We start from the raw sequence: 72,089 nt of genomic DNA, 5'->3' as shown, positions 1-72,089 counted from the left end.
AAGTATAGGTCTTATAGTTTGGCAAAATGCCTACCAGTTTGCTTTTGTCTAATGTTTGTTTCTTCTTAGATAGACTCAAATTATGCATTTTGGGCAGGAATACCACAGATATAGCACTATTCTATATGCCTATTTATATATGTGAGATTTTTCTTATTACAGGCAATTTTAACCTTGGTCATTTGATTAAGGTGGTATCTGCCAATACACTCTAATGTAAACAATTCTTTATACTATTGCATCTATAGCTTCTATAGTAAAGGTGGGAACCCTATAAATTCATACAAATATTCATTTCCCCCATCAAAATTTCAGCCCCACATTTTAATATACACTGGTACTAAAATTTAGTATCCATGTGTCATTTAAATGAATGCTATGATGAATATAAGTGATTTTATAATAGTACTAATTTCTTCTCTGTTCATTAGTACACATACCATTGTAGAGAACTATCTTCTGTCCTTATTTACGATTATTTAAAATTTTGTAATCATTAACATTAATGAGTTCTTTTTAAAAATTCTGATGCACTCTTATCATTTGATTCTGTAATATATTTGAGTCTGAGATTGCCCCATAGTTAAACATTTTCATCCTAATTTCTGAAAGTGAAGCAATCTCAGTATCACCGATTTCACATTCATATAACTATCCACATAAAAAATTATGAATATGGGCTCTTGAAATATTCAGTAGTAATAATAACTGACTGGTCCCTCTTGGACAAGTCTATTATATAAGTATCTTAAATAATTGCAGCATAAACAAAATTCATCAATTAAAAATAAAATTTCTTTGATCTTGAAATTACTGAAAACTACATAAATATGCTACAGCTATCACACACATAGACATGACACATCTCTCACCTTATTTGAAACTGAAATTAGACCGAAAATGAGAGCAATACCAGAAAGTTTTCTTCCTGAACTGAATGCAGAGTGCCCTCTAGAGGCATCATTCACTTATGCAATATTCCCAGCTACAAAAAATCTATTTCCAAAGGTTTTGAAAAATAACTCTCATTAAATACGTACCTTTAACCAACATGTAATAGTATATAAAATCAAATAAATAATATAATCTAGCTACATAATTTTTAAATTATTAATATAATAATAATTGATCAGGACTTGATTCAACATACTATCTACCGCTTTAAAAGGTAAATGTCAAAGATTTGCCCCCAAATTACCTGCATTTTATCAGCTACAATTGGAAACATTCTGTGAGAAGGTAAGAAAATATTACTAAATTTCCATGTGTAATTCAGCTTGTTATCTTTGATAAAAAAAAGTAAAAAAAATATTTTAAATGTCTTCATAATTTGTTCTATTATTCATTTTATATCCCTAGAGGAATCAACAGGTTCAGACTGATAATTAGTATTTATCCACTGACATATGTTTCCATAAATTTTCCAATGCTGATGACTTAACATCTAGAATTATAAACATGTGAGAGTGAAATTCCAAGATGCCTGTGAAAAGTTCATACTTGAACTCATATGGCTTAAAGAAATATTGTTGAATAAAAATTAAATGGATAGATAAACTATTTCTACTCTATAACATTCTCAAACAGTTCTCAATAATATCATGCATAAATGACCTAAATCAGATATAGTTATTAAAAGTCATAGATAAATTGTTAAGAAATCCCAAATATTGGTACTGATAAAATTCATCTTTTCTATATTGATTTAAATTAAGAGGATAATTTAGAGACATTTGTTATATTTCATTTGCTTTTGTTTGTTCTGTTTTGGGGTTGTTCTTTTTTATTTGTTTGTTTGTTTTGGCTTTTGGGCCATAGCTAGCAATGCTCAGGGACTACTCCAAGCTCTATACTCAACAATTACAGTTGGTGGCACTCAGGGGACCTACATGGGATGCTGGGAATTGAATCCTGTTTGGTTGCATGCCAAGCAAGCACCATACCTGCTATATCATTGCTTTGTGTCCTGACATTTGTAATTTGAAGATAATTTTTATGTATAGTCAACACATAATAAGATACCAAAGAAATGTAACTATCAGACATGACTTAAAATTTAGTCTTCTGGTATTCTGAGATCATACCAAACTTCGGTGGCATTGTGTAAAAGAGGGATTTGAGAAAAGATTTAGATAAATGAAATAAAAAACTATAAACTAACAAAGATAATTATCGAATGAGCTATCTAACTTAACTGCTTTGCTTTTTATATACAAACATATAATTTTATATACATCAAATAATATTTTTATATATAATTTTTATTTTGATCATAGTGGCTTACATATTGTTGACAATAATATTCTAGGTACATATTTACATAAAATCAGGGGGGATTCCCATCCCTAAATTGTCCTCCCTACACCTCCGTTTTTGTCCTACCTCCCATTTCCTCTTCCCTCCCCCCCAGGGTGGCTAGAATATGTGATCCCCTCTGTATTTGACCTACTACTTAGTAGTCTTGCATCAGTTTGGTCTTGGTGCCTCCCTTATTTCCCCCTCTAAGTGGGGGCAGGGCTAGCAGTTCAAGTTGGGTGGTTTTGCCTGAAAAAGAAAAATGAGTAAACTGGGGTAAGAGTCTAATACCCCAAAAATGGGCAGAATCCTTCTAGAGGTTCTCCTCATCGATTTGGGAAATGAAGGAGAAAAAGAAGGTGAAACACCCCATCAGTACCAAAAGAAGTGTCAAATATCCAGTGAGGACTCCAGTTACATCGATAAGCACCACAAAAAACTGATAAAAAAAATACAAACAAAAACAAACAAACATATAAACCAAAAAAACTCGCCGCGGTCTTGAAATAAGAAACATGGTGTAGCACATAACGAAAGAAAAGAAAGGAAGAGAAAACAAACAAAAAAAGAATAATTGGGGACAACAATTTCAATAATCACATCCAAACCGAGAAATCGACCAAAATAGGTAGGTAAATAAAAATAATAATAACAATAATAAATGAAGGTAATATATATATATGTATATAAAAAATATCCAAGGTTTTGTGCTTTTTGCATTTTTGTTTTTTCCCTCTGCCCTGGCACAGTAAATATTGGGGTCATTCGAAACGGAATTCACTTGCCCTATGAGATATGGGGATTTTCCGTCCTTGGAGTATACTGTCATGGGATCAGTTCTAGTCTTTGCTCAGGATCATTACTCTCCCGGTGGTGTGTTTTTTTTTGTTTTGTTTTGTTTTGTTTTTTGTGTGTGGAAGACTTCTGCTTTGTCCAGGGTGATACATTCAGAGCTCTGTGTTTAGTGGTCTCAGTATCTGTACAGATCCTGAGGTGGGCCTTATGGTGAAGTCAGTCTTTGTGAATCTAGAGGTTCTGTTGCCTCAGTGCCATTTGAATCCATCTTCTGTGGTTGGTGATCTTGGTCTTTGTACTGAACCTAGGATGGCATCTAGGATAGTGTCTTTCTTTGTGCTTCCAGAAGCCCCTTTCCGTTACAGTTGTCTCTGCCGGACCTTTGGATCTGGGGATCATGCTTATTGTGCTGGTCTTAGTTCAAAGTCTAGACTAGGGCTTTTTAATTGGTCCCAAGATGTTTACAGTCTGGTCGTGGTTCTAGCAGCCAGTCCTCTGTAAATCACGATCTTGGCTTTTGGACTTACCAAAGGGTGCCACGTCTTCTGGTTTTGTCTTGTTAGCTGGTAAGGTAGGTTAAACTGCTCTAAGGTCAAGTTGTTCACGTTTTCTTCATTGTCGGGATATCATGTTAGCGCTGGCCCTTGTTGTTGACCCTGCAGTATTGAGGCCATCCCAGATGGAGTTTGTTTCTTGCAGCTGTTGTGAAGAGCTGTGCCGTTTCTATGCCTGGGCACCAGGGTTCAAGGCTGGATGAATGGAATCTGATCACCTGAGGTCTAAGTTGGTTCCACATGACATATTTTCAAGGTAGGAGATATCCCTGTATTGTAAACAACTATGAGTTCCTATCTCTAGTAGGTAAGAGCTCTTGTTTTTTTTTTTTTTTTTTTTTTTTTTTATGTAAGATTTCCCCTTTATTTAGTGTGCCTTTGCAGGGGGAAGTGGTGCTCCATTATATTGTTGGTGTATTTGGGGTGGACAGAGTGGATAACAGAAATAGGTCTCATACCCAAAAACGATTAAAAAAAAAAGTGCATGTGCCCACAAATGTATATGTAGGGCAAACATTTAAAAAAAAAAAAAGGAAATATAATGAGTTAGTGAAGTTTTTAAAGGACCAAAGTGGTGCAAAAGACTACTTTACAATTGGGGGAGAACAGGTAAAGAGGTGGTGTATTACAGGTCTTATGCCTATGTTGGAAGTACTGTTTTTCCCCTTGTCTTTTGGATTTTTCTTGTGGTGTGTGGGTTCCCAGGCATCTTCCAATTACACCCCCTGACCTTCTTCAGATTGGTAAAAATTTGCGGCAGGGAGGTCTTGGAAGAGTTCTTGCATTGGGGATACTATTGGACCTAAGTCCGGTTTCAAGAAACAGTCCACATTATGGGGAGTTGGTAGGGAGGGTCTCGCAGCATGAGTCCATAGGGGAGTTGGCTGTCTTTTTTTGCAGGAGATGAGGTGTGGTTTCGGCTGGGTGTCCCCTCCCCTGGGTGCTGGGTACTGGTTCGTTGGGTAGGAGGTCAATCTTGATGCCTAAAAGATTAAGGACTGAGGGTGGAGAGTTTTATTATGGTGGGAGATCTGGATGGGCTTGAGGGGTGAAGGGATAGTTGGATTTCCGGGGGGGGGGGGGAGAAAGGGGAAGGTATATGGTAGGGGTATGAAGGAAGAGAAAAGAAAAAATACCATAGAAAGAAAGGGAGAAGAGAAAGTGAAAAAAGTAAAGAGAAGAATAGAAGAGAAAAAGAAAAAAGAAAAGAAGAAAAAATAAAAAAAATAAAAAAAATAAAGTAGTGAGAAGAAAGGAGAGAATAACAAGGGAATGTTGGTTTGGCTGAATGTGTTCGATGGCTAGAGCCTGTAGTTTAGGTCTGTACGTCGCAGGTACTGCTTTGGTGGTCTGACTGGTCACGTGGTTCAATTCCTAAAAGAAGGTTTAACCTAGAAATAAAGTGTATGTTAAGGAGTTTTCTCGTGGCCATCTCGTAGTGCAAGCAAGGTACGGTATCTCGTGTGGTATCCCGAGTTGCCGTCTTAGTTTGTCCGCCCTTTGTATCTAAGGGTGCCTGTGGGCAGAAAAGCTGAGAGGTTATTTAAAGTATAGTAAGGTAAAGGGATTAAAACGTAGTGTTATGGTATGTTGCCATTGCATTCCGTGATTTCCCGTGGTGTTCTATACTTGTGTTCCTGTTAACGATCTCTAAGGGATTATTGTGGACCTTTGTTGTAGGAGTCTGATTACATACCTCTCTATGTTGCTGTTTTCTTTGTGGTATAATGTGCAGTCAAGAGTTTGCGTTATTCCTTCTTCATGTATTTTGGACACTGCTCCCATGTATATGTTGACTATTATATTGTTTAGAGTTTCTACCCTGTTAAACCCTGTTATATGATTGTTAGGTATTAGTTATGTATAAAATATATGTTCTAGGTGTTTCAGAATAGTGCTACCATTCTGTGTTTATCTTTTGTCTTCTGACTTACTTCGTTTAACATAACATGATCTAGGTCCATCCACGTTGCTGCAAAGTCTGTGATTGTATCATTTCTAACTGCCATGTAATATTCCATTGTGTATATGTACCACATCTTAATGATCCATTCATCTGTTGTTGGACATCGAGGTTGGTTCCAAGATTTGGCTATTATACTGAGTGCTGCGATAAATAGTGGGGTGCATACGTATTTTGGAATGAATGTCCTTCCATCTTGTGGGTATATGCCTAGGAGAGCAATTGCGGGATCAAATGGCAGCTCGATTCTGAGTTCTTTGAGCACTCTCCAGACTTTCCTCCATAGGTGTTGGACTAGGGGGCATTCCCACCAGCAGTGGATGAGAGTTCCTTTCATACCGCATCCCCGCCAACAAAGGTTGTTTCCGTCATTTTTGATGTGAGCCATCCTCACTGGTGTAAGGTGGTATCTCATTGTTGTCTTGATTTGGATCTCCCTGATGATGAGTGAAGGTGAGCATGTTTTGATGTGTTTGTTGGCCATCCTTCTGTCTTCCTCAGAGAAGTGTCTATTCATTTCATCTCCCCATTTTTTTATAGCTTTGTTTGGTTTTGGGGGGCTCAGCTTTCTGAGTGCTTTGTATGTTCTAGATATCAGCCCTTTATCTGATATGTCGAGTGAAAAAATTTTTTCCCATTCTGTTGGCTGTCTTCTTGCGTTAAGTAGGGTTTCTTTTGCCATGCAGAAGCTTTTTAGTTTGATGTAGTCCCATTTGTTTATATTTGATGCTAATGTTCTTGCCATTGGTGCTCCATTCTCAAAGACCTTTTTGATATATAGGTCTTCGAGTGTTCTGCCTATTTTATTCTCGATAAACTTTATGGATTCGGGTCTGATTTCAAGGTCTTTGATCCATTTTGAGTTGATTTTTGTATAAGGAGTAAGGTATGGGTTGATTTTCACTTTCGTACATGTGGTTTTCCAGTTGTACCAACACCATTTGTTGAATAGGCTTTCTTTGTTCCATTTCAGATTCTTGCCTCTTTTATCAAATATTAGTTGGCTATATACCTGGGGGTTTATGTCTGGGAATTCTGTTCTGACCCACTGGTCTGAGGTCCTGTCTCTGTTCCAGTACCATGCTGTTTTGATTACTATGGCTTTATAATATAGTTTCAAGTTAGGTAAGGAGATGCCTCCCAGCTTCTTGTTTTTCAGTATTTGTTTGGCTATCCTGGGTCTTTTGTGGTTCCAGATGAATTTTGTGAATGATTGTTCTAATTCTTTGAAGAATTGTGTCTGGATTTGGATAGGGATTGCATTAAATCTATATAGGAGTTTGGGTAGGATAGTCATTTTGATTATGTTAATTCTACCTATCCATGAGCATGGGATGTTCTTCCATTTCATTAGATCGCCTTCAATTTCTTTCTGAAGTATTTTGAAGTTTCCCTGGTATAGGTCTTTCACTTCTCTTGTAAGGTTGATTCCTAGATACTTGATATTTTTTGATACTATCTTAAATGGAATTGTATTTTTAATCTCTCTCTCCTCAGCTTCATTGTTTGTATATAGAAACGCTACTGTCTTTTGTGTATTGACCTTGTAACCAGCCACTTTGCTGTATTGGTTAATTGTTTCTAGGAGTTTTACTGTGGACTCTTTAGGGTTTTCGATGTATATCATCATATCATCGGCAAATAGAGATAGCTTGTGTTCCTCTTTCCCAATTTGAATTCCTTTGATTTCCTTCTCTTGTCGGATTGCTATTGCTAGGACTTCTAAGGTTATATTGAATAAGAGTGGAGAGAGTTTGTTTCTGCTCTAGTTTTTATTATTTCTTGCCTTCTGGATGTGGTTGGATTTCTCTGTTGCTGTTGTTCCAATTCTTTGAGGTGATCTTTTAAACTGTTGGTTTTGTTATTTTCCTGTTTCTGGACATAGGCCTGTATTGCTATGAGTTTCCCCCTAATTTCTGCTTTTGCTGTGTCCCATAAATTTTGACATGTTGTCTCTTCATTGTCATTTGTCTCAAGGAATCTTTTTATTTCTTCCTTGAGTTGTTCTTTGACCCAGCTGTTGTTAAGCAGCATGTTGTTTAATCTCCAGGTATTAGTTTTTCTCCATTGCTTCTTCTTGACATCGATTTTGAGCTCTGTTGCATAGTGATCTGAGAGGGTACTTCTAATGATCCTTACCTTTGTGGTCTTATATAGGTTGGCTTTGTATCTTAAGACATGGTCTATTCTGGAGAAGGTTCCATGTGGGCTTGAGAAGAATGTGTATTCTGCTTTCTGGGGGTGGAGGGCTCTATATAGGTCTATTAGCCTTAAATCTTCTAATTTTTCATTCAGAGCTCTTATTTCTTTGCTATTTTTCTGTTTGGTGGATCTGTCCAGTGGTGATAGTGGAGTGTTGAGGTCCCCTGCTATTATCACATTTCCCTTCATGTGCTTCTCCAGCTTTGCCAGTAGTTGCCTCACATATTTTGCTGATTCTACATTAGGTGCATAGATATTGACCAGGGTTAGTGTTTCTTTATCTAATGTTCCCCTGATCAGTAAGTAGTGACCCTCTTTGTCTCTGACCACTTTCTTGAGGTTGAATGCAATTTGGTCTGATATGAGAATGGCTGTCCCTGCTCTTTTTTGTTTTCCATTGGCCTGAATAATTACTTTCCATCCTTTGATTCTTAGCCTATGCTTATCCTGTAGCTGTAGGTGTGTTTCTTGTAGACAGCAGAAGTCCGGTTTATTTTTCCTAATCCAGTTCTCTACTATGTGTCTTTTAATTGGAGAGTTTAGTCCATTAACATTTAGGGAGATTATTGAGAGAGAGGACTGTTGTGTAGTTGTGTTGTGTAGGGTGGCTTTTGTTACAATTGGGGGTTTGGATTGTGTAATTCGTCTCTGAGTAGGTCATTTAGGATCAGCTTTGTTTGGACAAATAGCTCTAGTTCGGTCTTGTTTGAAAATGTTTTCAGTCTGTTCTCCCATATGAATGATAATTTTGCCGGATATTGGACTCTAGGTTGGAAGTTTCTTTCATTCAGTCATTTAAATATGTCATTCCACTGTCTCCTTGCTTGGATTATTTCGATTGGGAGATCTGGTTTGATTCTTATGTCCCTACCTTTGTACTTGAGGTTTTTTTTCTCTCTTATTGCCTTAAGAAGTTCCTCTTTCTCTTTGTTTTTTGCCATTTGGATTACTATATGTCTTGGTGTAGGTTTATTAGGATCTATTTTACTAGGAACTCTCTTGATTTCCTGGATTTGCCCTGTTTCATTCCAAAGGGTGGGGAAGTTCTCTGCTATTATCTCTCTGACTACTTGTTCTTCTCCTTTCCCTATTTCCTCCCCTTCTGGTATACCCACGATTCTTAGATTGTTTCTTTTGTCCTTGTTCATTAGGTACTGGACTTTTCCTTCCAGTGTTTTGCCTTTTATTTCTTTGTTGGTTTCTTGGTCATTTTTTGTTTGCAGTTTTCCTTCGAGTTCTTCGATGTGTTTCTCCAACTCTATGTTTCTGCTAGTAAGGCTTGTTACTTTGTCTGTTAATTCCTTCACTTCTTTTTGTATGGACTCTCTCATACTCTTTAACATTTCTTCTTTAATTTGGGTGATTTGTTCCTCCATAGATGTTTTATACTCGGTAGCTAAAGTTTCTCTCATTTCTTTAATTAGTTCTTGCGTTTCCTTCCTCATTGCTGCTTTTAGGTCGCTTTCCCACAGATCTGTGCGTTTTGGCGGACTTGGAAACTTGTAAAGGTTTGTCTCCGTATCTTCAGATCTTAGGGTTCTCTTTGATTTACCCATATTTCCTTGTGTTTATTGCTGTGCTTTAGAGTGCTGTTTCTTCCAATTTCAGCCTGTGGGGTGGGAATGGGTCCCCTCCCTGAGGGTGGATCTAGTGGTACTGTTGGGTGGGCTTGTTGTGGTTTGGCTCCTCTTGTGCTCTTTCTGTGGTCTGATTCGTTGCTTTGCCTTATTGTTGCCAGCTATTTCTGGGAGGCAGGAGATTCTCGACGGGGGGCGGGGCCCTTTCACGCTGTCCGCATGGCTGTGTGGAACTTCCCTACCTTCCCGTGGGCAAAGGAGCCCCAGCAGGAGCAGGGCAGCCGTTCGCGGGGTCGGATTGGGTGGGCGGACCTTCCCTACCTTCCCGGGGACACGGGAACCCCAGCAGGAGTAAAGCAGCCGTTCGCGCGATCGGGGTGCATGGGCGGGGCTTCCTTACCTTCCCGGGGGCAAGGGGACCCCAGCCGGAGGAAGGGAGCCGTTCGCGTGGTCGGGGCGGGCGGGCGGAGCCTCCTTACCCTGCCAGGGGCTAGGAGATCCCAGCCGGAGGAAGGGAGCCGTTCGCGTGGTCGGGGCGGGCGGGCGAGCCTCCTTACCCTGCCGGGGGCTAGGGGACCCCAGCCGGAGGAAGGGAGTCGTTCGCGCGGTTGGGGCGGGCGGGCGGAGCCTCCTTACCCTGCTGGGGGTTAGGGGACCCCAGCCGGAGGAAGGGAGCCGTTCGCGCAGTCGGGGCGACGGGCAGAGCCTCCTTACCCTGCCGGGGGCTAGGGGACCCCAGCCGGAGGAAGGGAGCCGTTCGCGTGGTCGGGGCGGGCGGGCGAGCCTCCTTACCCTGCCGGGGGCTAGGGGACCCCAGCCGGAGGAAGGGAGCCGTTCGCGCGGTCGGGGCGGGCGGGCGGAGCCTCCTTACCCTGCCGGGGGCTAAGAGACCCCAGCCGGAGGAAGGGAGCCGTTCGCGTGGTCGGGGCGGGCGGGCGAGCCTCCTTACCCTGCCGGGGGCTAGGGGACCCCAGGCGGAGGAAGGGAGCCATTCGCGCGGTTGGGGCGGGCGGGCGGAGCCTCCTTACCCTGCCGGGGGCTAGGGGACCCCAGCCGGAGGAAGGGAGCCGTTCGCGCGGTCGGGGCGGGCAGGCGGAGCTTCCTTACCCTGCCGGGGGCTAGGAGACCCCAGCCGGAGGAAGGGAGCCGTTCGCGCGGTCGGGGCGGGCGGGCGGAGCCTCCTTACCCTGCCGGGGGCTAGGGGACCCCAGCCGGAGGACCAAATAATATTTTTAATTAATTTACCATGGTTTACAACATTATGGAATCTTAGGAGTACAGTATCAGACCTCTATCTATGCTATATACTTAACACTCCCATTACCTAAAGGCCTCTGTCCCTCTTCTTATCACATTTGTTCTTTCTCTGGTAACTTATAATTTTCAGAGTCTCAAAGTTAGCTGTGTTATTTTTTTGAATGACTGTTAGTTTTTAAATTTTTCCTAGATATAAAATAGAGCATGTGGGGCCCGGAGAGATAGCACAGCGGCGTTTGCCTTGCAAGCAGCCTATCCAGGACCTAAGGTGGTTGGTTCGAATCCCGGTGTCCCATATGGTCCCCCGTGCCTGCCAGGAGCTATTTCTGAGCAGACAGCCATGAGTAACCCCTGAGCACTGCCGGGTGTGACCCAAAAACCAAAAAAAAAAAAAAAATAGAGCATGTGATGGTCCAGTTGAAATGTCAACTTCCAATATTGTAGGGGATGAAGACTTTTTACACTTCTTATAGCTAGTGTTTCATAATTTTAAAAAACCTGCTAAATATGAGAAAAAACATACTAAAGGCTTCTTATGGCACAGAACCCTTTATAAGGAAACAAAGATCAAAGAAGAAGCAATACCTAAATGCTTTTTATAGTATTGGGAACAAAAAGAAGCAATTGTAGAAAAAGTAGCTAATATATAGGGAGAATAAATGAAAACAAGAATAATTTCTTAAAAGGTCTGTTTGTGGGACGAGAGAGTATATAACAGAGAAGGTGCTTGCCTGGGACCTGACTTCAATCCCAGGGCTCCCCATTTGGTCAAGCCTGCAAAGAGTGATCTCTGAATGCAGTCAGTAGTAAAGCATGAGCAATGCCTGACATGCCCAAAAACAAAAGAACAAAAAACAAAAAAAACAAAACAAAACAAAAAGGTCTCTTTGTACAGAATATTCTTAAGTCCTACTTTATAGATGGACATATATTTTTAATTATAAATTTTTATTTTGACCATATTGGCTTACACATCTTTCACAGTAATATTTTAGGTACATATTAACATAGAATTAGGAGAATTCCCATCACCAAATTTGTCCTCCCTCCACCCCTGTTCCAAACCTGCATCCTCTGGGCTGCTAGAATAAGTGGTCCCCTCTGTTTGGGACATATTTATTGCATGGAAATTTTATTTCCTGTTTTCAGAAATAAAAAGGAGAGAAAGATTACTCACACTTTTATCATCTGCTTTAAGAAAATAAAATTTCACATAAGCATTCTTGATGTTAGTGCAGCATAATAAAACAATAAAAAACCCTGTAAAACAGTTGCTTCCTCATTGACCCATGAAACTAGTGAGCTAGGCTCACCTTGAATTGTGGGAAATGCATTTTTGTCATTTCCAACTTTGTAATAAATGGAAGAATAGCAATGTTTTATGTAAGTTCTTTTTTGTTTTTGTTTTTGGTTTTGGTTTTGGTTTTGGTTTTTGAGTCATACCGGCAGTGCTCAGGAGTTACTCCTGCATGGCTCTATGGCAGGCTCGGAAGACCATATGGGAGGCTGGGATTTGAACCTCCGTCCTTCTGCATGCAAGGTAAATGCCTTACCTCCATGCTATCTCTCCAGCCCTATAAGTATTTTTCATGCTCTCTACCAAGATCCCTTTATTCACATTTTTCTTTTAAAATTTATTTTATTTGTAAATATTTATTTATTTTTTGTTTTGTTTTGTTTTTGGGCCACACCGGTTTAACGCTCAGGGGTTACTCCTGGCTATATGCTCAGAAATCGCCCCTGTCTTGGGGGGACCATATGGGACGCCGGGGGATCGAACCGCGGTCCGTTCCTTGGCTAGCGCTTGTAAGGCAGACACCTTACCTCTAGCGCCACCTTCCCGGCCCCAAATATTTATTTTTTAAATTTTTTTAAATTTTTTTCTCCATTTGGGCCACACTTAGGAGTACTCAGGACTTACTCCTGGCTTTGTGCTTGGGAATTACTCCTGATGGAGCTCAGTGCAAGGATCAAACCTGGATTGGCTGGTACAAGGCAATCACACTGCGTACTGTTCTATTTCTACATCTCTATATCTCTTTTTTAATTTATTTTTAATTTAGGTAACAGCAATTCACAAGAATGTAAACTTTAAGATAGTTTATGGGTATACCATCCACACTCCAATTTGCCAATTTCCCTCCATCATAGACAACCTAGACCTTTTAGCCCTCCATCCCCAAACCCTTACTAATCTCAGCTATATGGTCAAGTCTAAGGATTTGTTTTCATTGGACATTATTCTATTGCTTTGTCTCTTTATAAAAAATATATGAGAAAGATGATATAATAAAATTTCACGTTCTATGGCTGAGTAGTAGTTCACTCTATATATTTTATTTATTTAATACTCATCTGTCACTGGACATACAGGCTGTTTCCCAACCTATATTATACTGAATGCACTTCAATGACCTTTTTCGGTTTAATGTTTCTGTGTACTTTAGATAGATACCTAGAAGTGGAATTGCTGGGTCATATGGTATCTCTGATTGTAGTGTTTTGAGAAAAGTTCATACTATTCTCTGTGATGCTGAACCAATTTATATTCCCACCTATAATGATTGAAGATTACTCATTCTCCACATCCCCACCTACAAATTTTTCTGTGTTTTTATTATTTTTATTTATTTATTTATTTTTGGGCCACACCCTATGACACTCAGGGGTTACTCCTGGCTATGCATTCAGAAATCACTCCTGGCTTGGGGGACCATATGGGATACCAGCAATCGGACCAACATCTGTCCTGGATTGGCCGCCTGCAAGGCAAATGCCCTACTGCTATGCTATTGCTCAAGCTCCCTATTTCTGTTTAATTTAATTTAATTTAATATAATCCATTCTACTGTTCTTATGTGACATCTCATTGTCATTTTTATTTGTGTTTTCCTTCAATTCATGATAATAAACTTTTGTCATGTGTCTATCGGACATTTGTCTCTTTGCTTTGGTGAAGTCTATTCAGCTATTCATTTCTCTGAAGGGGCAGTTTTATTATTATTATTATTATTATTATTATTATTGAGTTTTGTGAGTGCTTTGTGATTTTGTATATTAACCTTTTATCAGGTGTATAGTGTACAAATGTTTTCTTTTATTTAACAGGATCTTTTTGTTTTAATAATACCATTCTTTTGCTGTACAGAAGCTTTTCAATTTTATATTTCAATTCAATTTGCTTTCAGGTACCTTGGCTTTCAAGATTCTTTCTACCATGACATATAATATGGGTATATTTTGTTTAATAAAAACTAAAAAGACATATAATTGATAATATTAATATTTTTCTACAGAAAGGTTTATCCTTATTTATATTTCATCTCAAATACTGACTTTACTATATGTTTAAATTCTGGGGATCTAGATAAAATTTCTAAATTCCTAAGTCCTTATATATCCTCATGCATATAACTCTATAGCTTATAGCAGAAAGGTATATACCCCTGTTATAATACTTAGAGCTATTGTCAGTTCCTTTTTCTATAGATAAATTTCTTAAGGTGGAAGGGGGAAAAATAGTGTGGACTCTATAGAAAGGATCTCAGAAAGAGGTCACAAAAAGAGGTCACAGGACCAGCTTACACCTAACCTTCTGATATAAACTTCTCTCCATTAAGTAAGATCTTACATACTTGTCCACAGTTCTAGTTTTTCTTGACTCTACTTTTCTTTTTGTTTGTCTTTGGTTTGGATGTTACTCCTGGCTATGTGCTCCGAAATTGCTCCTGATTCAGGGGTCCATATGGGATGCCGGGGATCAAACTGCGGTCTGTCCTAGGTCAACCGTATGCAAGGCAAATTCCCTACGCTGGCCCTGACTCTATGTTTCTCATAAATATTTCAACATGACGGTGAGGCTCTGGAGATACAATGATAAGCAAGATAGATCTGATCATGTCTCTAGAGGATTATAATCTAAAGAAGAACCCCATGTGTGTAAACATGCAATTACAATACAGTATTAAAGTTGCATAATGGAAAATGAGTTTGTCATGGAAATAAAACTCCAGAACTTTCATGTCATTGATCTAGATCTCACTTTACCTCTCATATTTAAGAAGAGAAATGTAAGTTGACTAACTTTTAGCCTGGAACAAAAGCTAAGGAAGGCATGGATCAGAATATTTTCTCTTGAAACAGGGTGAATGCAAAGACACAACATCTTGTCTTAATCTGTCATTCTAGCCTTGTGAGTGAAAATGTTCTACCCCTAGCAGAACAGTCTCAATAAGAGGCCAGAGCTAACGTAGTGGATAGTTGTGGGAGGATGTGGTTTTTATAGAGTGTAGCTCACTTCCCAGACTGAAGAGCACCTGCAGTTACTCTCTCTACCTCTCTCTGCTTCAATCTAGCTCTTCTAGGCACTCTTTTAGCTCTTCTAGAATATTTGGCTGGGCTATATGATATCAGTGTGGTGAGCCAGCATATGGCAAAGGCAGAAAGGAAATAAACAAGGATCCAGGAATAAAAAACAGATAGAGGGCAATTATTATGTCCATGTTTCTAATAAATAACCCTCATCCCTTGCGCTTTTAGCTATAAATGATCATTTTAGACATATTTAAATTAAGTCAAGTCAATCAAGATTTAGATAAGCAGTGGATTTTCCTTGCACGTACGTGTCCTAAAGTTTGATCCCAAAACTTTAAATTAATTAATTAAATCACATAGCCTTGGAGAAAACTTGAGAATTATTCTTCTTTTCCTTTTTACCTAAAACAACTTCTACTTTAAACATTAAAAATTTTTGGTTTGTTTTTGGGCCACACATGGCACTCTTCCTGGCTCTATGCTAAGGGATTACTCCTAGTGAGGCTCAGGGTACCTTATGGGGGTGTGAACCCAGGTAGGCCACATGCAAGGAAACACCCTAGTTACTGTCTCAAAGCTCCAGCTACTAAGCAAGAAATGTTTAATAAAAACTAAAAAGACATATAATTGATAATATTAATATTTTTCTACAGAAAGTTTTATCCTTATTTATATTTATATTTATATATATAGTTACTGTCTCAAAGCTCCAGCTACTAAGCAAGAAATGTTTAATAAAAATTAAATGTTCAACGTAATTAGACAAGGCTATTAAAAATAAAGTTCCCAATTAAAACCATTAAGATATAGTTTGGCTCCTTGGCTTAGTTGGTTAAAGCACCTGTCTTGTAAAACAATTAAGATAATTGAGATAGCCAACTACAGCATCTTCATACAAAATAATTTATTGAGTCATTTGTTTCTAAAATATTACTGTTTGATGATAGTCTTTAGACACTCTGGATCAATAAGAGTTGCAATTCTGGTCACTAACACATCTATAAACATTTCCAATATAAAATAGCTTTCTATTGATTTTTCCTAGTTTTATATTTGAAAATGTAATTTGTTCTCCAGAATCTTCGCTCAAAAGACTTGAGGGAAGATCAAAGAATGCAATATGTGACTTGGTATATAATTAAGGGGAAATGCAGACACTTAAGTAGGCAAGCCTGTGAAGGAAGAAAGAAAATGAACATTTTAAACTATCTATCATCTAATCCTCTGAGCCTCATTTCTCTGTTTTCAAACACAAAAGATGAATGAAATTATCTTCAAGTTAATTCTAAGATTGTGGCTGTTTTGTCTATTGAGTCTATTTTTTTCTTTAGGACTTTATACTACTCAGCAATACTAATGAGCCAAGTATAATATGGAACCATAAAACCAAGTTGGTGACTTGAGGTTATAGGGTCTTTTGAGTCATTGTTGGTAATTGTAAGTTCAGTGACCTAAATGGACCAATAGTTAGTATATAAAGCAGAAAAGATTAACAATATGTCAAATACAAATATAAATGGACATGTCTATAATTTTTTTAATCTTATTATAAAGAATCTAGAAAGAGAAGTAAATGTACTCAAAGAGAGTTTGAAGAGTTGGGTCTTTACAGGCAATTTAATGGAAAAATGTTAGCATAAGATAAATACAAAATGGCTGAAGTTCTGCATGGCAGTAATCCATGACCTTTGAGATGATCTGCTCTACCAGAGTCTACAGTTGTTATATTCTACAAAACTAACACAATCTAGACTCTAGTAAAATAAAAATTTATTTTTTATTTAAATAAAATAAATAAAATATTCATTTTTATTTATGTACAAAGCATATACATTCAAATATGTATGGTATTCTTTGTTAATTTTTAAATAATTATTTTAAGACATATGACAGGAAAGAATTTTTTCACACTATCTCCCATTTCTATTTAGGCACCTTTTATCTTTAGGACCTTATATTTTTTCTTTAGGACTTTATGATTTACTATTAATGACAAATCCATGGCTCTATTCCAACACATACCCAGGACCAGAGTTTGTACTTCCTTACCTCAATATTCAAAGGGCCCTTCCCATCCATAATGTACAAATCAGTGAAAACTAAATTGTCACACTATATTGAACTATGATCTTACCTAATTTCTACAAATAGCTTTTCCATTTGCTTCAAATGTTTACTTATTTTTGTGAGTGAAGGAGGAATAAAAACAAAGGTGATTTATATATTTGGAAGTCTAAACTAAGCTAGGAATGAACCCAGTCCAATCTTGATTTAAGGGCGTCAATGAGTTTTCCTCCCTCATCTCAGATAACTCATTGCTCAGCAATAATTACCTCATTAATTCTGTTTATTTACAATTTTTGGACACCTATAAAAAGGAGACTTGGCTATTCTAGAGTAGTGTCCATAAGTAGCACTGCCATATACTTTTCTACTTTTTTGTTCTCTGGATAAGTTTTAAAATATCTTTGGGTTGTGTAACTTTTTCATGTTACCCTAGCAGATGTGAAAGCATAGAGCTGGACAATAAAATCCAAGTTCTGATCAAGAGAAATGCTTCTCTGAACCCCAAATTGGGCATCCCAGAGGCCCTGCCATGCCATAGAAATTCAGATTCTCTGAAGGTAAGCAAATACTTTCTGTATTTATTTTTCCCCTCAACACATCCTTCAACAGTTCTTTTACCGTAAATTTTTATTAATAGTTCCAAAGTCATCATGGTAATATACTTTCTTAATGAATGGGAGGCCAAAGAAATCCCTTATACAACTTGGTTTATAGTCACTTTCTTAATAGAGAAACTGTTCAGCAGATGCTCCTTTCCAGTTTAAAGTGTGATATACTGGTTAGTAGGACTAAGGAAAGCAGGAAGAGATTGTGCTAGTAGAACGAGTGTTTAATATAGAGACAATCCTTTTGGGGATAAAGCAATACCATTTATGTAAACTCAACTTATGTAAATGTTCATGGGATAACTAAAATCAGACCAACTCATGTACATCTTTCAAAGAAGAAAAACAAGGCCTTCCTGATGAGAATAATTGTTTGACTTTTAACTTCCTCTTGTTATAGTATATTTGTCTATGGTGTTTAATATAAGCAAATAGAAATCAAGGATCATTTCGAGCTAGAAATTTTGTGAGTAACTTTCTAGAATGCTTTTGTATAAGAGAGCATCAACGCTTAAGTTCTGTGTCCTTCCACTTTCAAACCATCTCTAACAATCATTACAAAAATAAAATAAAATGTAGATAGTTTCAAGTGCTATAGCTGACATGAAAATTAATATAAACAGAATATTTTACTTTGTTTATAAAAGAAAGAACTTTTTTGACTCTTATTTCTAAAGTTAATCTTACTCATTAAGAAAGAATTATAGTCAGAAGAGAAAAAATATAGAATTCATGGAAAGACAGATTTACTGTCTGCAACTAATGATGTCTGGATCCTTCTAAGCAGTTTCATGCTTAATTTTCATTCATAAATTTATATATATATATATTTCCTCTTAAAGGGGGCTTGACACTAATAAGCCTCAGGCCTCACTGGGTAAACAGATCTGCCTTTAAAATCTCCTCTAAACTCACCCCCTAGAAATATCAGCATCTATAATTTTTGTTGCTGTACATCCCAACACATACACAGTTTTGTTAATTTACCAATTTAAACTTCAGTCATATATTGAAGAGATTTCTGTAACTGTTTCTTATAGTCACTGAATAAATAGCATACGGGGTATTCTGTACCAATGCATGTAACTCATAAGAAACTCCATTCTTGAAAAAATCTTTATTGCCAAAGTTAGAAGTGCTCAATCTCTGACTGCTTTCTTTTCTCACCCTGCCTCAAAGCCTTCAGACATAGTTCCCTGTTAGAACTTCCTATACTCCTGGGAATGTGTGCTTTTCTTTAGTGAACATCGTATCTAATCCCAGAGAAAAATTTAATGATGAGGATATTATCTTCCCAATATCATGATTCTATTTTCTGAATATCATCAGCTTCTAAGACTCATGTGTTCAAGACTGACTTACAGTGCTGTTCATTCCATCTCCTGGACACCTCCTTAAATGGTAAAGATCTTGCCCACATCCTCATTGCTACCCTCTTGGCATTTAGTTTCCTCTATCTGGCAGACTTAACAGAAACTTGTATTTCCCTTGAAGTTTGCTTTCCTAATCACTTCTAGGATGAAATTTGCATGTTTTACTATACTCCTCCAACCTGACAAAAGATAGTAGAATTTTAAAAATTTTCCTTGTAAGGAGTGAAATAAAGATATAGAGAAAGTGAAAGTATACAAGGAAAGGTAGACTGTTTAAGAAAATTGGGTGAATATGTGAAATGAATGACCTATTGAAAGACTTACAGAAAAGGGAAGAGAAATGGATGTGAGATGCTGAGAAATAATGAAGACCAAATTGAGTTGGAAAGTCATCATGCCTTAAAATCAATCACTATATAGAAATTGGGTTCCTATCTATTCAGGAGCTTCATCCCTTCTCACCAGTTTAAAATATGTTCAAATTAGAAACTAAGAGAGAATTTAATTAGTAATATAACATGTGCATGATCCTAAATACAATCCCTGGCTCCACGAGGTATAGCTTTGGTTTCTTCTGGCTCTTTTCTAAATTGGTTAAAATATATCATTATTCACCCATATATCCAAGCTTGGGCATGATCGTGGATGTCACGGGCTACTGTGAGTATAGTTCCAAGGTTCCAATCATATTATTTTTCCACTCTTACTCTTATGATCCTTCCTAATAATTTTAGACTTATAAAATTTTCTTTTATCTTTACTGCTTTGTCTTGAGTCAATTACTCGTTTTTCTTGTCTTCTATCCCACAAATATCCTTAACTTGTTGTCCTTCCTCAATTTTGCTTCACAGATTAATATTTTTCAACATAGGTCTTGCTTATATACAAGTCATAAAACTTCAAAGTAGATTTATTTTTTCTGCATTCATAAAGTCCAAGCTTAGGCTTGATATATAAATCATTTATTGCACAGATCCTGTCTACATTTTGAATAGAATATAAAGAACTAAAATTTATAGGGCATCTGCCTGAACATATAGAGTTTAATATTTTATATGATGTTTGATATATTCAGTCATAGTTAAATTACTATCATGGTCTTACTTTCCAGGTGAGGAAAATAAGATTCATAGAGATTGAAATTTCTTATAGAATTGACATTCTTTCCTAAATCTTTACTTTCTTGTTGCCTCATAAATGACTATACTTTAGGTATATAGTCATTTGGGTATAGATATGTATTTCCCATTAATATTGAACTTCTTACAGATGGAAAAAATATAAATGTTCACAAAACAGCTTTCTCTATGTTAAGCAACATATTTAATTTTTACAAATCAAGGTAAAACTATATTTAGAATCAGCATAATTCTAAAATTCCTCTGCAAAGAATTCTCAAAGTCTGTAGGAAAGTAGCAAATGTACCAACATGGTCTCTCGTGATTTATATGGAAGCCATATGTGGTTTTGTCCATTCTAGCCACTTTCAGAAAGGGACAGCCAATAGCCATTGGATGCTCACCTACTTCATTCCTTCTAGAGGTCAGCTATACTATTCAGGCACACAGAGCAGAGCTGTGCCAAATATGCCCACTATAGAAGATGCCTTCCTGAGTCCCAGATAGCCAGCATTGATCTCTCTACTTTCAGGAAAAATTTTCTATCACAATTTAAGCTACACAGGTAACAACCAGTGCTACCTTTCACATTCAGTGTTTGCCAGAGACCTGTGGGAAATCTTTCTGGTTTTCATTTATTGGGGTTTTAGCTGCCATCTATTGAATGACTACTTTAGCCATCACTTTGCATTTTAACCTTTACCCTTTTTCAGATGTAGGTACTCAGATTCAATAAAAATAAATAAACTTTATTATGATCTACAGCTAATTAGAGTAGGATTTAGGACCTAAATACAGGTCTGCTTGAATTGTGTCATTGCTACATACTTCCTACTCTTAATTTCTTTTTTTTTTTTTTGGTTTTTTCGGGCCACACCCGTTTGATGCTCAGGGGTTACTCCTGGCTAAGAGCTCAGAAATTGCCCCTGGCTTAGGGGGACCATATGGGATGCCGGGGGATCGAACCACGGTCCTTTCTTGGCTAGCGCTTGCAAGGCAGACACCTTACCTTTAGCGCCACCTCGCTGGCCCCTGCTCTTAATTTCTTTCCTCTCTCCTCTCACAAGTCACTTAGTGACTGGGTTGGAGTTTAAGGTGTTGTCAGGATGCTCCTGCTATTAGTGCAACTCCTCTTGGAGATGTTGAGAGTAGCACCCTTGGATGAAGCACTGTACCTTTTCTCTAGTTCTTTAAGTCTTTTAGGAAGACCCTTGGTAGTGTCTCTTCATCCCAACAGACTTCGAAGATATCCTCCTCAATTGTCATCTGGTGATTATCTTTCAAATATTTGATTCCTGAGTCAACATAGTTTTCACTGAAATCTCTATGGAATTATTATTTACAAAATTATACACTGCACAAGAAAATACTATTTCAAAACAGTACAAAAATACTTTACATATTCACTGAGACATTTGTTGAACTGAAAAAGAATTTTAAGAAATTTTTGTTTTGAGTAAGACAGGATGTACAAATGATAGAGGGAGCAGGGAGCTCTTTTTCATTATTTTTTCTAGATAAGTAAGGTAAGCATTGAACATCAAGTAAATTCCCTTCACAGGAAAGAAAATTTGTCTCTATATGACTTTGTGGGATGGGAAAAATAAAGTTGAATAAAAGAAATAGGATTTTCAAAATCAACGACAAAAGAATTGATACCAAATCTACAACAAGCTAGACACAGAGAGGGCTACTTATACTAACAGCCCAGGGGCTTACGGAGGGGAATATGGGATGCAATCTGGGAACAGGGGTAAAAGGAGGACAACTTTGGTGATGGGAATCCCCTGATTCAATATTCATTTGTACCTAAACTATTACTGTGAAAGATAAGTAATCCACTTTGGTCAAAATAAAAATTATTATTAAAAAATAGAAATAGGATTTTATAAAAAAAAAAAAAGGGGGGGGGGCCTGAGATGTAAGTCAAGTTCCCTTTTTGTCTTGACTACCTTTGCCAAGAATTTGTAAAGACTGAGAATTACTACAACAGAAAATGAACAATCTGACTCATTTCTTGGAGGAAACAAAAAAAAAAAACCATGATTGTTGAATAAGAGGAACTTCAGTATGGAAGTATATGATTGATGAATAAGAGGAACTTCAGTATGGAAGTATATGCAATAATGCTTTAATGTACTTGGAGAGTTGTAGTAGAAAGTTGGCATTCATAGTGCACTGAACATTTCTTACTGTTAAAGGAAAATGAACTTCCCAAGTGAGAAAAAGTTTCAGATTCCAAAATGAAGGTTATTTTAAAGCAGGTAATACTGTCTCCATAAAGAAGTACTGGAAAATTGTGAGGGGTGATAGAAGCTTTAGGTGCACTGGGGTTTATTGGGAGTGGCACTTTCTATTTGTTCTCTCTTTTTATTTTTACAAGTTGTATTAATTTCTATTTATTTTTTCTAATAATACCTTTATTTAAGCACCATGGTTATAAAAAGAAGTTTGTAGTTGGGTTGTAGTCATAAAAGTACACTTTCTTTCATTTTTTTTTAAAGGAGTAGATTTGGAGGGCATTGAGTAACTTGTTTTTTGAAAAGAGATCAGTAAGAAGACAAGTAAGTTTGAGAACTTTGGTATATGATTTCAAAATAGAAAAGTAATAGAAGGCTATCAAGTTGTGATTCTTTATTTCTTGAAATACAGAGGAGATAGGAAGTTTAATTGTACTTCTCAAGTATTGTTAACTTTCAAGTTCATTTTGATTATATATGGAAAATGTTTCAAATGTATTTGTTCAACAATTAATTTCTAATAATGCTTGGAAGTAAGAATGCAACTTGGGAATCAAGTGAAATGAGTCCACACATACACACAAAAGATAATTACCAGGATTGAATTTGCTTAAGAACTTAATTTTATCCTTGGATTCTTTTTATTTTTTTCATAATTTTCACTGACAACACCAGAAATTGACTTTTATAAACTTTAGTACACTTTGAGGGAAGATTTTTTAGTAACTGAGAACTAATTCCAGATTTGGATATTATCTTACAAATTAAAAACTCATAGGAAAGTGGCTTGGATGTTTAGAAAGTAATATGAACTTATGATTCTTTCAGAGATTACAAGGTAAAATATTTTTTGCAAAGCACAGTAAGTTAATGCATCTTTTCAGTAACCATATTATTAAAAATAGATCTAGTTTTCCTTTGTTTTTCTTTTTGGAAATCTAAACTAACAATTTTAACTAAGTTTTATTATCAAAATAATTTTTTCGGTACATAAAATGAATTTTATTGGGGATGCCAAGTGAGGATCTAGGTGATACTACAGGGATCAGGACCCTTTGTAAGTGCCCCACCCCAATTTTATTCAACTTTACTACATGGCCCTGATCATTGCAGAGTATAGTTCTGGAAGCTTCAAGCACTTCTGGAGTGGCAATGATGGTTCCCAGCACCACAAAATCTGAGCCTCAAAGTTTTCTTGGGCCCTACTATCAACTGAATGGCCTGGTTGGCTGAGAATTGCTGGAAGTATTCCTAGTTCTATGAAATATGGTGCTTACTACACCTTTACAAAAGGAATATAAAGTGAAAATGTAAAAATCACATTGGGGTACAGAGAGTTAAAAAGTGCTATTGTTATGGTTGTTGTTATTGTCATCTTTGTTATTAATTTCTAGTATAATTAGGCAGTTTGAGTTTCAGAATTTTCTTTAATTTTCTCATGGTAATTAATGGCTACTTTGAATTCTATAATCTAATGTTAGTGGTGACCTAACTGTTTTTTTCTTCTTTTCCTATTCGTAAAAAAAAAAGCACTGTTGTATAAGAATATGTTTATTCTTTATCAATTGGCTAAAAAATTGCCTTCAAGTTCTGGGGCCAAAAATTACCAGTTTCAGCTCAACTCTGCAACTATGGTCATTGGCTACCTGGATAAAGTAATTTCAAGGCAACTTGCATCTTTCTCTTACCTCTAAATTTGGATATTGGTCTTCAGTCTTCTAATTCTAAAAGTATAACCAAACTCCAAACTAAATAGATCAGTAAGGAAAGAAGTCAGGTTGTGTTTCCTAATATATACCATAATTTGGCCTCACAACTATGGTATATTCCTACTTTCATTCATCACAAGGTTTTTTTTCCATAACCAGATAGTGTTTATTGTTCCCACATCATAGAATAGGATCTCTACTTATACTTTGACATGGTTGTTTATCAGAAGAGAAAAAGAAGTACTCTAAGTATATATCTTAACTAGAATTGTTGCTATGTTGTTTTAACAAAAGTTTTTTACTCTGTGGATATCAGGAATGAAGATATTGCCATACATATCCACCACTCATTCTGCAATAATAAGGTACACCAAGTAATAAAGGTAAATAGTCACAAACATAAATGCTAAAACTGTACTCATTACAAGAGTTAATTCTTCAAAGAAGATAAATCTCTAAATTCTAAGAGACAACTATTCATTGGACTGCAAATTCTTTGTAGAATAGGATGAGGTAATATCAGTGCTCACTCTTGACTAATAAATAGGAGATCTTTGAGCAGACAACTTATAGACATGTCTTTTCCTGGAAGAATATGTCGTGAGTTCCACATAGAGGAGGGACAGTGAAAGATGTAAGCAGTGGGTAGAAAAGAATTTCTTCTGTCTCTAGAAAATAATCATCTTGGCAGCTCTAGTTCATATTCTTGGGTGGCCAGAGTCCACCAAGCTTTGAAGTTTGACATGTGGGTGGAAATTATAATAAAGTGTATCATCTAACTGATTAAATAAGCACAAGGCATCCAGGAGCATACAAAGAAAAGAATGAGAAAAGTCTCAGTTCCTACTGAACAGGTTCTTAGTCATAAGGATCGTCTTTATTTTGGGGAATCATTGTTCTCCCTTTGATTATCCCCTTCCACAGTTTGAATAACTTTGGCAAGTGAGTCTGAAAAACCTTTAGATGTATCTAACTTACTTTGCAAAAAAAAAAAAAAAGTATAACATAAGCCTCTGGAATGATGAATTATAGTTCATGATAATATTCAAGAAGAAAAATACTAGGCTTAGGTGATACCATGATTAATACTCATTAAAGAGTATTTTAGCAGATGTATTCTTTATTATTCTGATCTGCTCAATGTGGCAACTAGATTTAGATCACTCAGAGGAACTTTCAAACTAAGCATGATTCTGGAATTTCAATATATATTATTTCTCATCAAAGCCTTCCAATTGGTTGGAAAAAATTTCATTCATTCATGTACAAGTAAAATAATCTTTTAGCACTAAACATTAGTTTACAACTTCTGCAAATTTTCAGGCTGAGAGATTTTTCTTCAGAATCATATCTAATAAAATACTGATAAAAACAGTATATCACTTGTGTTTCCACATCATTATCATTCTCTTATTGTTCTATCATCTTAAATTAGTACATGACTTTTCTTTTTTTACTATAATAATAATTTTTATTTTAACCAAAGTGGATTACAAATCTTTCATAGTAATATTTTAGGTGCATATTGACATTGAATCAGGGGAATTTTCACCACCAAACATGTCCTCCTTCCACCCCCGTTCCCAGCATGCATCCCATATCCCCCTCCGTTAACCCTGGGCTGCTAGTATAAGTGGTCCCATTGTATCTAGCTTGTTGTAGATTGGGTTTCGATTCTGTTGTCATTGGCTTTGGATTTGGTGTTTAAGTCTGACATTTTTATTATTACTTAGTAATCATACAACTGTTTGGTCTTGGTATCCTCCATTATTTCCCCCTCAATTTGAGAGGCAGAACAAAATGGTTCAAGTTGTGTGGTTCTGTTTGAAGAAAAGAAAAAAATAAAATGGGGTAAATCAAACTAGCAAAAAGTGGGCAGAGTCCTTCTAGAGACTATAAATATCAATTTGAGAGAAGAAAGGGGAAAAGAAAGAGAAACACAACAACAATACAAAAAGAAAAATCAAACAAAAAATCCAAAAAGCATCACAGCAATAAAGACAACCACCACACAATAACCACGGTCCTGAGATAAAAACAAAACAAAGCACAAAAAATGAAAACAACAACAACAATAACAAAGCAAAAGAAAAATTTGTTCTGCCTCTTTTTTTCCTGAATAGGCACATTAAATATTGGGGAAATTAGAAAGGGAATTCCCTTGGCCTAAGAGATACAGGGTTTCTCCACCCTTGACGTATACTGTCATAGAATAACTACCAACTCCATACATGTTCATTTACTCTCACCTAGGTCCGGTACATGACTTTTCTTAATTATTATGCATGGTCACATGTTTTGTTATTTTAAAATAGTAGCTATTTCTATAAATATAATATGGAAATGTATCTCTTCCAACTGTCCATGGTGATGGGGAAAAACAATTCAGAATATCAACACAATCCTTCTTAACATCAAAGATGCCTCTCCCATAACCTCACATACCTGTTAGAAAGGTCAGATTGAAGAAAGTAAAATGTTTAAAACAAAAGAACTCAGATGTATAAAGTTAGAGTTTCCTTTGATTCTTAAAGTGAATTCAGTTTGGGTCTAATGGATTTCCATTATGCCTTTAGAAGAAGATGATTTAATTCAGTTGACTGCAGGAAATCTCTGTCACTCTAAAGTTTAAGTTGTTTTTAAACAACTTTGATTTTCAGTTCAGTTGGAGGCAGAAATTCTTTCTTCTCTCCTTCTCCCCTAATTGCATGTATGTCTGTCAATTGAATTATGAAGGTAATGGGATGGAACAGGATTGTTAGATGTGGTTAATAAAAAGAGAAACTTCCTAGATAAATTTGAATTTGATGTAAACAACAAATGTCATTGTATATCTAAAATTATGATCATGATCTATATAAATGCATTGATTTTTTTCTAGATATTTTAGTCTGGAAAAGCATCCAAACTAGGGGAAAAAAACCTTTTTTTTGTTTACTTTTTTTTTTTTGGACTTTGGTCTACACCCGGTGATGATCAGAGGTTACTCCTGGCTACCTGCTCAGAAATCCCTCCTGGCTTGGGGTACTATGGGGAATGCCGGGGATCAAACCTCGGTCCATCCTGGGTCAGCCACGTGCTCCGACCCCAAAAAACACCGTTTTGTTAGCTCTGTTGGCACTGATATAACCTGCTTTTCATGATCTTTTTCCTGACCTATATTCTCACTAGCCAATAATAAATCTAGGTCACCTATGTTGTTTTGGATCCTTAGGTCCATGCAGTAAAATGTCACATTCTCAATTTTAGTGAAGTATTCTTAAATCTCTTTGAAACAAGCTGATATCATCAGGTGTTGAAAAGTAATGAAGATCTCAGATAAGGCTAGTCAGTAGTCCCAAGGTGTGCCCTCACCTCCACAAGAGTAGAAAATAGGGTATTTTAAAGGGTCATTTATTTTATTTTAAAGTCAAGAAAGTAATCTAAATTCTGAGCCTTGTTTTAAACTTCAGGATTGGTTCTTAAATCCATTTGTCTTTCTGTGATTGATTGACAAGAGTCTTCAGACCAAAGGCTGCCATGTGGATCTGTTGTAACAATCAACAGATGGATGGCCATGGTAGATGGCTGATGAAAGCTACCTCAGCAATTTGCCCTGAAGTTTCTACAGGGCAAGTGAAAACATACTAGATTTTGTGTGGTTTAGAAGAGGCTTCACAAATCTCTGTTAAACTCTGCTGCACTCTTTTTAGGCAAGTAGGAATTTTCTGGTTTTGCTTCTACACCACTGTGGGTCTCTCTAGAGACCCAGGATTTTGGGGCCACACCGGTGACGCTCAGGGGTTACTCTTGGCTATGTACTCTGAAATCCCTCCTGGCATGAAGTACCATGGGGAATGCCGGGGATCAAATCGCGGTCCATCCTGGGTCAGCCCCGTGCCCCAGCCCCAAAAATCACGATTTTTATAGGCATTTTCTAGAGAGTCTCAGTACTCTTTCTAGACGAGCTACAAAATTTTTACTGTGTACCATGGTAGACGGGGGAAAGTCTCGACAATATTTCTCCTTTCTAGGAGCTTAACAGAGTGAGTAAATCTGATTCTTCTCTGCTTTTTGATGTTCAACTGATCACAAGAATGAATCTCTAAAAGCAGCAGGTTCCTTCTATGCACTCACAATATCTAGGTACTTTCTTTATCTCCCTGATTTCTGGCTCTATGCTCAGAAATCACTCCTAGCAGGCTGGGGAACCATATGGATGCCAGAATTCAAACCACTGTTTTATCCTGAATCTGCTGTGTGCAAGGCAAATGTCCTACCTCTGTGCTATCTCTTCAGCCCATATCTCCCTGATTCTTTTATCATTTTTTTCTAAGGTCAAGAAATCTTTATCTACTTTATACTATTTGAAGTTTGGGAGTAAAAAGGTTAAAGAGAGACATTTTTTTATTTGCCCTCTATCTTATTAGTTGCTTATGGTATAATTTTTATTATTTGATTATGACCTTTTCTTAAATATACTATGAAGATTTCAAATATACAGCAAAAATGAAAAGGCTTTATAATTCATATTTAATAGTCCACCACCTCTATTTTCCCATTACATTTTAGCCCATTTTCTTATCACTTATCTATTTGTCTACCTCCATCACTTACCAAAATATATTATTTTCAGAAACACTAATTATTATAATGCTTTGTTGTTGTTTAAAATGTCTTTGTTGTTGCTTTCATTTTTATTGCTTCTAAATGCTAACCAGGAGCTGTTTTCCCCTTTTATTCAGTGACAAATATAATGGAAAATAAAGTCTCTGTAAAGAAAAGGTATCAGTTTGCTACATAATACAAAATGTACTATGTTTGGAGAGGCATCAAATAATACTTCATATCTCATCAGATATAATAAAGCAGTAAACAAATGTAAAAAACATTGAGAACTATCTCCTTATAAAAATTATCACCTAGCATATATTCTTTATATTTTATAATTTCTTCAATATATAATATTTAATTATTAGCCAAGATAAAAGGCTTTTAAAGGAGGCATGGAGGCACAATAACATTAATTATCTAACCAAAATAGGAAAGGTAAGAAGACAACTACCTGTAAATTGAATACGACAGCAAATTAATACACAGAAACAAAGCAGCTTTTTTTGTAAAAGTGAATTGAGATCTGATTTGGATGCAAAACACATAACTTTGTGTGTTGCTAAGATCATTCTCTGGACTGCATTCTGAGAGGCAGAGGTATATTGGGATTTTCTACTAAAGATTCATACAGAAATGAATTCATTCCATAGAAACCTGCTGTGCTTTGAAGGCTGCAATCTAGAGAGATTTGGAAGGATAGAATTTTACCTCCTCCATGAGCTATGGAATTTGCAATGCCCTCTGAGCTGACTCTTCTCACCCAAATCCAGTTTTCAGATATGTGAGCATATATACTAGATTCAAAGACAGAAAGTCAGAGTTTCTAGGACTGAGGAAACATCTCGGAGGTCAGGGATCTATACTTTGAATATTCAACGCCCTGGATTCAATCCCTTGTATCACCTGACACTCTCAAGCACCTCAGCATGTGGCCCAATTCTGCTCATCAACACACTTGGCCTAGTATTGCTGGAAAGGTCCCTAAGCTCCCTTAGCAGTTCCTGGGAACCTCTTCCCTCCAAAAAATAAGTTAAAATTTCTAACCTTTGGACATTCAATAATTTCTTGTAAAAATATCCCCCATTCAGGAGTATTATAGATTCGGTTTGAAAGAAGAACTTATATATGCCTGTGTACTCTGTGTGTGTGACTAGCCACACAATATCACTATTTATATTTGAGAAATACAAAATCAATCAGTAGATCAAAAAATTGCTATGTTGAAATTGAAATTGTGGGAAAAGACATCGATTAATATAATACATAGTGTATTATTTATGGTACAAGGGGAAAAGGAAGCAAAAAAGGCAATTTTATTGTTTTGGGTTGCACCCAGAAGTTCTTAGGACTTACTCCTGGATCAGCAGTCAGGGACTATTCCAGGGATCATAAGGGCTTTCAGGAGTCACATCTGAGTGGACTGATGCAAGGCAAATGCCCTACCTACTGTACTATCATGCTTGGCTCAGAAAGCAATTTTAAATAGATTGTCAGGTCTGGTCTTACCAAAAAAGACCATTTAGCAATTACCTATTTAAGATAAAAAGATGAATAATGTATGTAGATGTCTAGGGGAAAAGATAGGCTTCGGCTAAACAGAGCAGAGACAACTAAGAACAAATGGGAGAAAACAAAAAGAGATCAAAGAAGCCCAGGATGGTAAGGCCTTTCAGGCCACTTGAAGGAGTTCTGCTTTCATTCTGAGTGGGATAGGAAACCTCTGAATTGTTCTAAGCAGAAAAATAATTTTAAATAACATGGTTTAAAAGAGTCACAACAGTTACGATGCTAATCAAAAGTACAAGGGAAGGAAATGGTGAGAAGCAAGAGCATAAAGAAAAAAGTCATTGCTATAATCCAGATAAGAAAAGACAGTCAGTCCAAAAATGCTATGAATGCATAAGTACCTGAGTTAAATAAATACCTAAGACCCCTTGAATAGCTTCCAACCTCCACCACCAGTACTTCTGGATATGGCCCTCGTGACACCCCACATCATTGGGCCCAAGCAGCATGGCATTGCTGGGCTCAAACATTGGACCATTTATTCTGGTTGGCCAAATGGTCCAGGAGGAACTTGAGGCTCCCTGAGCATGAATTCCCTCCCTGAAAAGAAAACCAAAGATGTTATGCTTCTTGCCCAAGTTCCCCTGTCTAGTGCAGGGTTGAGCCAAGGTTTCACACAGATACTAAAAACAGTTGCTAAAAGTCACTTAAAAAATATTTTTTTATGTGACTAAAATCAGAAACACATAAAGTTGCTATCTTGAAAAATAAGTAAGATTTTTCTCATTTCTTACTTGGGCACACCTCCACCTCCCACTCATTTGACTTGAAACTGTCTCGATTCTATAGCCATGCAATGCTCTCCTCTATGGATTTACTTTTTAAAGAACCTTTGAAATATTCAGATAGAAAAGCTGTGAGAGAAAAATAAAAGTCAGATTTAAGATTTTCAGACTTAGGGAAGGAAGCATTGTCATTGATTGTTATTGGAAAAAACGTTAGCTGAGGAAGATCAAGAAGGATATTTTTATACAAGCAGAGAAGGAAACGTCCTTCTCCAAGGACACTTACTAAGTGTTCAAAGATGAACGTAAAATCATTTGAGGAGGTCCATTTTGAGTGACCCAGGTAAACTGATTGTGAAATACTTTGACTACCATGAGATTTTTTTAATATTTTTGAACATTTCTCATAATCTTATCTATGAATTGCTATTCTCATTGTCAACCTCATCCATTTAGTACACAATAGACATGACCAGGGTGGATTTTACTAGAAAACCACTTTGGTTAAGTATTTCCTTTGCTTGAAGGTCCTTGGGCACTCCCCAAGGACCATACAATAAAATCAAAATGTCTTAATCTATAACTAATGCATTTTATCATTATATACTATACATAAGAACTACTCTAGCTAAAATGACTCTTTCATTATTTCTCACACTAGATTTGTCTATCTATGTTTTATTATAACACACTATCTGAGTTTTTATGTCTATCAGATGCCATCTACCCTTTGCAGCCCATCGGAAACTCCTGTTCCTGCTGTAATAATTAAAGCTGAGAATGAGGTCTCTGTCTTTCTGTCTCTGTATCTCTGTCTCTGTTTCTGTCTCATTCTGTCTTCATTCTAAAAGGTCATGAAAGAAAGCTCTAAGTTTATTCTACTTTTAAAAGATACTTCAAGCCTTTATAGAAGTGTGATGTCTCTTGTACTGTCTCAGAAAATTGTCAACTCAAATGATAGCTACAGAACAATGACTAGTGGTGGTCCTTTATCTTTTCTTTCAACATCTTTCTTTAAATTGTTTTTTTTCTATTTAACTAAAGTAATTACAGCAAGTAAGACTTCTCATGAAGTCTTTGACTATAAGTCAGACTTGCAAAGTATGTATCAATGGTCTTCAACAATTAGTTGAATTAGTGTTGGTTCACAGGTGTAGATAGTTTGAAAACCATTGGTAAACCTTAGTTTTAACTACTGGTCTATGGACCAGTTTGTAAGACAAGTGCCAATCCAAAGGTATAGAAAGATGAAGGATGCTGGTTGGGGTGGAGTTGAGAAAAAGTGGGCATAAGGATTGGGAAAATATCTAGTTTATTCCAAATACTAGCCTAGAGACAGCCTAAGTTTCCTTTATATCAGAAAAAAATTAGGACTCTCCCTCTAGAAGAGTTTTTATTTGCTCATAAATCACTAAATAGCTCTCTGGAGATAACAATAAATCTGTTTATCATTAGGCTGATAACAGAAGAGGCAGAGTTGTTATAATAAAAAAAAAACAACCTCAGGGATAGAGGACTTTTATCCAAAGAAAGACATCACAATGACATGTGCCGAAACAGTGAATTACAGGATAGGTACCAGCATGAGATTATATGTACAGAGAAGGTCCAAAACAACAATGTACTTCCTGGTAAGAAAATATTCTTTCAACCACTTCCCTAAGTCAATATTACTACATCCACAGAGTTATTACCAAATACACAGATAAGGCTGAAGTGAATGTGAAGCTGTTTATAACGAGTGAATGCTTGAAAGAAAAATAGTTTTATGATTATTTTATTTACTGATAACCAGCATTCAGTCTCAAGGAAATGTCTGTTTATGGTCCCTAACATCAGGTATCTGAGTTCTAGTTTTAAGAATTCCAAACAATATTTAATTACCATCGGTCATTGGATGTTGTTTTAAGGATACATCCCTCTGTTTCAATTTACTGTACCCTTCAACTGGCTCAAGAAACCAGCAGATACACATATATAACCATATACCTACACATGCATTCCAATTATAAAAGTCTATATACTTGATATACAGTTAGTAATCAACTTATTCAGCAAAATGTATTGGACTCATGCTCTGTGTATTGTACTATAGATACAGAGGTAAACTTAACATAAACATGTGACATAAACATGTGACCAAGCCATCATGGAAATGCCAATCAAAGCATTCTGATTGGCTGTTTAAGGGAGAGCAGATAAAGTCAAGGGCAGACAGGTATTCGCTAGATCACCAAGTGGTATGGAGGCCCAGAGAGCAGAATATTTCCATGGAATAGAACAACCCTGTATGAATACACATGACTCATCTCAGAAAACAAAGGGAATTCAATATGCCAGGAGAACTCCATATAAAAATGAAAAAAATCCTAAAAACATAATAAATAAAGCCATGCCAATCTCATTTTAGTCTGTGCATAGGTTTTGTATAAAGTGCATGTTGCAAAGTCCCTTGGCCTAAAGCATATGAAGTTGAAGGTGCTCTTCTGACCTAGAATTGGAAGATATAAAGGAGAAAAATGAGAAAAATTAAGATGAAATCTTGGATACTCATCCATTCTCTTTGAAAGTGCTTAAATTACATGAGTTTTAGGATTTATAGTGTATATACACATATGTGTATATATACAGCTAACTCATAGATGGGACTGAAGAAAAATTTAAACTAACTGGTTGACTATAGATTCTTCCTTTCCTTTTTCCAACAACATTCTTTCCATTTTGTATACTGGTACTTGTGTCTTCTTTCACTCCCTCCCTTTCCTACAAGTCTAGAATGAGATCTTCTGCTCCATTGTGGCCAGAGGGTGGAGCTCCATGCTTTTGTGCTTTGTACATTTAATGCCCTATAAAAGAAAAAGTCAACTAATTAAAGATAACTTGCAGTGCATGCACGCACACGCACACACACACACACACACACACACACATACACATACACACGCGCACGCATGGGAACACATATATGCACACAAAGATTTAACTTCTTTGAGGCCTAGAGAAAGAAAATCTAGAATTAACCTCTGAAGGAGACTGATCTATGGAGAGAGCCAACTTAAAACTTTCTTTCCAATATAAAACTTTTCTGTGCCTCATTCATTACTACTATGTGCCTTACATATTACTGTGAAAGATTTGTAATTCACTTTGCCCACAATAAAAAAAAAAAACCTTTTCTTTCCAATATAGATTTGATTCTCAAACAATGCCTGTTTTCTTTATTTATTTCTTTATCTATTATTTCCATAAGAATTATGAATCCTTATAGATTTGGGCATGACTCATTAAATTCCAAACAGCTAAATTCATATGTATAAGTCATTGCCAGGAAACCTTGCCCTTAAGGAAACAAGTAGAATCCAACTGTCAAAAAGTCATCGGTTACTTCATTGCTCTGGGAAACACTGAAGTGATGGCAGCTAAGCTACTGAGGTAAGATTTGGTTTGCACGGGCTTTTGTGGTAACTTCCTCCTATAGTGGGAGAAACTGCCAGTAAAGGAAGAAAGGGAAATTTACATACCATAGCAAAGCTACTCTGCCAGCCCCTGTCTTAGTCACTGCCTGTATACTTGAGACATCCTGGGAAATCCCTGTTGGGAAGAGAAGAAAAGCTAAAATCACAGTTGCTGTACTTAGAACCATTTTCTCTATCATTCACATGCAAGAGTCACTACTGATCATTTTTCATGAAAAGCTAGTGCTGTGACTTTTTATCCTAAATTAACTGCATGTTCTTTCAAAAACTTTAGTATTTTAGGTCTCACCCCAAAAAGCCAAAGAGATTTGTTTTTCTCCCTTTCTCCTTGTTTTCCAAGACTCCAGGAAAAACAACTTCGATGGAACATTTGGTAGAGGGCACAGCTCGAATAAATAATACAGAACATTCTGAGAATGCTGAGGTAAGGACAAACGTTTCTAGGAGGTGAATTAGCGGTCTCTATAATTCATGGAATTTCTAATAATTAATTATGCAATAGTAAAGTTAAAACAACTGATTTTTTCCTTTAGCTAAGATTAAGCTCTGTTCTTTAACTTTAAACACTGTATGACAATGAAAAAAATATTGAGTGAGGGCTGTATTTTCTTTGACCCATCTGAGCCATTTCTTCTTTATACAGAGTGAAGTTGTATTCTGTCTAGATTTTTTTCACATATTCAATTCTATGAGCTCCATAGTTTTGCTCCAGATTTAGAAAAATTTTATTCAATGTATTATTTAATCAGGTTATCAAATTGCTTTAATAAACAATAGAAGATATGTTAGTAATAAGGAATCTGTAATATAATATACACATATGCAATACCACAGATTTTGTTCCATTACTATTTACTGCAACAGATACTCCCGAACTGAATGGAGGAATGAATGTAATTTCTAAAACTGTTTCAAAATAAACAAGGTGCACAAGAAATTTACGTATATTTACAGATTCTAATTCTAGCTTTGCAGTATTATAATTAAACTCAGAAGTTGATATGGATGTTAAGGTAAACAAGAAATAAATGTTCTAATAGTTCAAGTACAGGTCGCACATTATAGTAAATAAATTTTGTGAAAATGAAACTATTAGAATCAATGACTAAAATCATTTGTATTTTTTAGCAATACTAAATGCCTTCATTAACAACTAGGAAGTGAAACAATTACAAATTGAAGCAATTACAAAAAGCTCCCCTCCAAATTCTGTTTGATTTGTTTTGCTTGATTTAATTAATTGTTGGTGGTACTAGGAATTAAGCCTATGACCTCCTGCAAGCAGGCATATACTCTACTGCTGAGGCATATCCTTGGCCTTTCTTTCATTTGAAGAATATTTGTTGTTATGTTATAGTCTTTAATATACTCTTATCTACAAAGAAATCCCTCATTAAACATGAATGGTCAACAAAAAATTTATTACCATACTTTCTCTGTCTCTTAAAAATTTAATACATAGTTTTTCAGTAATTTTTAATTATCAAATCAAAATCAAGGGTCAAATTTATATTTATATTTCAATAATAAAATTATATATGAAAAATATGTTATATACTTAACTTTATTTTTGATTGAACAGTGATTTTTTTCTGATTATTCTTGTGTTTTTTTAATATTTGTTTTGGATTATTGCTCAAGTACTAAGGGAACTAAGAAGAGCTGGAGACTGAACCCAAGCTCCCACATATCTTTTTGAACCATAATGCCAATTCTAAACCAGATTATTTCTAATCTAGATTCCCAGAAGGCAGGGCCATACACAGATTATTTTTTATTAGCATCACTAAATGGAGAAAGAATACTTTGAGGATTCAGAGTACATATTCTAAACTCTGGAATAGGAGAAACTGGAACTTTAGTAGAAATTATGATACCCTGTGAGAGTTATTTAAGATGATGCTGTAATAAATTTGCAGAAGAATCTTATTCCAGGGGTACTGTAACAATGATACATGTCATTATTTATTAGTCTAAATCTTCAGGTTCATCCTTAAGAGTTAACTCTAATGCAACTATTGATAGGGGTGAAAATGGTGAATATGTGGTAATTTGTCTATTAAAATTAATGTACTACTTTGATGGGGGCTATTTCCATTGGAAGAAGTTAGTTATGTGTACATGCAGAAAGTGTATGGAAAATTTTAAAAACTTCCTTTCAGTTTTGTTGTGAACCTAAAATGGTTCTGAAAATAAAGTCCATTGGAGAAAAGAGAGATGTTGTGCTCTCTCCGTAGAAATTCTGGATCCATGTTCAGGATGCCCAGAACTAACATGTTCTCATAGTGATTTGTAAAAATCACTGTGCTAGAGAGTCTAGTTTCATAGTACCTCTCATGTGTGTTCAGATCTACACTAAGTAAAGATGGTTCACAACATATCTGTTATTTAGTCTGTTCAATCCAGAATGAGTTCCTTTTCTTGGAAAACTTTCAAAAAAATAGACAGCCCAATTGCAGAGATTTGTCACCTGAATTCTGTGACATTACTTCTAAACCATCACTTCTAAACCACTTCTAAACCAGTGACATCACTGACTAAACTAGTTTTTTGAAATAAGAAGAAAGTATTTTATGAATTTGTTGACCTATAGAACAACATTTATTTTATAATGTGGTCTTAATTTTACATAAGGCTGAATAAAAAGCTAAGAAAACGAAGAAAAGTGATTAGAGAGCTGTAAAATCTCATCAAACCCTAAAAACATTACAGTAAATAACCCATGACAAGATAGAAAAATAGTCTTAGAAAACATTTTGGGGGATCAGGGGAGAGTCTCCCAAGCAGTAGCAGGATTCTAGAATCTTCTACTGTCCATGCTGAAATGTTCTGTTGTTCCAACCCAGTGCTAGAAGCCATCCGAGCTACAGCCTGTGGTTACTGGGGGTCTGTACAGCCCTTGGATCAAATTAAGTTTCTTGCCGTTGCAATGCATGTATCCCTGGCCCCAAGCTATCTCTCCATTATAAATAATTTCTAAGGCAAAAAGACCATTGAAGTCACACAATGATTGTAAAAGAACAGTTCCTATAATCATCTCTAGCAAAGATAAAAATGTTTTTAAGATATTTCTTAATTATTCATTAATGTATTTAAGAAATTGCATGACAATATAGCCTAAAATTGAACAGAAGATTTAGACACTGCCCACAACACCCACCCCATTGTATTATGTATATAATTCAGAGATGACACATTTAGTTGAAAAAGACCATTCAGTTACAATAGAGAAGACATTTCTCAAGTGAGCTTTGCTGGTGGTTGAGTTAAACAGAAAACAGGCTGACAATTCCAGGGCTTCTGTGCTTTAAATGAACACAACACCCCCGTCCCCACCCCCACCCCTGCGCGCGCAACGCGCGCACACACACACACATACACACACACACACATAAAAATACACACACAGATCTTTAACTTTCACATGTTGCCAATGTTTTATTAGTAATCTAAATTTGTAATACTTGTAGCTTTATTCAGGTGGCTAGATAAAATTATACATAGAATACCCACATTTACAAAATAACTATATGCTATTCACTGAGATAACTAGTTGACTATAGTTTTAAAATCAGCCAGAAACCATTTATTAATTCATTTATTCTTTTAACCCAGGACTTCACACAAACTATTAACCTTTTAGCTATATGAATTGATCTTTATTTTTCCTTCATGTTCTACCACTCTACTGACTCTTTAGATTATTGATACATCAACAAAATCGACATTTTAGAAATGTTAACTCTGTAAATTCCTAAAAATATTTTCATGAGACTATCCTGTCTCAGGTAACTACATTCATGTATCTTGCAAAAGAATAAAAATCCAAATTTATAAAAATCCTATTTTAAAATATGCACTACAGGGCCAGAGCAATAGCACTGTAAGGCATTTGCCTTGCATGCTGCTGACCCAGGATGGATCCGGGTTCGATCCCATATGGCCCCCCAAAGCCTGCCAGGAGTGATTTCTGATCTCAGAGCCAGGCACCCCTGAGCCACCTCTGAGAGCTGCTGGGGGTGGCCCAAAAAACAAACAAACAAAAATAAACTGCTGAGCTACATTTATAAATTATAAAGATACTATTTTAGTAAATAACTCACAATATAAACTATAACATAGGGCTTTATTTTTAAGCTATAATCTAGAGTTTATTTAACTATAATATAAAGCTTATTGTATGAAAGACTATGGTGAAAGGATTGTTACTGCTAGACTAAGATCTTTTTATAAACCACAACAGAGAATTTGGTCAAATGTATGGAATTTATAGAAGACAACATCACCCTGCTTCTTAACTTACTGAGTGCTTAGCTTATTTCACCCATCACTTATTTATTTATTCATTCACTCATTTACTTATTTATTTATAGTGTGCTCAATCATCAAGAAGAAAGAATTTGACAAATTCTCTTGAACAAAAGATAAAATGCTTAGAAAAGCAGAGAAAAGAGGTAATTTAGAAATATTTGTTGAAGTAGCATGTTCCACACATAAGCTGAATGTATCACTCAGCACCATATTTGTTTTTGTTGTTGCCATTGTTGTATTGGGTCAAAGGATACTGCGCTGCATTTTAATTTAATGTTTTTGCTGCATTTGACAGCAAATGCTGTTTTTTATTATTCATTTCTTTGTTACTATGTCACTGTATTTTAGGCATATAAGAACCGAGAAACACAAAATTCATAATTATACACTTCTCAAAATGTCCATGCTTTCTCTATTTGGAACACAAGAGCCTCTCATCTCTTCCCTTTATTCTTTTCAATCTGATAAACATCTTGAAACTTTATTATGGACACCTTTAAGTATAGTTGAATTAGGTGCTGTGCTATCATGAGTTAGGGCATCCAATTGAATAGGGCACAAGGTCATCATTTAATAATAAAAAAATTGTTTCTAAAATGGAAGTGTGACTGATATTAACATGAGTTTTATTTAATTGTTTTATTTTATTTTATTTTGGTCTTTGGGCCACATCCGGCATCACTGGCTGTGAGCTCAAAAATATTCCTGGCAAGCTCGGGGGAATAGATGGGATGCCAGAAATCAAACCTGGGTCTGTCCTGGGTCAGCTGTGTGCAAGACAAATGCCTTACCACTGTGCTATCTCTTCGGCCCCTACCATGAGTTTATTTTTCTGAGTTTAATGAATGTTAGAATCTCTCTATTCTTTTTGATAGAGAAGTGTGACAATATTATCATTGTTTGTTGTTCAATTTGCATTGTTTTTCTACTTCATTCTATAAGCCACTTTCTGATGCTCTTTTTGATATTGCATAAAATAATGCGCCTTTCTAAAAAATTACTGAAACATAGCAGAGTAATGTAACCATAGAATAGAAATGCTAATCTCTCATATATCAACTCATCTGGTATTTCTATACTATATTCTATAGTTTCATGCAAAATGACTTTATTTCAGCAAAAGTTCTTAGTAATTGCCACTCTTACTTAGTACTAATCAGGATAAAGTCTTGTTACCTTTTTGTCATGTGTCTGTTTTTTTATGTCTTGACTCATATTGATAAATGTTAGTTAGCATCAATTTCTCCTAATGTAGGAAGTTGCAGGCTGTCCTTTAGAAGGAAATGAAAACACTAATCATACTGTTTCTTCTTTTTCCTATTAACACTTAACACTTCAAAATGTTTGGAACCTAAATTACTTCTAAACTTGCCTTATGACAACCTTTATTTCTTGAAAATCTTTAAAGAAAGTGATATGATCCATTCATTGAGTATATGTTACAAGTTCTGTGTTAATTTGACAAAGCACAATATTGTGAGCAAATGAAAATCGTTTCACAGGTTTTGAAATGTTAATATCATCTATTTTTATGAAGCTGGAAGAGGGCCAGAGAGATAGGACAGAAGGTACGGCACTTGCATTGTCCTGAGTCCCAGTTTGACCCCTTGCACAGGTGCCATTAGAGACACTCCATTCTGCCTAGGAGTGATTCCCCAAGTAGAGAGACAATTTCAGCACCACTGATTATGGTCCAAAAACCAAAATAAAAAGATGAAAGAAATATTTTATAGCAATCTATATAAGAAAAATATGGAAATGTCTAAAAATTGTATATAAAAATAGAATAGGGAAAATTATTTATGATTTTTACTAGATTTTGGTTGAATTAAATAGGAATAATTAAGCAAAGTAAAAAGATACTGATAATGTGTCCAACAGACTTACCAAGATTTATCTAAGACTTGACAGTTTTTAGATGTGATCTAATTTATCCAAAGGTGGGTTTGTGTTCAATTCAGTTCCTTCTCAACCCAACAAAACTTGCAGAAGGGGGCCCTGAACTATAGCACAGCAGTAGGGCATTTACCTTGCAAGTGACTGAATTGGGGACAGATAGGGGTTCGGTTCTCGGTATCCCAAATGGTCCTGGAAGCCTGTCAGGAGCGATTTTTGAGCACAGAGCCAGGAGTAACCCCTAAGAGGCCCCAGGTGTGGCCCCAAAACAGACATACAAACAAAAAAAAAACTTGCAGAGGAAAATTATCTTTGGGTTTTGCAAAATCTCAGTACTTAAAAGAAGTGACTTGAAGGTCAGAGAAATACAGTAGGTAAGGCAATTCCCTTATATGTGACTTGCCCAGGTTCAATTCTCAAAACCCATCTGGTTGTTCAAGGTCACCAGAAGTGATCCCTGAGCATAGAGCCAGGAGAAAGCTCTGAGCACTGCTGGGTGTGTTCCAAACTCATACTTTACCCCATCCTCAATGTGATTTGAAGGACAAGGAGACTGGATATAGATAAGTTCTTGCACGCAGCCAACCTGGGTTCAATCCTCAGCACTGCATATGGTCCCCCAGCTCCCAAGACACATAAGGAGTAAGCCCAGAATGGTCAGGAAGCTCTCTCATACCCCCCCCCACAAAAGATTAATTTGATTTTAGTCAAACTTAGAAATGGGTAGCAAACCTTTGTTGATTTACCAAATTTTAATAATTTCAGCTCCTGGAAGTTAACCAGCAATGGGATCAGCAATTTAGAAATATGAGAGCATTATATGAAAAAAAGGTAAAGACCTCTCTGTGTCTTTGGAGTTTGTTTCATTTGGTAAAGTAGAGGGTACAGCATTCTTACTGATTCCAGCTGAGGGAGATGTGTGGCATGCATCTTTTGAAAGGTAGCAGGGATGGGTGGCAAATAAATTATTGGTGGTTTGATACTAAAAAGAATGGCAAAGGAGTAGTACTAAAAATATTTCTAGAGCTGTCTCTGGAGGGTTTATGCACTCTTTATTATGACTCAGAAACTATTCTGGCATTAGCCTTGTTACCTACCAGCAATGGTAAATATATCGAGATATATTTGAGGTGAGTCTTAGCTTCAAGTTCACCCTAAGGAGAGTCTTAAATTAGCCAGCAAAAGCCATGTTCCACAAACACAGAGACAAATAGCAATAATTGTGAGGGAAAGGGGATTTCCCCTCTCCTTGCTAAAGTTCTCTGTCAAGCTTTGATGGGAGAGAAATTTGGGGATACTAGAATTTTAAGTAGGTGAAAGTGCATGTAAAATTTGCAATCATTCCATGTATCAAATAAGAGCGAGAAAAACGGAAAAAGAAAAGGGAGAAAGTAAATTCCCCTAAATAATTCAGAATTAAGAAACTTGACCACAAGTGAGTAATACTTAGTACTGCTTGCTTCTTCCCCATTTTGATACTCACAGAATTATTGAATTTGGGAAATGTCGCCACTCCAGGGTCAAGGTCACTTTGTAATTTACCTTTCCGGGGCAAGCTTGGAGTCTCCAAATCTGAAAGCCCATGAGCCCCAGTTAAGTGGCTTGGCGGGCCAGATGGTGGCTAGAATTCCCATGCCCAGGGAATACCAGCGTGCACTCTGGCTTTTCTCTCTGGACCACTGTCACGCTGGTGAATTAACTGGCCTTCCTTAGGTGGCCTAATCCTGGAGGTCACACCTAAGACAAAGAACCTGTTGTGCTTAGGGCAGCATCCTCTCTATGCCAACCCTCTCAGCCCTTTTTAGTTTCTTAGAATCTCTCAGAGCTTTGGGTGCGCAATTAGGTGGGCAGTGGAGTTTGGAAGTGTGGAAGAAGCTAGAAACTGGTGATTATTTTAGCAAAAGTTCCTTTTTACATGCAAATAGCTGGAGCCTTAGGGGGCTGAATGACTGACTAGTGGGAAGCGGAAACTCTTCGCGACTTCTAGGACTGGTCTCTAGAAACTCAGAGAAGAAAGAAAACTATGTCCTCAAACTCTTTCACGTCTTCTCCAGGTCGCAGACCTGAAAACGAAACTGGACTTGACGGAGAGATTGTTCAGCGCGCTGGACCCGGAGCTGCAGCAGCGATTCTGCTGCACCGGGCTTCGGGAGCTCAGTCCGGAGGGGCAGCAGCGCAAAGAGGTGGGCACGCGCCTGAGCCTTAGGTAGCCTCGCCTGCCAGCCTGAAACACACCTTTCACTTTTAGGACAACTCTTAGATGCTCTGCAGTGCTCCAGCACCCCCAAATAAATTCAACTTTCCGGGATCCAAAGCAAGTGGTTACGCTCAGGCTTTGCCAGCTTTAGAGAATGGATCTATAATATTTCGAAAGCAGTTGAGCCAAGGAGCAAATAGTTTTTTGGTGGGGATATTTTGCCCCTTTTATTTTTCCAATCAATTTATGATTTTATTACTCATGTTAATGATACTGGGAAGCTGTGATTTCGTACAGCTGCTTTTCGGCAAAGGAGAGCTGATTTTTTCAATCACGAAAACATTTTACAGTAACTGGTCAACTATTACACTTTCTAAAAGTGTATTAGTATAATATAAGTAATATGATGTAATTAATATAATATATAATACAGGTTTAGAATGATGCACAACTGGAACGTGGTTTGATGCATGACTTAACCCCACCTCCAAATTTTTTTTAAAAATCACTTTTTAAAAAGTGCTTCAAACTCACGATTTCACTAACATTTTCAAATCACTTATAGGGAAAAGGTTTTGCCTTTTAAAGATGAGAAAGAGAGGGCTAAAGCGGGTAGGGCGCTTGCCTTGCATGCCGCTCGCTGACCTGGGTTCAGTCTCTGCTTCCCATATGGTCCCATGAGCCTGCAAAGAGTGATCCCTAAGTGCAGAGGCAGGAGCTGTTGGAGCTGTTGTGGCCCCAAAACAAACAAAAAAAATTAAATAAAATAAATATTTTTAGATGACTTGGAATGGCTGGCCAAGGAATAGCAGAGCTGATGGAATTTAAACCTGGTGCTAGATTTTTAGATTCAAGGTCCCATTTTATTCCTGCCACAAACCAGACAATGGCCACTGAAACAGTTTCTCAAAAACACACTCTGGGTTTTGCTTTAAGATATTGGATAATATCGATTGGAAAAGAAAAAGAAGAAACCCCTTAAACTCTCATGGTTTCTCTATTTTTTTGTAGATAGACTTAGAAATATCAAGATGTAAAAAAAAATCTGAGGAGACTCTAGAGGCATTGGTTGAACTTCCAACCAATCTCATTCTGAGACCGTGTAATGGGTGGCCTCAGAGTAGACAGGGTCAGCCCAGAATTTCCTAACTTACTGGGACTCTGTCATAGTGAGTCAGACAGCTAAGGTGTAGCACTTCCCTTTGGGCACTATGCTAGTATTTTCCTGGTCCAATCATACCATGACTAGGAACTATGTTCCCCTTGCTCTCCTCCACCCCCAAAGACTGGATGATTTTTTTGAGTCATCATAAATGATAAAGGGATTGGTTCTTTTGTTAAACACAGACAAAAAACTTGGTGCATTTACAACTATAGACAAAGATCCCAGAAGCTTTGAATCCTGGTTCTGCTTGCTGAGGGATAGAGAAGGCTGTATACAGAAAGAAAAGGTCACACTCAGCTGGGCCAAACAAATTAGGCTTAAGTCCCTCAAATTCCAATTGGTTGTCTAACATGCAAATTTGATGATGCATTGGTGGAGGAAGGACTGGTTGACTCCAGTCCTGGATCATCTGTGGCTGGATCATCAATTTCTTCCAGGAGGAGGATGTGAATTGACACAGGAAAACTGAACAAGTATCCCTCAACATGGTTGAGACATCACTCTTCTCTCAACTAGTTCTGTGTTACCCTGACCTGTGCATTTCTTGGTTTGGGGTTTCCTTTCTTGAGTGTTTTCTGCTTTGGGGGTTTGAGGTTTTTCTTTATTTGTTTGGTTTTTCATTTGGGGTGGACATGCCCAGCAGCAATCAGGGTTTACTTTGAATCTCAGGCATCACTCCTGGCAGTAGAGCTCATGTGATGCCCATGATCCAATCAGTCAAGGCCAGCTCCTTAACTACTGGCCCCTTGGTTTACAATTTAGACAAAAGCAAATAAAATGCTTTCATTTTTAAAGAACATCACCTAAAATAGACTTTTTAAAAAGGGTCTTTGGCCTAAAAGATATATGTGGCCATACCACTTGTGCTCAAGGAACACTTATGGCAGCACTCAGAGAAGCATTTGTGGTTCTGAAGAACAAATCCAAGTCAGCCACATGCAAATACCTTATCTGCTGTTTTGCTTCTCTGGTTTTAAAATAGATTTCTTAATATAGATGAGTTAAATTTATTTTATTATAGGATATCAATTATGAAACTACCAAATATATATATAGTTACTTTCTCATTTTATTTAACTAGATTCTGTAATATTAATTTTATTAAGTTAAAATTTCAATCTCTTGGCATGGGATATAGCTCAACACTAGAGCACTTGTCTTATACATATGAATTCAATCCCTTTATAGACACACACACACACACAACACACACACACACACACATCTAATAAAATGAAAGCAAATCTCCACTAAGAATCCAATTCACTTTCTCAGTTTACTATCTACAATATAAATTTGACTACATTTATATTTAGAGCCTGAATTTAGAGCCTATTTATACCTGAACAACAAGTCCTATTTTAGTTACCTAGGACTCTGGAGATCATCTGAAACTTTAATGAATGATGATGTTATAGAGGTACCAGGTACTGAACTCAGTCTCCTATATGAAAGGCCTCAGCTCTGCCACTTGAGTCACATCTCAGCCACTACCAGGGGCAAGTGTGTGTTTATGTCTTGTTTTCCTAGTTTTCTTCCTCTCCCTCTCTACTTCTTGTTCTCTGCAATACAGAAAAAATCATTCTTAGGCTTCGGGATACTGAGTATTTTTATTGCAGTGATTATTTATTATCTTAAGAACCATGAATTTTACTGAGCACATTATCTATTAACAGAAACCATAGGAATCAGCTTATTTTATTTATGGACTTGACTATTGATAGTGAGGATTAAAGATTTTTACATCATTTCCTGGGGATTTTCATATCATTTTCAGGGGGCGGGGCTCAGAAAAGTTAGGAACATTAAGGAGAAAAGAAAAATTTCTTGTACCATATCTTGTTTCATCCAGGAATATGATCTCAATGCCAAGTGAAAAATTTGGCAGATCCTTTTGCTTTTACCTGTTTTTATTAGTATCCATCCAATATCATCTTGATCTAATTTTTCTGCTTTTTACTTCAGAAGGAAAAGGAAGACATAAGTGAAGAGTTGCATGACTTGAAGAAAGAGAATATGCTTTTAAAGGAAAAAAATGCCCTCGCAAATAAGAAGAAGGAACATTACGAATGTGAAATAAAACGCCTCAATAAGGTATCAGAGCAGGTCAAATGGGGGTGATAACAGAGATAACTCTATAAAAAGATCATATTCCAGACTGAGAGTCACCAAAAAATAATTCCTACTCCAATGGGGCTTTCAGGCTGCCACAGGAGTCTCTCCATAATTTTAGAAATCTCTCCTACTACAATTTTTAGAAAGTTCTGCTTGGCTAAGGAAACCTAAAAGATTCATGTTCCTACAAATAATCATCATGAAAAAGAGAAATAAGGAGAAGTGAGAGAGGATAGCCAAATGTTGGTTTTGTTTTTAGTTTAGAATAACTATGTAGCTATATGAAAATGATAGCATTTCTTTCTGTCAACCACAAAAATGATCCTCCGAAAACAATATTCTCTTTAAAACCATCCCTTGTTGCTCTGAGTGTTATGTAGACTGCATGGAAGCAGGCTAAATGCACCCCTAGACCCCACACCCCCAAGGCTGAGGTGGTTGCCTTTCCAAGAATCAATATAAAATTCACCTCTGAATGGATCGGGGTGGAGGTTATGTCTCTTGGGAATATCCAAGTAAATTGATGTTTTTTGTTCCAACTTTATTGCAAGGTATTACCTGTGAATTGCTGCAAAGCAATTCATTGGAATGTACATTCATTGGTGTGCACATGTGTTTTATAGACAAACATTTTATTTTCTTAGGGCAAGTATCACAAACTTATTCAGGGAATAACTTGAAAACACTGCTGCTAAGTTTTAAAAGCCGAATTATGGGTGGGCCAGATAGTTCGTGGTTGAATTTAGATAGGTACTATTCAAGTTCAATATTTCTTGACCAAAGCCACAAAAATGATATTCTAGAATAAAAATAGGGGGTTGGAAACACGCTTTGTGCTTGTACTTTCGAATTGTGCAATCACATTGTAATTAACTACTGTTTAGAGATGTCATTTAAATATCCTCAAAGGGTTAAGTGGCCTTGAAAGAGTACTTTAGAAGTGTTATGTTTAATCTATTTGCAAGACAAATTATTGTGCAGGAGAAAAGAGGAAATGGAGATTGGTTTCATGAACAATGTAATTCTCTGTCCTCTAAAGGAAAAAAAAATACTAAGAGAACAAATTCAGGAAAATGAATCTTCCTTTTTTTCAAGCTTGAATCCCTTCCCCAAATGAATTAAAGTCACTAACATTAACTGAGATTCTTTTTGAAATCATTCTCATTTTTTATGTTTCTCTTGTCCATTTTCCTGAATGTATACATTAGCTTATAAAAACAGTAAAAATAAGTAGTCAAGAAATTATTCTGCTCGTGTCCAAGTGAACATTCAGTTTTATGCATCTGTATTTATCATTTTCACAATACATGAAGTTAAAAAATACTAATTTTTATTCTGCTTTCTATGACTAAATCTCACTGGAAAAAAATAAATTTCAGTAAATATTTTGAGAAATATCAACTCTATAGGACTTTTCTCTTATGTTAATTCAAATTACATACTATAAATCTGGTATTTACTATTTTTCTTTGAATTTAAAACTACTTCATATATGTCATATGCTTATTATATTGTTTGTTTGCTGTCTAGCAATCAGGTAGGATTTTGCAGGGCTGGCTGCTATATTAAACAAGAGTGAGAATTGAAAGCTCTTAATACTTATAGGGGTCTATGAATGTGGTTAGTTATTCTTGAAAGGCAAAGCACAAAAGGAACATCTAGGTTGAAAGCATATTTTCAAATTTATAATAATTTTATAATTTATAATTTATAATAATGCAGTAAAAATATAATTTTGATATATAAATACTAAAAGAAGAGACTCAGAAAGTCAGTAGTCATAATGCAGTAGTTATTATGTTGTGCTGAGCTTTTTCTATTTTGTTCAGTGATCTATTCTGAGTCCTACAGAAGGACCTTGCTCTTAAATATTTTTAATAGATTGTTAAATAACTTATTAGGTACATAAAATGTTCAATGACCAACTCTTAATCTGAAATTAATGTTTTAAGAGACAAAATGTATTTAATACAAATAATGGACAATAAAAGGATGTTCAAACAGGAAACATTTTCTTTCCCCACAGCTACACTTTAATCTGTCTTGTTAAAAAATATATAGATTAAAAAAAGTGATGAGATATGAGGTTTTTTTCCTCACTTAGCACATGCATTAAGAGCTCGTGAACTGCAGAAAAAAAATCATACCATTATAATAATTTTTTCTTTATTCTTTTTTTCTTTTTGGTTTTGGAGCCACACCTGGTGGTGCTAGGTGTACTACTGACTCTGCACTCAGAAATTAATCCTGGTAGGCTTGAGGGACCATATGGGATACCAGGGATTAAACTCAGGTTAGTCACAAGCAAAACAAACTCCCTACCTGCTGTGCTCTGAACCCATTTTTTTTTTTCCCTTAAACACTGAAATAAGTCGAACTTACTCAAAATGTTGATTTATGCAGTCAGTTGTGCAAACCCTCAACCCGGGCCTAGAGTTTGGAGCCTGTTTCTCCTTGCACAAACTGCCTGTTTGCTGAGCCATTCACCCAGAAATTTGTAAGATGTCAGCTTCATAATTAACATATGGTTTTCAGAAGTCCACACAAGTATGTGCACTCAATTCTGCTTATTAGCTTTGAAGGAACTACCCAGAGGCATTGTTTTTCATCCAGTTCTGGAAAAGCCAGATGTTTTGACTAAAGGGGAAAAATTACCTGAGGCTAGGCAACCAATGCCACCCACGGGCAAAACTGATTTGTCTGAGGTCTCACGATGGGGACCCAGATGGAAATCTGTTTAGTATACTTCACCAGAGCTGATAGTGCCTACTTTAGAACAGTTACAGGGATTTGCTCAAGAAAATTGGAAAATCCCAAGAGGTAACCATTGACTCGGCTGCAAATATTTTAGGAGAATAGCATGAAGGATAGATCTAGAAATTTAAATATAACAAGACCATAAAAAGTATCTGTTTGGGGGGCCGGGCGGTGGCGCTGGAGGTAAGGTGCCTGCCTTGCCTGCGCTAGCCTAGGACGGACAGCGGTTCCATCCCCCGGCGTCCCATATGGTCCCCCAAGAAGCCAGGAGCAACTTCTGAGCGCATAGCCAGGAGTAACCCCTGAGCGTCACAGGGTGTGGCCCAAAAACCAAAAAAAAAAAAAAAAATGTATCTGTTTGGGCTGGAGAATGTTGTAGCAACAAGGCACTTGCCTTGCATGTAGCTACTTCAGTTCAATTCCTAGAATTTATAAAAGTGACCTCTGAGCCTAGAACTTAAAATAAGCCCTGAGTTCCCCCAGATGTGCCCCACTCCCCCCCGAAAAGACCTATTCAAAGAACCATAGTTTTTTTTTTTGTTTGTTTGTTTTGTTTTGGTTTTGGTTTTTGGGCCACACCCGTTTGATGCTCAGGGGTTACTCCTGGCTATGCGCTCAGAAATCGCCCCTGGCTTGGGAGGACCATATGGGATGCCGGGGGATTGAACCGCGGTCGCGATCTCCTTGGCTAGTAGCGCTTGCAAGGCAGACACCTTACCTCTAGCGCCACCTTCGGGGCCCCTCAAAGAACCATAGTTCAGTAGTTTTCTAAAGTGCTGTTTCATGGAGTAGTACTGAACTATAGATGTGAAATGGTGAAAATTTCTAGTTATAGGATATAAAAAGTAGCATATTCAATTATTGTGAATCACTGGTTTCTTCGCCTTTAATTTTGCTCCAACTAACCTATTAAAAAATTTAGAACTTACAAAATTAGCTATTATGTTTTCCTGAATTCTGTCATTAGCCAACCTCCTTAGCCTCACAGATAGCCAGGAGAGCTGAGTAATTTTTATGGAGAAAGGACAAAATCCCTATATAAAATACATATAAGCTAGAAAATCAGAGAAAAGAAAATTACTCATGGAAGTTACATTAACAATTCTAAACTAGTGGGGCTGGAGGTGGGGCCCAGCAGGTAATACAGCCTTGTATGGAGCAAACCTAGGTTCAATCCCCAACATTTCTCCTGGTGCCCTGAATCTACCAGGAGTGATCCCTAAGCTCAGCCAGGAATATTCTATGAACGTAGCTAAGTATGGCCTGAAAAAGACAATAGCAATATATAAATAAAATTTATTCAGGTGAGTTCATTTGATATGCTTGTAGCAATTTTGGAAGAATTCATCTGACCTAATGTGGGAGCTCTTAGATCACCAGCACACTTGTCTCGTAACATAGGCACTTCAGAATGCCTTGAAAACCAACTGTGCATTTTCCGAGTGTGGTTTGGGGAAGTTCGATATGGAGTGCAGTCAAGAGGAGCTGAGAACAGAAATGGAAGTTCTCAAACAACAGGTAAGAAATGAAAAGCAGCTGATCATGTGGGGAACAGAGGATCTACTATTCATGATCCCTGGAATATTTTTGGAAGTTTTAGTTTTCAAAACTCACTCCAGGTTTGGAGCATTGATTTCATTACAATTATCTCCTCTTAAAGCTTGATGCAAGTATATAAATAATCTTGTCCAACTCATACTTTCTGAAAGAGAGAATAAGTTCTAACAAATGATTTGCCCAAGATCACACAGTTAATAGAGGGGCATATAAATTAATTTTTGCTGAGATCCTATGAATGCCAGGTCTAGAGGGTTGCATATAGACTTGATTTATTTTAAAAAGACTATGAACTCAAAACTCATTGACCTGCTGGCCTCTATGGCTTCAAACAATAATGACAGTTGTAAAGGAACATCTGCATATTTAGTAAAAATCACTGATGATTCAGGTCTACCATCTATCCTCACATACATGGCATGAGCTAGCAATTAACTGATGTTTTTCTTTATTCACTTACCCAACCTTACTCACTGCAAGAAAGAAAGCAATGGGAGCACAGGATTCTCTCTTTAAGCTTCTGTGTCTATCTGTAGCACATCTGTTGGAATATAGTATAACCTACTATTTGGTCTATATTTAGTTCATCCATCTAGAATTGGCCACCCATGAACATCACATCTCTTCCTGTAGGAAGTTAATTAAACTTATGTAGGTAAAGGGCTATAGTAGTTCATGGGTATGATTTGTTGGCTTTTATGCTTTAATTATGTGCCAATTACAAGAAGTCTTAGAGAAACATATGGAAGAATTCAGCCATCCCATTAAAGTAGTCTATTTGTAAATCCAACAAATTCAGAATTCTGGAGATAAAGTACTGATAGGAAAGCTGATTCTTTTTCTCCTATCAACTCTATTAGAAAAATATGATTCATTTCTTCCAGGATCAAATTCTAGCTTAAAAATCATCCCAGGGGAAAATAGGAGTAGTGTTCAGCTCCACCCAAAATTCTCAACCCCTAAAGCACCATGGGTGCTAGCCAGATGCCTCTTAAAAACAAATCCTGCTATGTTCTGACACTTGGATCATCTTCCATGCTCTCATGTAATGCAGACCACATGTGAGAGTCAACTCACACATGGAGTTCTCAGTAATGGTTTAGCTCATGCTTGACACAAACAATGACAGGTATTCTTTTTTTTTTTATAATCCCCAAGTAAAGCGCAGAATCTGTCTCCAAAATTTTTGTGTGGCTCTTTTGCTACTTTCTGCACACACACACACACACACACACACACACACACACACACACACACACACTTTAACTGTTCACATTTCCAAATGGGCACCTGCAAGCATTACATCAAGTACCACAGGAAACATGAAAGTGTTTAAATTCACAAAGAAACTGAGCTAGAATCTTAGCCACCTGACAAACATGATGACATCCATGTCAGTGCTGCATTTGATAAACTGCTCAGTTCTGATTAGATGACCATCTCTCATTTGAGATGTGTTAGGCAACTGTTTGTAGATTAACTTTAATATGCCTGGAATTGAACCTCAGCTCTCAAACAAGATAACAAAACATCAGCTTGATTAGGTATAATTCTCTCTCACAAAGTTTCTGGTGAATAAAATATTTAAGACTATCTATATACTCATATATACACACATACCCCATATATAGTACCGAACATTTTAGAGCTAGAAATATAGCATACTACATAGCACCATAAAAGATACTGGCCTTGCATGCTGCAGACCCAGGTTTGTTCTCCTGAGCACTAACAGGAGTGATTCCTGAGTACAGACTCAAAAGTAAGCCTTGAGTACAGCTGGGTGTGTTCTCCAACACCCCTCCATAACAAAATTCAACATATAAATATATATTCATATAAAATGTTTATTTGGGGGACTCTATTGCCATTTGTCTATTATTATTGATTTATAATTTATAAAGCTCTAAGAGGGGCCAAGTTGATTATATTGGGCTCATATGTCTGACTTGGACCCAGTCATTAGCATCACATAGCCTCCTGAGCATTGCCAAATGTAACTCTGGAAACTCCTGACTACTATGTGAATCTAGAAGTCCTCAGAAACACAGAGCCAAATAGCATTACACAGGTGCCAGCACTGAACTACTGGGCCAGCTGACAAGGATCACTGAGGGTGGCCCCTAGGCTGCCTGATCACTGCTTGGTAGGCCCCCTTTCAAAAATGAAATTAAAAAAAAAGTATAAAGCTTTAGTTAAGATTTGTTGCACTGTGGGTGATGAAGCTGCAATGTGCATTCATTGTTAATAGATAAAAAAAAACTATTTGCTTCCAGTATAAGTCATAATTTAATTTAAATCTTAGAGCAGATTATTTGTTTCATTCCATAACTCTGTTTTCATGTCCAAGCCATCAAACAACACTATATCAAATAATTAAATCTGATTTTCTTTTTAGGTTTTATGAGTTTTCTAGAATATTTTGAGTAGCTCTCTGAGTTATCCCACTAAATAATTACTACATATCTTTTTATTAGGACACATTGACTAAAATATTTTACATTTCCCTTGTTATACCTTCCAAGTTATAGACACTTATGAATTTCTTTAACACTCACAATTACCTTCTCCACATATTTGAGCCTTTTATTTCTACTTAGTATTTAATTTACAATTTGTACTCAGAAACATTAGCATTTTTGTCTTTTAGTGACTTTACTTAACAGCTATTACTGTCAACTGTTTTTTTTTTTTTTTTAACAATTTTAAGCAGGTGGTAGAAGCAATAGTACACCTTCTGCAACTGAACAGGCTTCAATCCTCAGCATCCCATCTGCCACCCCACCCCAACCCCAAGCTTGCTAGGACTGATTCTTTTTTTCTGTTTTGTTTTGTTTTGTTTTTGTTTTGACGTTTTACTCGGGGCTACTCCTGATTCTGCACTCAGAAATTGCTCATGGCAGGCTCAGGGGACCATATGAGATGCTGGAAATCCAACCAGTGTCCGTCCTGTGTTGCCAGTGTTCAAGACAAATGCCCTGCCACTGTGCAATTGCTCTAGCCCCAGGACTGTTTCTTAAATGCAAAGCCAGGAGTTGGCCCTGAGCCTCACTGGGTGTGGACCAAACAACAACAACAAAGAATTTCAAGCAATACTTGTGTATGAAAGCCTTAGATCAAAGACAGATGATTTAGTCCATACAAGTGTCATTTAGTAGTAGGCAGGGGGCAGCAATCTTCACAATAATGCAGGAGGGTAATGGTGAGGTATGTTTCCTCCCTAAATATCCATATTATAACTTAAGAATTCCTGATTCATGTTTCAAGAGGAAAAAGTTAAGAACTATCATTCTCAATTTATCATAAACAAAGTCAAAGATAAAATTATAGTCCTACGTCAATGATAGTTGGAAATGATCACTCCAGACAAGAACTAGGTGCTGAAAGGAAATAAAGTGATTGGCGTGATACCCTTTCAGTAAAATATTGCAAAAGGTAGAAAGAGAAAATGAGAAAGAGAGAGGAAGAGAAAGAGAAGAAAAATGTTTGATCCAGAAGCAGTTGTGGGGGATGGGGGGGAAACTGGGGGCATTGGTGATGGGAAATGTACACTGTGAAGGGTGCTGGACATTGTGTGACAAACTCAATCATGAACAATTTTGTATCTTTGGTAAAAAAAAACCATTATGAACAACCTTTTAACTATGCTGTTCAATAAATTAGCTAATTAGAATATTCATGGCACAGAATTTGTGTTTAATAAATATCATTGAATGCAAAAAATGTATAGTCTTATGTATCCAGAAAGAATCCTACTTTGAAATACGGATAAAAAGAAGGAGGAATACCACAGATGCAGAAGTTCAAGACCACTTTTTGAAATCTCAAATATGGCTTAAGAGAAAAGAAGGCCAATGGTAATACAAGTTCATATTTCCTAGGTGCAAATATACGAAGAAGACTTCAAAAAGGAGCGATCAGACCGAGAAAGACTTAATCAAGAGAAAGAGCAACTACAGCAAATGAACCAAACCTCACAATCCCAGTTGAACAGGCTTCATTCTAAGGTATACATTCAAACAAAAGCATCTTTGCCAGCACATATGCAATTTCTTATCTTTTCTTGGGAGATTAGTACCTTTTGTAGGAGTTGAAAATGACTAGTTTTACATTTTGTGTTTTAAGCAGATAGTTACTAGAAGAAACAGAAACTGAAATCCAAAGATTTTCATGAAAATCTATTTCTTTTTTTTTTTTTTTTTTTGTTTTTTTTTGTTTTTGGGCCACACCTGGTGATGCTCAGGGGTTACTCCTGGCTATGCGCTCAGAAGTTGCTCCTGGCTTGGGGACCATATGGGACACCGGGGGATCGAACCGCGGTCCATCCAAGGCTAGCGCAGGCAAGGCAGGCACCTTACCTCTAGCGCCACCGCCCGGCCCCCTCTATTTCTTTTGATCTTTTTCAAAAAATATGTATTTTGGTAGAATAGAAATTGAACAACCTGGTGCTCAAATTCAAGATTATCGCAACCTGCTCTGGTCAAGTTTTCTTAGAAATTCTTCCTATTTTCTTTAAAAGGTTTCCTTTTAAAACATTCATGACTCAAAATATTACTTATACATTTACTGAAACAAGAATGAAGTTTATTACAATATTATCCTTTTTTTTTCTTAAAACCCATGATGAGTGAAACTATTCTGGGGTTTTAAGAAAAATTAAGGGCATAATTGTAATAATGCCCAGAGACAATAGAGATGAAGGCCAGAAGGACTGGCTCATGAAGTTCACCACAGAGTGGTAAGTGCAGTTAGGGAAATAACTACACTAACAACTCTCATGACAATCTTAATGAGTGAGAGAAGTAGAATGCCTGTCTCAAATACAGGCAAATGTTGGGAAGGAGGGAGTGGGTGCATTGCTGGTGGGAATGTTCCACTGGTGAAGGGGGGTGTTTTGTTTATGACTGAAACCCAACTACAATCATGCTTGTAATCATGGTGCTTAAATAAAGATTTTATATAAAAAAAAATGAATGAAGTTTAGTGGGTTTCTACATTTAATGTAGCCAGAGTACTCTCATAACAGTCAGATAATGCTAATAAGATTATTGAGATAGAACATATTCAATGTAAGAATAATAAAATTAAGTGTAATACAATATATTAAAAGTATACCCAGAAAGTAGCCACAATGGGGTAAATATTGCGGTTATGAAGACCAACGTAGCAAAAGCAATTTGGATTTAAGAAAAAAAATGAACCACATACTATTTGACTTACAAAATCATGCAATGATTTTCAGTAAGTGGGAAATTGCTGAGACATGTTATGCCATGACTCTAGCTTCAAGATTTTTCATCTTACAGTAAATTTTAAGCTAGTCATTATTCACTTCATAATGCAAAGTAAATAGTGAGTTAAATTTAATTTCTTCCTTGACATGTTTTCAGGAATTAACTTGAAATTTCACATGAAGTAATTACTCAGCAGAACCATTCCCCCAAGAACTAGAAAAGAATGAAACAGTGCTAACATCATAATGCATTTTTCTGAAAATAATTCACATACTCTACTTTGTAAAAACAATGGGTGAGACATGAAAATGGTTTATTTACTCTGGGCAAGTAAAGGCCTCTTCCAGTGGTGCTTTCGGAACCAGCTAGTGCCAGAGATTGAATCAAAGTCCCCTGTAGGCAAAATGTATTCTCAGCTACAGCTAAACACACAGAGAACACACCCTGCTTTCCCCAAGTCAGAAACTTTTATCGTTGCTTCCTTTTTCTTTCACCCATCCCTTTTGAGATGTAAAGACACACCTAGGCTTGATTTGCCTTAGAAAGGTATTTTTTGCCTGTTAACTACATTGGCCTTCCTCTCCCCCCAGGTGGATTGAGTGGTCGGTCAATAAAAAGATCAGGTAGGAAGGAGAGTTGGGCTGGAAGCCCCCTGACTTCATGCTTTTCTCCCTTAAATCTGTCTTGTTTTTCTTAATCCTTGTGGCACCCCTACCTCAGACCCATTCCCCTGGGGTTGAATTATGGCAGAATTATGGCCACTACACTCAGCAACTTTGTGCTGTCTCCTTGGCTGATTCCCTGAATGGTTTTGAAGGTGTTGCTACAGAAATTATTTCACTTCTTCCATGTGTTAATTTTATTCATTTTGTGACATTTATTCAGGTTGTTGATAAATTAATGCCTAAAACTGGTAATGTCAGGGGCTGGGTATGTAAGTCAATGGTAGAGCACTTGACTAACAAGTGCTAAGATGCTTTATTCCCCAGTATAGAAAGAAAAAAAAGGTTTTTGGTAATTTTACTGTCTCTACTACAACCTGAAGAACACATATAGATGTATTCTAGATTATAACATACATTTCATTTAATCTATTGTGCTTTAGGAGTATTGTGCTTAGGAGTAAGTGTTTCTTTTAAAAATGTCTATGATAGATTTCATGATGATAGATTTCATAAGAAGATGTAATAGATGATTTAATGTTCAATGTCTTATCAGCAGAATCAATGTGTTTCATAATAAAACTGCCATTACTCTGAATGGCATATCCAAAGAAACTATTTTGAAAAAGAAAGAAAGGTTTAATGTAACCTCACTCTGGCAGTTGTTTATATATTAGAGCTTACTCTCTAAAAATGTTGACACTAATATAAATAGGTATAAGGTAGACTGAAAGATACCAAAAGACACTGGAATGGGAGGAATTTAGGAGTAAATATTGTGTCCCAACCTCTGCTTGGTTGACTCATAGTTGTTGATAACTTTGAGCATATTATCACACGTTTCTGTGCTCCCATCTATAAACCTAGAGTTGGACTCGCATTAGATGATCCCTAAAGCATTTCCTATAACTCCAAATCCTCTCCTTGACTTCACTTCTAAGTTCATTTTCTTAGGTAGGTAATGACAATGAAATTTCCTTCATAATTTCATGAAGCTGTTCTATAGTTGAGTTAAAAAATAAATCTATACAAGAGGCAGGAAGATTAGCCCAATGGGCTGGAACACACATTTAAAGTGCAGGACCCTGGCTTCAATTCTGGTGTCCTCCTGAACACTCCTAGGTAAAGTCCTTATGGTTCCCGATACCATTGGAGGGGCCCAAAACAAAATTAGAAATAAGCACCATATACAAACAAACAAATCTTTATAGTGGGCCAGGATTAACTCAGTGGCAGAACAGTCATCTTCCATCTTCCAAGTGTGAAGATGTGGGTGTGATACCAGGAAAACACACACACACACAGACACACACACTCTATACAAAACCACCTACGGTAGCTCAGAATATGAAGCACATTCATTTCATCAATTATTTTAGCCAATTCGAAGGGAGAAATTTTAATATTTTCATGGATTTACCTGCTACTTTTATTTCCAGGTAACCAAAATTTGATGCTTGCTGTTTGCAAGTCACATTTCTCTAGATTATGAGAGAATGGAAAAATATCCTTGCTAGTAAAAATAAAACTCACATTAGCATATTATAGGAGGTAGGAACTATAACCAACATATTCCTGCAAATACTAGTTTAATATTTGCTAATTCAGTATTGGTATTGGTTTTATAGAACACCTATTGTGAATGAATTATATGCAGCATATATCAAATGACAAAATGTCTGTAAAATAGAAAGACTAAAATTAAGTCTCTCGTAGAAAATCTGGGAAGAGTCAGTTACAATTTTATGTTAAAGCTTGGCATCTAGCCTCTGTACACCCAACTTCTTTTTTTATATTAATAATTTTTATTTTGACCAAAGTGGATTATAAATCATTCACAGTAGTATTTCAGGTACATAGTGACATTGAATCAGGGGCATTCCCACCACCTTCTAAGATTTTTTATGAAAGACTCTGAATGGATCAATTCTCATTTAATTCAGTAAGCAATAGGTGTTCTAATTTCTTTCTTTCTTTCTTTCTTTCTTTCTTTCTTTCTTTCTTTCTTCTTTCTTTCTTCTTTCTTTTGTCTTTCTTCTTTCTTTTCTTTTCTTTCTTTTTTCTTTCTCTTTCTTTCTCTTTCTCTTTCTTTTTCTTTCTTTCTCTTTCTTTTCTTTCTTTCTTCTCTCTTTCTCTTTCTTTTTTTCTCTTTCTCCTTTTTTCTCTTTCTTCTATCTTTCTTTCTTTCTTTTTTCTTTCTTTCTTTCCTTCCTTCCTTTCTTTCCTTCCTTCCTTCCTTCCTTTCTTTCTTTCTTTCTTTCTTTCTTTTTCTTTCTTTCTTTCTTTCTTCTTTCTTTTGTCTTTCTTCTTTCTTTCTTTCTTTCTTTCTTTCTTTCTTCTTTCTTTTGTCTTTCTTCTTTCTTTTTTCTTTCTTCTTTCTTTCTTTCTTTCTTTTGTCTTTCTTCTTTCTTTTCTTTTCTTTCTTTTTTCTTTCTCTTTCTTTCTCTTTCTCTTTCTTTTTCTCTTTTTCTTTTCTTTCTTTCTTCTCTCTTTCTCTCTTTCTCTTTCTTCCTTTTTTCTCTTTCTCCTTTTTTCTCTTTCTTCTTTCTTTCTTTCTTTCTTTTTTCTTTCTTTCTTTCTTTCTTTCTTTCTTTCTTTCTTTCTTTCTTTCTTTCTTTCTTTCTTTCTTTCTTTCTTTCTTTCCTTCCTTCCTTCCTTTCTTTCTTTCCTTCCTTCCTTCCTTCCTTCCTTTCTTTCTCTCTCTCTCTCTTTCTTTCTTTCTCTCTCTCTCTCTCTCTCTTTCTTTCTTTCTTTCTTTCTTTCTTTCTTTCTTTCTTTCTTTCTTTCTTTCTTTCTTTCTTTCTTTCTTTCTTTCTTTCTTTCTTTCTTTCTTTCTTTCTTCTTTCTTGGATCCACACCCAGTGATGCTCAGGGATTACTCCTGGCTATACACTCAGAAATTACTCCTGGTTTGGGAGACCATATGGGACCCTAGGGATCAACCCAATGTCTATCCTGGATCAACCACATGCAAGGCAAACACCCTATTGCTGTGCTATCGCTCTTGAGAAGCTGTTCTATATTTCTTTCAATATCTATCTAAATATCAATGCATGATGTAGTTTAACAATGCCCTCCACAAATCAAAATAGCATTTTTAAATTCTCCAACTTTTCCAAACTTCATGCTTGGAGACACCAAAACAACTGTTTTCATTGACATCACTGTTATCACTGCTTGACCTTTGATTTGGGAGTAGTTTGGGAACTAATAATGTGGATTCTTTTGACAACTAAATTTCATTTTTTGTTTATAGATAAAAGCTTGTGAGATAGAGAAAGAAGAACTAGAGAAGCAATTAAAACAGGTATGCACTCCTTATCTAAATCCTCCAAGTCTTTTTGTCAGTGTCGAATTGGCAACTTTCCACTGCGCATTCTCTTTTTCTCTCCCAGATTAATCAGTTTCTCCTGACTCAACTAAAGCCATATTCAAACTGTTCTCAAATATGATTCCACATCAGAATCACTTGAACAGATTTAAAACTACTGACCTGGGTCTCATCCTCAGAGTCATGGTTCTAGTCTAACCCTCAATCATCTCATTAGTAATATTAGAAAGACATTATGAATTTTTTAAGTTCTGCAGGTGATTCCAAAAAGAAAAGTTTGAAATACCTGCTATAGATGGGCTAGAATAACCTCCATATTTTATTATCAATAGGATCAGTTACTGGAACTAACCAGGCTTCTTAACACTGACATTCATGGAAAGCATCTGGTTTACATAACCTGTTTCTAGTAGCATGAACCTTAATGTGCACTCATGCAAGTGGAGATTTCCTCACAGACCCACTTTCTTATTATTTGTTAAATTGCTGATGCAATTTATCAAGGAAAACTACAGTTGCCTCTTGGACACCAAAGGGTCTTTTTGGATAATATTCTATGCCACTGGTGGTTTTGCAGAGGCTTAATTTATAATTAATTTATTAGAAATTACAAAGGCCCTGATTGACCTTTGTAGGAGTTTCTGACTGTAATATAAAGATATTTTATGGTTTAATTGGTGTTGCTTCTTAAATGAGGACCCCTGTAAATAAAATATATAATATACATTTATAATACAATAATACAATAAATATTATTATAAAATAATAAAATATAAAGTGAACTCTATATACCTAATAAGCACTTCTTGTTTCTCGAAAAGAAAGAAATAATTATCATTTCAACTTATGTATATTATTTTTATTTGGGGACCACATTCAAAAGTGGCTTAGGGCTTACTCCTGGCTCTGTGCTCAAGGATCACTTCTGGCATCGTTTCAGAGCCCATAAGACATGCTGGGGATAGAACCCTGTCATGTGCAAGGCAAACATCTACTGTTTTATGTCCCCAGTCCCCCTGAAATTTTGGTATATAGTATCACTTGTATGTACTCAAACAGTCTAAACAATGACTTGCCAATAATTTTGAATTAGGTCGAAATAAAATTGAAGCTATAAAATCTAAAGAAAACCCTTATAATCAATTATGTAAAGCCAGGGGTCAATAGGATGCCCCAACTTCCCCTACTACAAGTGAAATGCTCACATTGTCCTCCTCAGATGAATTTTCCAACCTGTACATGCAACTCGGGTTTCCACCAGCAGGATTCAGGTGGACACACAGGCTCTAGGACTGTACAGGAACCAGAGAAGCACCCTGTAAGTAATTACTGCTCAATACTCAATTTGGATAGAAGTTGTTTGTGTCTGTATTTTGAGGACTTAATATTGTCTTTTGAAATCAGTCTGTAATGTGCAGTTTTACAATGCTTGATGTGCATTGTAATTATCTTTGGTACACTGTGTTCACAGAACTCAGAAATGTGAATAAAAGCACTTCTAAAGTATACCAAATTGAACTATAATTCCTTGAACAAACATGTCATTTTATATTGGTCATTTTTAATAATATCCCCAACTGCACTGAAAGCACATTTTCATGTAGAAAGAAAACAATGTAAATATAGCAGAAAGGTGGATAGGACATAAAAGCTATTTTTTGTGGTAAACTGGTATCAAACTATACTGCTACTTGCTACCTCTGTGCAAAACAGATTTTGACATTTTCCATTAAAAAGGATTTTCTTAAAGAATCCAGGATAAAATGACCCACTTATTCATGTTCTATGACCGTGTCTATCTAGGAAAAATAAAATAGACAGTGAACCAATTATTTATGAATGGAATTGGTTTGTACAGTCAATTTAAATAAGCCAGACTTCAAAGGTTCTTTCATTCTTGTTAACATCAGAATTCTTATCACCTTCCCCAATGGAATTTAGTCTCTGCCATTCTGTCTATATCCACAGAAACTTTACCCAGGGAAACTAGTATGTATTTTTTTGCATTTGAAATTCAATCAGACAACAATTCTTCTCTCCCTGGGTTTATATTACCTGTAATTTTAAGTGATTATAATTTAATAATTTTTAATAATTTAATTGATTATAATTGAGATTATAATTGAACTTTTGCTAACAGAACATTCAATACAAATATAAATCTCCTGATAGTTTCTGACACTTGCCATAGTTTTGTATTTTGAGTATGATTCAAAGCCCTTGCCTTAAAGGAAGAGATAATGGCTATCTTGGTGGCCGAGGATATCAGAATTCAATGAGCTTCTTTCATTTGACCCTTCTTTCATTTGACTCAGCACCACTGAGTAGGGAACGGTTCTCTTTGGGTTGTAACTGGTAGATTCTTCCATCTGCTTTTCCGCTCCCATTTCTCTTTTTCCTTTTTTATTTTTTGAAACACTGTGAAATACAGTTACAAAGTTGTTCATGACTGTCACAGTTACAGAATGCCCAACACTCATCTCTTCCCCTGTGCACATTTCCCACCACCAGTGTCCCCAGTTTGCTTCTCACCCTTCTTCTGGTCTCCCTCTGCTTGTCTCTATGGCAGACATCCCCCCTCCCTCTTTTCTCTCTGATTCTCTCCTTCCTTTAACCCCTTTTAAATACTGATTTGCAATATGTTTACTGAAGGGGTGCCATGCATATCACTTTACCTCCATTCAGCATCCAGTTCTTGTCCAGAGCGATTCCTCTCAGCTACCATTGTCATAGTGCTTTTCTGTGTCCTAACTACACTCATCAGCTCTTTGTGGCAAGCTTCCTACCACGGACCAGTCTTCCTGGTTTTCACTCTACTGCTTTTGGATATTATCAACATACTATATTTTTATATTTCACAAATGAGAATGTTATTCTACGTCTAAACCTCTCCCTCTAACTCATTTTGTTTAACATAATACTCTCATATCCATCCATGTATAAGCAAATTTATGACTGTACTTTCAGGAATCATTTTTATAGCTTTTATCTGTTCATTTTTTATTCTTCACCTTAAACATTACTTGAGCTCTTCAAAAGTGGCTATTATTTCTTAACTTTTTTAGGGTAAAGAATTATTAATATTGTAAGAAAAAATAGAAATTTACTTTAGGTTCATTGCCTACTAGTTGGAGAATTGGAGGAATATTCATGTGAAAGGAAAGTTAACTATACAATTATTGAATCATTAAAACATAACTAGAAGAGAAAATGGCAATATTTGATGTTTCAAATATTTACTTACGGAAGGTTAAAATTCACCTACTATGAAAAATATCAAGCATTATTTATGGACAGAGGTTATGTGGTCTACATTCTGTGAAGTTATCACCAAATAAAGATCTGGAATTTAAAAAAAAAAGATTCAAAGTCATGTCCAAAGACCTACATTTTCAAGTGGTGTTCTGTGAAACAAAATTTTGATATAATGTTAGAATTGTCAAAACTCTCAGAATTATTTTGAAGCCTGCACTGAAGCCCATGCCAGTGTTTGTATAATGTCAGCATATTCACCTTCTTTTGGCAAATCTCCTGGAATATAGAACTCAGGTTCACGTCACTTATCCTATGTGTTACTTGAGACATCTAAAAATAAACGAGGAGATAAAAAACAGAGGTGATCTCATTTCCTCTTTGAGCTTTTTCCTGAACTAAAAGGGGCCAAGAACCTAGGTGTCTGAGTGGGGGTAAAGTGAGGTCAGATTCTACTCAAGGCTGCATTTCTTCGTGTCTTATTAGGTGATTGAACTTTTCAGTTACTTTCAGTGGTCTGGCAGCCCTGAAAATGCTTTTCCTTGACTCATTCTCAAAAAAGTGTTTCCTCATATTATTGCAGCAGGTAATGGACTAGAAGAACAAAGAAACTGTCTTGTCTGTCTTTGGGAGAGGTCAGAGGCAGGAGTGAGCATTTGAAACTGAAAGACAAAATTACTCCATGGCTAGGTAAAAACCGAGCTGGCCCTTGCAAAGGGTGATGGACAAACTGACTGTCCTTGGAGTTGTATCTTCAAATCCAGGGTAATAAATTATTATTAATAATTTATGATTTATTCAAGGAAATTTGTTGGACATGTTTCCTGATATGCATTATCCAGCTAGTAATAAATGGTATTAACTTAAGAAAAGTTTTCAAAGAAAAATACAAGCCTACCCTCTCCTTCCACCACTTCTTTGTTCTAATTGGCCTAGGCAGTGCCATGCTAAGTGCAGCAGAGGAGCAGGGAAAAAGAGCAAAATGTGCCCTGTTTGACCACTCTGTCCCTGTTCCAAATGCTGCATGTATCCATCCATCAGGTCCCCGTATAATGGCTTAAAAAATTCCTTCCTGGACCAACTAGAAAGCATTAAGCTTGCCTTGGTTTTTACCCCCTAATAATGTTGCTTCCCTGTGTGAGGGCTTTAAAAAGATTATTTGTTGATGGTAGAACACTTTGTTTTATTTATGGGCTATAGTACATTTTACTATAGTATTTATCCTTCCACATATATCTAAAACACATCTGTTTCAGGAAGAAGGGAAAAATGCCATAACCCCCAAATAAGTAGAAATTCTGGCCAGAGCAGATTTAGGAGGGGTGTGTTAGATGGTAGCAGTGATGAGGGTGGTGAGGGAGATGAGCAAGATTGGCAACAGGTTTGGAAAGAAACTACTCTTGTTTTGCCTGCGTCATAAAAGCCACATTGGATAATTATATTTTAATGCACCACTTTGTTCTGTTTGAAGTCCATATTGCTATAATAATGTTTTATTGTTCCACACAGCCAGACTATCAGTGGTATGCTCCTGACCAGTTTCCGCCAGATGTGCAGCACAAAACAAATGGTAAGACCACAGCTGGATGGAGCATTCTTTCATGTTTACATTTTTATGGGATCTTTTGGGGGGGATGTTTACTCCAACGTGTGCTTCTCCATACTCTGGGAGGGATGACCTATTCTAACACGAATTGGAGACACAGCACTAATGTCATGCACCTGGAGTTCTATTGCCATCCTTAACACAAAGAAAATGTTTGAAGGCAGAAATGCAAGGATCTCAGTTCTGACTTCTGTTCCAACTCTTGCCTCAAAGTCAATTTTCTATCTGGGGTTCGAAATGAAACTAAATAAGACTGTCTTATAACAACCCACATAACAGAGCTCTATGATTGCACTACAAAGGAAAGATGCACGCCCACTCTTCCAGGTTGAGTATATGTTTGACAGATGTTCTAAATGTCACTGGCAGTCAGAGGAAGCCAACAGATCATAACTGGGGTCCCTAATGATGAAATGTCAGATTCCCAGGTTAGTCCAGGGTGGCCCATAACATACTTTCATGTCTGCTGGGAAAAACTAACCATTCGCCTATAAAGGACTCACCTCCTCTTTCTTTACTGCTCTTATATTGATTTTGTTTTTGTCATTCTTTGCAGAATTTGCTGTACTTTCTGTATCTTATGTCTATCATTTCAAGAGACCACCCGAGAGTGGGGTGTGTAAACTGGGTTTTAATAACACCACTTTTGTTCTCATCACCTATCATCAGAAATCAGCAATGTCTGTTATATGTTTAAAATCTCACATGACATACACCTGCAACTTTCCAGATTTAATTTCCAGAGATTTCAATCTGTCTAGAAAAATTGAAGATGAGCCATATCCCTGTTTTAAGCCCTATCTGAAATCTGATCTTCTTTAGTTTAGAGCTGAGATAATTGAATTCTAATGTTTATTACGAAGAGTCCATTATGAAGTGGAAATAGGGAGCAGGGGACACAACATAGAGTGTTTGAGTTGTAAATTTCACAAGTACAAGGTGCTGCTCATTGTCATGTATGTAAATAGAACTTCCCAACGTTGCTTAGTGTGCAACCAGTACAGATGTACACAGCAGCATAGAGAGTGACAAGAAAATTAAAGAGTGAAACCTGATCTTTATATTTCTGGGTATTCCTCAGAAAATTAGAAATTTTGTTTCCTTTTATTTCTATTAAAAACACAAAAGTGCTCTAAAGAGACTTTCAGTTCTAGCCATACAAAGTGGAATTTTGATTATTTTGTTTGTTTTTGAGCCACACACAACAGGCTCAAAACTCAGGTATCATTCCTTGAGGTAATCACAGGATCATCTGGGGTACCAGGATGGTTACATGCAAGGAAAATGCCCTAGCTGCTGTAGTATTGCTCCAACCTCATAATAAAGATTTTATTAGAAAGTCATACCCATGTGACTGTTGTCCAGACAAAATAAAGTCTGTGTTTTTGAAATCTATTGCTACATAATAGCAGTTACCATGCAATTATAATTTCCATTGGTCTGTAATGATTATTTAAACTATTTCTTCTTAGAAATCACTGGAGTATATAGTTACACTGAAAATTAATATTATAAATCCATTTATATAATAATACAGAATTCTACTGAACCAATATTATAGAAGCTATTGATTTTGGAGAAAAATTATATTTAGAAACAAAATAAAATAAATGTGTAAATTGAATTTTATAATCAGCATAAGAGTCCTGTTGATTTGTCTACTAGGGAAGAAGTACTACAAATACATAATATATGTTATATATATATAAATATACCATGTAGTAGTATCTAAAGATGAAATATAGAATAAAAAAGTAAACTTCTATAATGCACCATTCTAGCCTTTATAACTTTATAACAATGATACAAACAGATGTTTTCATTGTCTCATTTACAAATGAGGAAGTTAGGTTTATAAAACTTAAATAACAAGCCTATTCACATACTTATTAATATTAGCCCAGAGATAAGATTTCAAATGTGTAAGACTTGAAATCTTTGCAAGGAAAGAAAGATTGATTGAACAAATAGACTCTGTCTCTGATTGTCTATAGATAAAAATATTTTAAATCCCTTTATATTTTATTTTTATAATAACACAATAACTTGCTTATTTTTAACTCAAAATTACCCTTCAGAAAGTTATGTAGTATTCTGTAAACTCTCTTAGATTTTATCCTGAGAATTTTATTTTCTAACTCCAATATATGTAACAATTATGCCTCCAATGACAATTGTATCTGAAATAGTGGCTTTGTTTTATATTACATACATGTAGAAAAGTTTCTACATGTTTCTCTTAAAAAGTATGGAGGCTAATGAGAGATTAAATCGCGGATGCCAGTAGGTATATAGGAAAATAATATAGGACAATAATACTTGGGGAATTGCATGTTATATGTACACAGTTCTAAACTTAGAAACAGTTATATAGACTAGCTATTGATTAATAAATATACCAGGAGATCCAGAATGTCCTAAATTGGTTTAAAAGTCTAAGCAATTTGTTTTTAATATACAGTGGTAAAAGAGAGTTCAGTCAGGGCACATCTTTTTTCTCTTCCTATCATCTTTTCAATGTCAAGGGTTTTCAGAGTGGATTTAAGGAAGAGCTAGCAGGCACATCCCAACTTCATTCATTTGCCTCTAACCTATCTACAAGCTTGGCTCTGGATCAGCCTTCAGACCTGGAGTAAAGGACAACATAAACCTTCATGGGCAGAGAATTCAGGTTTCCGCATGTGGGTGCCAGAAGTTTGGCAAGCTCACTCTTTGGGTGATAGAGCAGGATTCAAGAAGTGTGGAGCCCAGTGTAAAGCTTTCTAGACAGAGAGTAGGGACATTAGATACTGAGTGTCTCACTGAAAAGTCTTTAGGTCAACTAACTTTAAACTTTGTTCTCGGGTTCTCTCTGTAATTATTCAAAGGTACTTGGCACAAATTTAAAAGCAATTCTTTTTTCAAAACATAAATACTTAAAGGTTTTCAAGCCATTTAGGACTTGTGTGGCTTTCTTTATGTAGAATATTAGGTAGTGACATTTATATATACTAAACTCCATAGGTGTTCATGAGTTGGTTACCTTAGCGCTTAAGAAATATGAGGACCAGAGCAGTAGCACAGCAGCAGAGCATTTGCCTTGCACATGGAAGACCCAGGATGGACCAGGTTTGATTATCAGCTTCCCATTTGGTCTCCTGAGTCTGCCAGGAGTGATTTCTGAGCACAGAGCCAGGAGTAACACACCACCGGTGTGGCCCCAAAACAAACAAATAAAAAAAACCCATGATTTTTACTAAGAGCATTTTAATCAGATTTTATCTGTTATCAGAATAGGATAAAATAATGACTTCATGCTTGTAAAACAATTATGGTATGTGGAATTAGTAAACTTTGACAGCATATTGTCTATTCCTTCCTGAAATTCAAAGGCTATTTTCTGACCATAATTGGGTGCCAATCACTTCCATATCTTCCACAGTTTTCATATGGTATAGAACTAAATGTTATGTGATGGGCTGGAGTTCAGTTCTTCCATATTTGGAAAAGCATGACATATAAATATGTGAGATTATACTGTAAGCAAACAATCATTTCTTTATAATATAGAGATCAAAGCTTAACTAGTATTCATGAGAGTCTTCATGAAAGTTTAATAATTAAGTACTTGCATGCTGATGGAGTTCATTTCCTAGGGCTGCCATAGGAAAGTAATACAAACTGGGTGGCTTCAAATCTAAGGTTTTAAGCTCTGTAGTCTAGAAAACTGAATTTGAGTGTTGGCAAGGTCATGCTCCCTCCAGAGCCTCAAAGGCATCGTCCTTCCATGCCTCCTCCCTCCTCTAGCAGCAACAGATGTTGCACGTCTGTGTAATTCCAATATCTGCCTCTTACTTCACATACTATCTTTTCTCTGTGTTCAGCTCCAATTTTCTCTGATAGAAACACCAGTTAAACTGGATTAGGATAATCCAATTGACCTAATATTAAAGCTGACACTATCTGTAAGTCTCCATTTCCAAATACAATCACATTCCTAGTTACCAAGGACTAGAACCCTAAACATTTTCTAGATCTAGAGGGACCCAATTAGACATATAAAACCAACTATATACTAGAAACTTTTAAACATTTTAGGTGGTTTTCTTTTTGTTTTTATTTTGTTTTGTTTTGGTTTGGTTTGGTTTTGGGGGCCACACCCATTTGATACTCAGGGTTTACTCCTGGCTATGTGCTCATAAATCGCCCCTAGCTTTGGAGGACCAAATGGAACTCAGGAATCAAACTGCGGTCCATCCTAGGCTAGCGCTTGCAAGGCAGATGCCTTACCTCTAGGGCCACCTCTCCAGCCCCACATTTTAGGTGTTTTATACATATATTATACATACATGTATTTCAATATCTTCTTCTTACATTTATATGATCAAAATTTTACAGCAATTCTAAGTCTGCTCTCAGACTTAGGACACATGGCTGCCATGTGGAACACTAAACTAAATTACAGAAAGCTTTTTCGGAGTTATATGTAGAACTATGTGTGGCTTACAACCAAAAGAAAAGAAAAGGACAAAACTTACAACAATACTATGAAAAACAGTCCTGATAATGTTCCCATTTTTCTAATTGAGGAAACTGAGGAACAGAGATTAAAGTCTACACAGCAAACTATTGGCTAGGTTATAGACTAACTCAGGTCTTCTAGCTTTGAATATTATATCAGAAGGGGTAGACCCTGCATGTCAGGCATAACATAGCTAAAACTGCTATAAATTGAAGAGAATATTGTAGCTTATACATATTTTATCCAAATAAACATTAATATTTCTGCCCTAAAAGTCAGTATCTCTATTTCTCAGTTTGTATCTTTTTATAATTTCCTTATAGCTAAACATTACAGATTATTTTTTATAATGATAAAATGACTGGATTCATTGGGAGAATTTTCAGTTCCAGGGAAATATACAGAAGTAAAGTAACCAGTTTATTATTTTGTTTTTGAGGATTTTCTTTGTGCAGGGAGGATGGTAGTTATACCTAAAGGTGTTCAGGACTTACTCCTAGTTCCTAGCAGTGCTCAGAACAAATGAGGTGTTGGGGATCAAACCCAGGGTATCTGGGACAAGACATACTTCCTGCTGGCTGTATTACATCCTGGTCCAAATGAACCTGTTTAAATAACAAAAACTTAAGAAATTTATGAAGTAGAAGAAGCAAAGATCATACTTTGTATAATTTTCAATACAAATGGATAAAATATTAATATTTTTCTCTTAAGATAATTGCATTACTAATTACTTTCCAAACATAGAATACTAATCAAATATAGATAAATAATTAATAATTTATAGATAACTTTATGCTTTTATCTGGATTTTTTAAAAATGAAATTCTAGGAGAAATGCTATAATGTTTAACCTATCAGTAAATCAATGACATTTTGTCCCTTTTATAATAAAAGGAAGTAAAATATAGTTTATTTATATTCAGATATACACGAACATATAAAAATACATGTAATAAAACATGTACATAGAAAGTCTTATAAATTCTGAACACTATAAGAATGACAAATGGGGGGCCGGAGAGATAGCATGGAGGTAAGGCGTTTGCCTTTCATGCAGGAGGTCATCAGTTCGAATCCCGGCGTCCCATATGGTCCCCCGTGCCTGCCAGGAGCAATTTCTGAGCATGGAGCCAGGAATGACCCCTGAGCACTGCCGGGTGTGACCCAAAAACCACAAAAAAAAAAAAAAGAATGACAAATGGATTCTGTTTTTTTCAGACAATGACTAAAGATAAGTATCAGTAAATCTTTCAGATGATACCTAGAGGTAAATATCATTTAAGTAATAAATCTAAACTTGAAATTGATTAAATTATCGGTATATACCTCTGAATTCAAATTTATATTCTTAACATAATCAGACTTTTTCAGGGGTCATAGACAACAAAAGCATATTTTTAAGCTTGTAAAAGTAGCTTATTATATTCTTATTATCAAAATGTTTATCTTATTATCAAAATTTATTATCAAAATGTCAAATCAGGTCTATAAGTATAAAACAAGATTATATTTATAATGGAAATATAAATTTAATGTATATAGCTGAATATTATGATATCATTTTTTCTTGCCATGAGCTCCTTTCATTGTACTAATTTGTGGCATTTAATCTTGTTGGTTCTGTCAAATTTTTCACATTGGTCTAGTAAACACAATACATGACTCATCTTAATAAACAGGCTCCATGGTTTTGCTAATAACATATCCAGAAACATTTTAAAAGTAGTTTATTTAGCAAATTTTTTTCTGTAGGGCAAGGTACTAAACCAAAAAAGTTAAAACACATAACTTACTTGCATATGTAAGATGGCCAAATCACCAAAATGCCAGCAAGAATGAGAAATAGGATAGAACCTTCCTCTTTAAGCACGAATACAAATGAGACCATAACTGATTTCACCAAATAGTAAATATATGACACTGCTTAAAATAATAATCAACCATTTTTTGCCTCTTGATTTCTCACTGTAAACCTGTCGTGAACTTATAAATAAAACATTTCTCCTTTTTTATTTGCCAGTCTAAAAGTTTACATGAGTTTGAAAATAGAAGATAAATTATTTTTAATTTTTAATCTGAAACATTTCCCTGCTATTTTTCATAGGTCTCTCCTCAGAAAAGAATCAGTAGGAACACGCACAAGATGAAGTCTACATGGACCAGGAGAGAGGTTGACCGAGGGACCTCGGATTATTTTTCGTTTTTCATTTCCTTATGGCTTGTGTCTACTACAGCTGCACACCCTCTTCTCTGTTACTTGTGCTTGGCAATGTTTCCCTTAAGCCCGGACTAAGCAAAAGGCAAAAGGGCCGAGGAGCCAGCAGTGTAAAACCAACCACCACTTCCGGTTTGCTTGAAATGAAACTGGCTGAACTAGTCAGCATAGCCCTTGCAACTCTTCAGCATATTAATGTTGGACTTACCAACATGATTTCAACAAGTCTACTTTCAGGGATGTGCTACACTCATTGACCAATGTATATTCCCAGGTGGTGTAGGGGGAAGTTGCTGTATAATTTTTTTTCTTTTTTGGCCGTACCTGGAAATGCTCAGGATTTACTCCTAGCTCTGCACTCAGGAATCACACCTAGCTCATTGGACTAGATGGGATTCTAGGGATTGAACACAGGCTACTATATGCAAGACAAATGCCCTACTAGCTGTACTATCATTCTGACCCCTGCTGTATAAATTTTGACATTACCCTCATTATTTCTATTGAAATTTAATTCTTTATACAGTTTCATTAGATATTATAATATATAATATATTCATAATCATTTGCCTACATAAACCTCTAAGTAGAGTTTAAAACGTATATATATATATATATACACACACATATATATATATATGAGAGTTTAATCAGAATAAAATAGTAAAGTTGGAACTCTACTGAAGAGTGCTTTTCTCTAATATGAGAAATTGTGAGTCTACTTCATTAAGTAGAATATATATACAGTTAAGATTTTTATGAGGTGCTGGGGATCAAACGCATAACCTCATTTATGCCAAAGATGTGTTCTACCTTGAGATACATTCCCAGCTCATGGGATAAATTTTGAAAAATAAG

At 36.2% G+C, this 72,089-nt stretch overlaps 1 protein-coding gene across 1 annotated transcript; it reads left to right on the top strand.

Moving 5' to 3' along the window:
* Positions 1-17,464: 17,464 nt before the first annotated feature.
* Positions 17,465-71,488, top strand: TNIP3 (TNFAIP3 interacting protein 3). Its single transcript, XM_049787334.1, has 14 exons — positions 17,465-17,581; positions 34,770-34,853; positions 38,803-38,883; positions 41,402-41,467; positions 42,691-42,819; positions 45,964-46,092; positions 50,272-50,388; positions 54,309-54,434; positions 59,580-59,630; positions 60,874-60,972; positions 64,416-64,476; positions 65,069-65,127; positions 67,115-67,264; positions 71,300-71,488. The coding sequence occupies exons 2-14, from the start codon at positions 34,791-34,793 to the stop codon at positions 71,486-71,488; spliced, it is 1,320 nt and encodes a 439-aa protein (XP_049643291.1). The 5' UTR covers positions 17,465-17,581; positions 34,770-34,790.
* Positions 71,489-72,089: the final 601 nt, after the last annotated feature.

The sequence above is a fragment of the Suncus etruscus genome, chromosome 14, assembly GCF_024139225.1.
Source record: "Suncus etruscus isolate mSunEtr1 chromosome 14, mSunEtr1.pri.cur, whole genome shotgun sequence".
NCBI lineage: Eukaryota > Metazoa > Chordata > Mammalia > Eulipotyphla > Soricidae > Suncus > Suncus etruscus.
This window is presented reverse-complemented; position numbering and strand designations above follow the sequence as displayed.

Bases quoted from the DNA above. Each gene is read 5' to 3' on its own strand.
- TNIP3 (XM_049787334.1), top strand. From the start codon at position 34,791: ATGGAACATTTGGTAGAGGGCACAGCTCGAATAAATAATACAGAACAT. The intron at 38,884-41,401 runs GTAATTTAGAAA...TAATAATTTCAG, and splicing joins TAGAAAAGCAGAGAAAAGAG to CTCCTGGAAGTTAACCAGCA. The intron at 46,093-50,271 runs GTATCAGAGCAG...CTCGTAACATAG, and splicing joins AAATAAAACGCCTCAATAAG to GCACTTCAGAATGCCTTGAA.